The sequence below is a fragment of the Rana temporaria genome, chromosome 7 (genome assembly GCF_905171775.1).
Source record: "Rana temporaria chromosome 7, aRanTem1.1, whole genome shotgun sequence".
Classification (NCBI taxonomy): Eukaryota; Metazoa; Chordata; class Amphibia; order Anura; family Ranidae; genus Rana; species Rana temporaria.
This window is the reverse complement of record NC_053495.1, coordinates 88,692,123-88,758,891: the sequence shown is the minus strand read 5'-3', so window position 1 is coordinate 88,758,891 and position 66,769 is coordinate 88,692,123. Positions and strand designations below refer to the sequence as shown.

The window sequence follows — 66,769 nt, the reverse complement described above, 5'->3', positions numbered from 1 at the left end:
TATTTATGCGTTCAGGTGCTATGTAACCGCACACACGCAGTAAGAGCGACTGCGTTCAGGTGCTATGTAACAAAATAGTCACAGTCACACCGACTGCGTTCAGGTGTTAGTAAACTGCACACACGCAGTAAGAGCGACTGCGTTCAGGTGCTATGTAACAAAACAGGCGCAGTCACACCGACTGCGTTCAGGTGTTAGTAAACTGCACACACGCAGTAAGAGCGACTGCGTTCAGGTGCTATGTAACAAAATAGTCACAGTCACACCGACTGCGTTCAGGTGTTAGTAAACTGCACACACGCAGTAAGAGCGACTGCGTTCAGGTGCTATGTAACAAAATAGTCGCAGTCACACCGACTGCGTTCAGGTGTTAGTAAACTGCACACACGCAGTAAGAGGGACTGCGTTCAGGTGTTATGTAACAAAATAGTCGCAGTCACACCGACTGCGTTCAGGTGTTAGTAAACTGCACACACGCAGTAAGAGCGACTGCGTTCAGGTGCTATGCAACAAAATAGTCGCAGTCACACCGACTGCGTTCAGGTGTTAGTAAACTGCACACACGCAGTAAGAGTGACTGCGTTCAGGTGCTATGTAACAAAACAGGCCAGTCACACCAACTGCGTTCAGGTGTTAGTAAACTGCACACGCGCAGTAAGAGCGACTGCGTTCAGGTGCTGTGTAACAAAACAGACGCAGTCACACCAACTGCGTTCAGGTGGTATTAAACTGCACACGTGCAGTAAGAGTGACTGCGTTCAGGTGCTATGTAACAAAATAGTCGCAGTCACACCAACTGCGTTCAGGTGGTATTAAACAGCACCCGCGCAGTAAGAGCGACTGCGTTCAAGTGCTATGTAACAGCACACACGCAGTGACACCAACTGCGTTTAGTTGCTATTAAACAGCACACACGCAGCAAGAGCGACTGCGTTCAAGTGCTATGTAACAGCACACACGCAGTGACACCAACTGCGTTTAGGTGGTATTAAACAGCACCCGCGCAGTAAGAGCGACTGCGTTCAGGTGCTATGTAACAGCACACACGCAGTGACACCAACTGCGTTTAGTTGCTATTAAACAGCACACACGCAGTAAGAGTGACTGCGTTCAAGTGCTATGTAACAGCACACACGCAGTGACACCAACTGCGTTTAGGTGGTATTAAACAGCACCCGCGCAGTAAGAGTGACTGCGTTCAGGTGCTATGTAACAGCACACACGCAGTGACACCAACTGCGTTTAGTTGCTATTAAACAGCACACACGCAGTAAGAACGACTGCGTTTCTGTGCAATTCAATAGCCCCCTTGCATTAACAGCGACTGCGTTTCTGTGCAAATAAATTGCACACGTGCAGTAACAGGTAATGCGTGTATGTGCAATTAACTAGCACACGTTGAATAACACGGACTAATATTTTTAAGCTAATCCCTAATGCAGGCAATACAACACGTTAGAGCACTGCATGTAGAACAATCTCCTGGCTGACAGATACTAATAGCAGATCTAGCTGAGCTATACAGTTTATAAATATATTGACAACTCCTAGGGATGTGAATATATTCTCTACAAACTGTAGATTAAACTATACTGACTAGCCTTCCTGCTCTATCTATCTATCTATCTATCTATCTATCTATCTATCTATCTATCTATCTATCTATCTATCTATCTATCTATCTATCTATCTAGTAGAAAAGACACTGTGGCCCAGATTCAAGAAGCACTTGCGCGGGAGCAAGTGTGATTTGCGCCGCGCAAGTACTGATTTGCTCCCATGCAAATTTGCGGCTGATTCTGTAAACCAGTTAAGCCTGAAATGCGGCCATTTTCCCGCGCACGCAGCCTAGCTGTTCCAGCGCAATTTTCGCGCAATTTTGCGCGGGGTGTAAGTTGCGCCTTCATGGAATTTCCTCAGCGAATATGCAAATTAGGTACTGCCGATGATTCAGAAACATGCGCGTGTGATGCGCATCTTGCGCTGGAAGCGCGCAAGCTTTTTTCCCTGGGCAAACTTGCTCCTGCTAAAAGCAGGGGCAAGTTAGCAAAAGATGGCCAAATGTCATCTGAAGGAGCGCGCAACTTCAGCAGCACCTAGACAGACGAACTGAACAAGCAGAGCACCCACATTTTCGGGACCTCACATCTGTGCACCAACATGCCAGGGGCAGCTATGGTTCTTGATATTATATTGACTGAGCCGACTCGTAGGAGGGCACGGGAGAGGATTTACAGAGGGCGCTACAACCTTTTTCAGATGAGTGATAATGAGGTGTATCGCATGTTTCGCTTCAGCCCTGAAATCATCCTTGAGTTGGTAACAATCCTGCAGGATGACATCAGCAGCCCGACCCATCGGGGACAGGCAGTGCAGCCACTGGTGAAGGTAGTGGCAACCCTTCATTTTTTGTCAAGTGGCTCATTTCAGCGCACAGGTGGAGTGGTGGCGGGGATGTCCCAATCCAGCATGAGCAGGTGTGTGCACCAAGTGATCCCTGCAATACTCTGACGAATGGGCACACAATTTATCAAACCAACCACGTCTGACCTGCGGCAGAAGGCAATCAGTGATTTTTATGCATTAGCCAGATTTCCACGCACTGTGGGTGCAATAGATTGTACCCATGTGGCACTACGCCCCCCCCGGCTCCTCGAGCATATCTACTGCAACAGGAAACATTGGCATTCGATAAATGTGCAGATGATTGTGGATGCACATGGCCTCATATGGCATGTCCGTGCCAAACACCCAGGGTTAAGCCATGACAGTTTTATTTACTGACACAGCCCCATCCCAACCGAGTTTGACCAGAACATGTATGGAGACAGCTGGCTGATTGGTGAGTGACATGGGTGTCAGGTATGACTGCCCCCCCCCCATGATGCACACATCACAAGGGGCACATGCACGACTAACATCCTCCTGTCTTTTCCCTTCCAGGTGACTCTGCATATGCCCTGGGACCTCACATGATGACCCCATTTCGTAACCCTCAAACACCAGGAGAGGAAAGATATAACGAAGCCCATGCACGTACCCGTGCGGTGGTGGAGCGCACATTTGGCATCCTTAAATCTCGATTCAGATGTCTGGATAAATCAGGGGGGACCCTATTGTATTCACCCAACTTTGTATGCCAAATCGTAGGGGCATGTAGTATTCTCCACAATTTAGCTCAAAGAAGGGGCATGCACATTGAGCTACGCAATGACCTTACCCCCGAACCACGCAACCCCCCCCCCCAAGAAACACTACCGGATCTTCTGAGGGAAGAGCAATCCGGAATGGTCTTGTGGAACGTCTCTTTGCACATTAAACACACCCTGATCTTGTCACAAGTATAATGCATGTATGTACACCACTGTAGTCCCTAGCACACACCCGACACATGCACCCCAAATTGGATTAGACCCAACAATACCCCATGGTATTAGGGAGCAGCAACGCCGCGTCAAGGCTCCAATTATGTTGCTGTCCATTCATACACCTTTCACATGGCAGAGGGTAACACCCCTTTTCCAGCAGGAGTGCCACCCCCCCCCCCATTCACACACCAGTCACACTGTAGTATACACTCCTCACCGTGTGTAGGGACTACAAATAAATATAAAAACTCATATCCTGAGCATATAAAAGAAAAAAAATCTCATACCCTGAGCATATAGAAAAATATTAAAAAAAATCATATTGTGTTGAAAAAAAAAATGTAGACATAAAATTATTTTTTTGTTTTTTTCTTTGGGCCAAGGGTGCCCCGGCTCCGGCTCCTCAATCTCCGTGGTGCGGAGGAGGCATGGGGTGGGGATGGAGGGGGGGAGGAGCATCAACCCCTACTTCCACACTCCTTGCAGGTGGTGGCTGCATGCCCTCCATGGCGTTGGCCAGGCGGGCAAGGATGGTGTTGGTCTGGGCCAACATCCGCATTTGGCGGGTGGTGGTATCCCGCTGATGCCGGCGGGTAACTCTCGCCTCCTCCTGCACTGCAGCGGTGTTGGCCTGCACAGCAGCGGTATTGGCCTCCACCGCAGCTGTCATCCTGCTTAACAAAGCTGGTGTGGTCTCCAGAGCCACCAAGCAGGTGACTATGGCCTTAGAGTTGCCACTAATTTCCCCCAGGCTCTGTGCGACATGTTTGTCCCGGTCCTCATGCAGGGTGAGGGCATGCTGCATAGAGGTGGAGGTGGATGCCATGCTGTCCGCCAGATGACGCACCTCTCCCACCATGGCCCCTATATGGCGGGTCTGCAGGGCCTGCTCCTCCAGCAGACCGTCACGGAGGCTGGAGGGTATATGCCTCGTTTTGGACAGAGCCTTCCTGGGAGGAGAGGCTCGGCCAGGGACAGAGGGAGAAGGGGAGGGGTCCACAAGGGAGGGGCTTGCCCTGGAGGGGGATGACGTGCTGGGCGGGGGGTGGTGGGTTGCACAGGGATGGTGGTATCCTCCTGGAGGGAGCCAGAGTCCTCCTGGATGAGGAAAAAGGAATCCTCCTCCAATACCACTTGCTCCTCCATACTTGTCCCCGGTATGATCTCCTCCTGGACCAGCATAGCCAGAATGTCCATGGGGCCTGACTGGACCCCTGGCTCTGGTATGGATGGGCTGGGTCAAGCCGCAGCCGAAGACGGCCCAGCTTCTTCTTCCGCATCACCACCTGTGGATGACACCAAAACGAAATATTTTGCTGGTGCAACACACTTCTCACATGTTCACTTGTACCCCCTCCCATGATGCACAGCAGATATGAAAGAAAAATAATACTTACATCTTCACTTCTACCCACAAATATGTTCACTTGTACCCCCTCCCATGATGCACAGCAGATATGAAAGAAAAATAATACTTACATCTTCACTTCTACCCACAAATATGTTCACTTGTACCACCTCCCATGATGCACAGCAGATATGAAAGAAAAATAATACTTACATCTTCACTTCTACCCACAAATATGTTCACTTGTACCCCCTCCCATGATGCACAGCAGATATGAAAGAAAAAAAACTTACCAGTCCCCAAGTTCCCAACAGTGGAGTCGTACCCTTCAAGTCCCTCCACCTGCTCCTGCACGAACGTGCAAAAAGCTGCTCCTTCTGATTGAGCCGGATCATACATCGCGGCCCACCTCCCGTGCCACCGGTATGTTTCCTGATAAGGGCCAGTTTATCCCGGACCCTGCGCCTCATATCATTTAATTTCTTCTGGATGTCATCCCAGGTACGCACTTCATTACCCAGGGCATTGATGTCCAGGAAAATGGCTTCATATATAGCCCTCCTTTGGGCAATGGTGGTGTTTGCCCGCTGGGCACCATATAGGACTTCCTTATGCTGCTGGAGTGCAGCAATCAGGATGTCCATCTCCGCAGCCACAAAGTTTGCCTTCCTTTTTTTGGTCCCTTTGGGAGGTGCCATGTCTTGCAAATGGGCTGAATTTCCTTGCTCAGGGGGGGTAGGAAAAAGCAGGATGAAATTCAGCAAAGAACCTGCGCAAGTCTGCTCCTATTTATTTGCTCAGTGCAAGCAGCTGAGCAGGATTTGCCCTGAAATTATGCTAGGCGCAGTTTGACGCATGCGCAGACGGCAGCGCTCTAACTGCGCATGCGCGCGCCCGGCGCAAACCTCTGCTGAGCCGAAAATTCCTCATTTACATAGGGGCACACCCACTTTGACTTGCACGGCCTTGCGCCCTCAGCTTTGCCTTAAACAGGAGCAAATTAACTGAACAAACGATTCCTGAATCAGGTGGCAATTTGGCAAAATTGCTCCAGCGCAGAGAAATTCAGCTGAGCAGCTCAGGTGTAAGTAATGGGCAAATCTACCTGAATCTGGGCCTGTGTCTCTATCTCTCTCTCTAACTGTCTGACTGACTTATCTAACAAAAGCCGGAACACACTACACGAGGCCGCCGTGCAGGCTGCCTTTTATAGTGTGGGGCGGGTACTAATTCCCCTGAGCCATAATTGGCCAAAGCCACCCTGGCTTTGGCCAATTATGGCTCTTCGTTTTTTGTGCGCTGTGATTGGCCAAGCAGGCGGGACATACAGCATGCTTGGCCAATCATCAGCGCTCAACGCCGCAGTGAATTATGGGACGTTTTGCGTCACTCGAATTTGGCGCGAACGACCCGTTTTGTTCGAGTTTCGGCGAACGATCAAACGACCGATGTTCGAGTCGAACATACGTTCGTATCGAACGCGAAGCTCATCCCTAATCCTTACCAGCTTCCAGCAGAGTTACCCAGTGCACCCTGAAGGAAAAGTAATGTCCCTGCCCATGCCTGCTGGACCATGAGGCCAAAACATTGCCTTCCACATGATGGTAGTGAGCCAGAATGGCCTTATGTGAAAAGAAATGCCGTTTTGGAACCTATCACTGTGGTGCTGTACCAGCTAAAAAGGCAGCAGTTGCAGTGCTTGTAATTTGGCCAAGCTAGCATTTAGATGCTGAGCATGTGGATGGCTGAGACCGAATTTCTTTTTACGGTTCAGCAACTGGGGAATCAAAATTTGCTTGCTGAAATCAACTGGTGGTGTACTGCTAGCAGATTGGCTGTAAGTACTTGTGGCACCTATCAGTGGCGTCACTAGGGTTGGTGTCACCCGGTGCGGTAAAATATGGTGTCACCCCCCCCCCCCCCCCAATAACATTTTTAAAATATTTTTTACCCTACTGTTTGCTCTCTGTTCTCCTTTCTTCCCCTTTTCTCTCTCTCCCTATCCATCTTTCTTGTTCGTTCTATCCCTTCTTCTTTCTCTCCATTTTTCTTTGTCCCCTCCCCCACCTCTCTTTCTCCAGAACCGGAATTCACATCTCAGGAGCCTATAGGCCAGGGGCGTACCTAGAGCATTTGGCTCACGGGGCGGATCCAATATCTGGCACCCCCCCCACGTTAAAATGTAAAAACACCCCACTGTGCCCCCTGCATACCTCTGCATCCTTCAATATCTTTTTGTTACCACTGTGTACCCCCCTCCACAACTGCACCTCTGGACCACTTTACATTGCACAGCACCCTGCATCACTGGACCCCTTTACATTACACAGCCCCCTGCATCACTGGACCCCTTTACATTACACAGTCCCCTGCATCACTGGACCCCTTTACATTACACAGCCCCCTGCATCACTGGACCCCTTTACATTACACAGCCCCCTGCATCACTGGACCCCTTCACATCTCACAGCCCCCTTCACCTCTGGACCCTTTTACATTACACAGCCCCCTGCACCACTGGACCCCTTTACATCACATAGCCCCCTGCACCTCTGGACCCCTTTACATTACACAGCACCCTGCATCACTGGACCCCTTTACATTACACAGCACCCTGCATCACTGGACCCCTTTACATTACACAGCACCCTGCATCACTGGACCCCTTTACATCTCATAGCACCCTGCATCTCTGGACCATTTTACATTACACAGCACCATGCATCACTGCACCCCTTTTACATTACACAGCCACCTGCACCTCTGGACCCCTGCATGTTACACAGACCCCCTTCAGTGCAGACACCCCCTCAGTGCAGACACCCCCCCTTAGTGCAACCCCCCCCTAAGTGCAAAACCCCTCGGTGCAACCCCCCAGTGCAAACAACCCCAGTGCAAACCCCACTTAGAATAACCCCCCAGTGCAAACCCCCCTTAGTGAAAACCCCCTCAGTGCAAACACCCCCTTAGTACAACCCCCCCTCAGTGCAAACACCCCCCCTTCAGTGAAATCCCCCCCAGGTGCAAACACCCCCCCTTCCCATTCAGTACCTCAGATCATCGCAGGCAGTGCCACGGCACATGGACAGAAGGTCCCCTCGGCCCCTCCCCCTCTGTACACACAAACAGAGAGGAGGGGGCTGTGCCGACTGCCGAGCACCGCTAACAGCCTGTGGCTGTGAGAGGAGGGGATGGATGGTGCTGCGGTGTCACCCCCTCCTCTTGTATCGCGGCGCTCGGCGCTCCGATTCCGCTCCACTTTTTTTTTTTTAAATCGGGATGGTGTCACCCCTCTAGTGGGTGTCACCCGGTGCAGACCGCACCCCCCTAGCAACGCCTCTGGCACCTATTTCTATACCTTCATTCCTCTCAGTGCAGGTTTTTAGGAGGACTTGATGTATAGTAGGGTTTTAGATCCCAAATGAGGAGCAAGGAGAAGTCTGCCTTTTTTTTTTTTTTTATATCAGGAAGCCAGTCCCAACAGACCACATACAAAGTAATAAAGCATCACAATAGAATACAAGTCAAGGCACTCGTGTGAAACATACAAGGTATCTTGGACAGCATTTACATAATAGTATTTCAAGTATACATACACTTGGGTGCGTAACAGAATGACAAAGGCAATGACACGTAATGTTCCCAGCATCCGGGCCCATAAGACAATCCGGTCACACCATGCTGCCCCGTTGTTTAAGTCAGGACAGTGTGGTCCGAGGGACCCGGCACTCCGTGTTTTCCAGAGTAAATAACAGAAACAGAATGTGAAAGATAGGTAGGCGGTGGAGGGAGGGGGAGAGTTGGGGCCACAAACAGGGCCGGATTAACAATGGGGCTGATGGAGCTGCAGCTCCAGGCCCCTTTCTCAAGATAGGCCCATTTTTTTTATTTTTTTTTTAAGAATTTTTTTTTTCTAAGATCGAATTTGGGGGGTTGTAGCTCGATGACCAGAGGTCACAGAAACCCTACATTTGGGGGTAGGCATGGGAAGAGCTACCCCACAACTGGTTAAAATATGGGACGACTATCATTTATGGTTCCGGAGATACGGGCCTGCTTGCACAGCCTGTCAGAAGCTACATTCAGAGCGGCCAATATAAATACAAGCTGACACACTGCAGCAGACTGAGAGGATCACAGGGCTTATAATAATTATTTGTATATTACTCATGGTAATTAACCCCTTGCCACCCAGGCCAATTCTGACACTTCTCTACTACATGTAAAAATCATCATTTGTTTTTTGCTAGAAAATTACTCTATGGTGGTCTTTGCACTTTTTATGTTGCACGGTGTAGAGCTGCACCATTCTGGCTAAAATGAGAATTGCTATTTTTTTGCTTAGAAGATAGATGACGATTCTCTCACGATTGTTGCAGAGTAACATTATCTTTCACATAAAAAAAAAAAAAAAAAATGGGCTAACTTCACTGTTTTGTTTTTATGGTTTTTATTATTCATTGAAGTGGGAAAATGCAGTGTGACATAACCATGGCCATTGTATTCCCTAGAGTCTCTGCTAAAATATATATAATGTTTGGCAGTTCCAAGTAATTTTCTAGCAAATAATATTGCTTTCTAACTTAAGAAACAAGTGTTGGACTTTAAGTGGTTAAATTTAGTTACAATGTTAGTTAGTTACAATGTTTCATTTTGTTTACAAACTTCGCAGACTGCCCAGATTTGTTCTTTACACACAGAAGTGTATCCCTTTGATCTAAGAAGGAAGTGTCAGTTACAATGTTTCCTGTTAAAAACTTGGCAGACTGCCCAGATATTTTCTTTTGATAGCTGAAAGTCTCTCCACTTGTTATATGAAAGAATCAGTAAACTCCTCATTGAAGATCGTCAGGGGGGTTTAATCGAGATCACAATTTTTTTAACGATTAATTGTGCAGCTCTAGCACGGTATTTGCGCAGCAATTTTTCAAACATGTTTTTTTGGAAAAAAATGTTTCATTCATTAAAAAAACAGTTAGTTAGTTAAGTTAGCACAATTTTTTTTGGTATCCTAAGCGATGCTTTACATTTTTTTAGGTTACATGTTTAGAGTTACAGAGGAGGTCTAGTACTAGAATTATTGTTCTCGCTCTAACGATCGTGGCGTATGTAACCTGTGTGTATCTGGCTCTGATACTACCAGTGCCTACCCAGCCACTGACTAGTATCTCTCCCCAGCCTGTCCCCACACACCCTCTCACCTGCTGACCTGTGGATGGGGGAATCACTCCTGCAGTGTTATTGTGTTCTTCCAGTGCATACAATGATCAGTGTTGCTAACTTTAGCTGGCAGCACTGATTGTTTTAAGAAAAAAAAAACAGGCTGGTTGTACTCAAGTTGATTAATAGATTGACTTGTGTAAAACCAGCTAGCCCATACATAGATCGACTATGGCTGGTCTCTGCATAATTGGCGTAATTTCAATTCATGTATGACCCGCTTAACCACTACTCAGTCCCTAAATATCCTTCCACTCCTGTACATAGTGCTCACTGTCATACTCTCCACACTCCTCTCCTGTACATAGTGCCCACTGTCATACTCTCCACACTTCTCTCCTATACATAGTACCCACTGTCATACCCTACACACTCCTCTCCTGTACATAGTGCCCACTGTCATACCCTCCACACTCCTCTCCTATACATAGCGCCCACTGTCATACCCTTCACACTCCTCTCCTGTACATAGTGCCTGCTGTCATACACTTCTCTCCTGTACTTAGTGCCCACTGTCGCACCCTCCACACTCCTCTCCTGTACATACTGCTCACTGTCATACCCTCCACACTCCTCTCCTATACATAGTTCCCACTGTCATACCCTCCACACTCCTCTCCTATACATAGTGTTCACTGTCATACCCTCCACACTCCTCTCCTATACATAGAGCCCACTATCATACCGTCTACATTCCTCTCCTGTACATACTGCCCACTGTCATACCCTCCACACTCCTCTCCTGTACATACTGCCCCATCATACCCTCCACACTTCTCTCTGGTACGTACTACCCTCTGTCATACCCCCTCACTCTTCCTGTACATACTGCCCATTGTCATACCCTTCACACTCCTCTCCTGTACATAGTGCTTTTTTCCGTACCCTTTGTACTCCTCTCCTGTACATAGTGCCCACTGTTAGACCCTCCACATTCCTCTCCCTCACCTGCACATACTTCCCACTAATATACCGTCCATACTCCTCCCCTATGTCGCTTACCCACAAAAACAGTTCTTTAAAATTATACTGAATATCCTCAATGTTACCAGCTCTAGTATGGACACACTTTTGTTAGTTCAACTAAAGGAAATATCAGTTCTCATATTTGTTCTGCCCCATTATTAGTACTCATTTAATTTTGTGATTACTACTATGATGTATAGAGGAACATCGGGGATCTCAGCTACTCTAAATATAGCACTTATATAAAAAAGTGGCCCTGAAAATATTTTTTAAATGTTGGCAACTGTGCACTTAGGCACTGCCCAAGGGCCACCGTCCACCGGGTCAGTAGGGGGCCCCATGAGAGGCTCCTGGGATCCTGTGATAATAAAGCGGTAGTAAACTTTCCTGACATTACTACTTTTTAGAGGCCCTGGGGTAGGTTATGCCACAACGTACAAGAATGCACAGCATATTAGCACATTAGTGTACACTTAAATTTTCAGACTGAGCCCTCCAGTGCTGCGATGAATCAGGCGGGGCCTGGACACTTCCATCTTCACCCGGTCTTCCTTCTGGGTTCTGTGCCTTTGGTCACTTGCCTTGGCTGGGCTGCGTTCATGTCATTCCCACGCATTTATTTATTATTTATTACACCCCATTCACACCTCCGCGACAAAACGCCCGACGCCGGCCGCTCGTGCCGCTGGAGGGGAGAATTCCCATTGCTGTCTATGAGATGGTTCACATCTCATAGACGCCGTACACCTGCGGCATGAAAAAAAGTCCCGGACCCTTTTTTTCAGGCGGCATTGGCGTTTGGCCATACAAAGCAATAGGAAGGATTTGTAAAAAAAAGTTACACTATTCGCGGCAAAATACGCCGCGTATGCGGCGTTACTTGTCGCGGAGGTGTGAATGCAGCCTAAAAGGCCCCACCAAAATCCTCAGCACCAGGCCCATGATGTTCTTAATCTGGCCCTGGCCACAAAGAAGAGAGAGAGATGGGAGGGAGGGGGGAGGAGGAAGGGGGGGTGGAAGACTTGCGAGCACAGCTCCACATCCCCCACGTCAAGCTGTTGTTCGCCGTGTTCCCCGTGGGAGGGGGGGGGCTGTCTGTACATCCCAGTCAGCTGTTCGTCAGTTGGTTTAGTTTAGTCAACCCCTCTGAGGGCCTGTCCTTCCACTGAGTATTTAAAGAGGTTCCAAAGTTGCCACGTCTTGGAGTAGGATTCACTCCTATCTTGGCTTGTGCGGATCAGATCCTCCATCTGGCTGATCTCATCAACCTTTTTCCACTAAGCGATGGTCGGTGGGCATTGAGACTTCCACAGGAGTGGAATGCAGACCTAATTTATAATTAGGTCTCCTGTATTTTGGAGCAGTGAGGACTTGTGTGTACATTTAAGAATATGTTGTCATTTGCTGGCAGAGAGGTGGCAGTCAAGATCTCACTCCCACTTGTCGAGGCTCGGGAGTTGGAAGTCTTCCGCCGGTGTTATGAGCATATTATATGTCAACGAGAGAGCGTGCGGCAGCACCCCTGTGCCTGTGCACAGTTCCTCTAGTGGCATGATGGGGTGCGTATCCGGAGTTGGTGGTGTCAGACCTCTAAGGTAGTGACTAAGCTGTAGCGCCCTCAGAAAGTCCAGTCGGTACTGCCCGTCTGGGTCCAATAGTTCCTCAGTCATCCTCCACCTACCCCTGTGACTAAAATGAGAGGCCTGACATAGTCCCGCCCTCCGTAGATCTTGGAATTTCTTGTCATTGATGCCCGTCTCAAATTGAGGGTTCCCTAAAATGGGGCGCAGAATAGAGTGTTGAGAGAAAAGGGAAGGGTCGAACGTTAGTTGTGCGCAAATCTTGACAGTGGCACCTATCAAAGGGTGTGGATTGAGGCTAGATGGGAGATCTGTGTAACACCAAGGCGCCCCTTGGAGGTGGACTTCAGTCTGCGCCTGTTCCAACTGTGGCCATAGCTTGCCTGTTCAGATGGACAGAGTAATAGTAAGAACAAATGTCCGGCATTGCCAGGCCACCGTGTTGCTTAGGTAATGAGAGTATTTTCTTTTGTAGGCGGGGTCTTTTCCCTGCCCACTGGAACTTTATAAAGGTCGAGTGTATTTGTCTGAAGAAGTCCGCAGGTATTCGGATAGGGAGGGCTTGGAGCATGTAGAGAAATTTGGGCAGGACAGACATTTTAGGAATGTTGCAGCGGCCAAACCAAGAGTGTAGGCCGCTGCCCCACTGATCCAGAAGTTTCTGGACCGTTTTCAGGAGGGGCGGGAAGTTGAGTTGGAAGAGTTGGGTGAATTTGGGGGGGATGAGCGTACCAAGGTTTTTTTTCGGGCCGTGTCCGTCCATTTTAAGTTGAAGCTATTCCGGAGGCGAGAAATATGTGGCTGTGGAATGCCAACCCCATCGCCACCGATTTAGTAAAATTTATTCTAAGGTTAGAAAGCTTACCGTATACTTCAAATTCACGCATCAGGGTGGGGAGCGACATAGTTGGGTTGGTGAGAGAGAATAGTAGGTCATCTGCGTGCCTTTTTCTATGATGTAGTTGTTTCAGGTGCTGTTGCCAACAAACTGCATGGCAGGTCATAATATATCTGGTCAAGCTTTTGGTGCCCAAGTGGTTGCTGTTCTGGCCATGCTTGATACGCTTCAGACATAGCGCCATTGCTGTTTGCAACCTATCTGCTGCATGTGTCGAAAAAAAGCCCACACCAAGAAACTTTTGCAAGTCAGCAGGAAGTCTTGCACCTGTGGAGCTCTGTGGTGTCATGCAATAGGGTTGCTGACCTTAAGCTGCCCACTGGAGGACATCTTGCCTTGGTGGAGTTGGCAGTATGCTGCAGCTGGGGGAACACAACTGCCAGTTTCTTGTCCTTCTGTGGCACCCCCTCTCTCTAGGCTCACGTTACTCCCTTCCTCAACCTAGGAACCAACCGTGGAGCCTTGAAATTGCTGCGCATCCTCCAGTAGCATGTAACGGACATTATGGTTGAATAATTCTGGTGACTCCTCTGCGCATGATGGTTGGGCTACGGAAGGAGTAACTGTGGACAAGGAGCCAGTGGAATAGGCCGCTTTGGCAGCTGCGTTGAAAGGCAAACTAGTATGAGCCTGGGTGACAGAGGATGATGACGGCTTTGTTATATCCACTACACCAACTCTTCTGCATGTTATGGCTCAATAACACGGACAGCAGCATAACAGAAAAAAAAGAACAAGTGTGCCCCATGGCCACCTGCAGACGACCACTGTTCACTGTAAACACAGAGGCTGCTTGCCCTTTTTTATTGTCCTGTGAGCATCTGCCTTTCCTTGGTGGCCTTCCAGACAGATGGGTTTTTTTTGCTTCTTTTTTTAACACCGCACTACACTGTATTATATACTGTACACCACCTTACATAGTTACATAGTTAAAGTGGAGTTCCACCCATAAATATAACATTACATCAGTAGTTTTAAAAAAAAATCATTAGTCCTTTACGATTTTTTTTTTTTTTTTTTTAGATGCCTTCAAAGTGTTGTTGCTGGGCAGAATAGTTAATCTTCCCACTTCCTGCACCTAGGTGCTTAATGCTTCCTAACCTACACCGCACAGACTCCTGGGAATGTAGTGGGTGTAACTTTCCAGGAGTCTGTGCACTCCCCAGTCTCAAAGAATCATGTGACTTGCACAGCACAGGTGCTGAAACCTGATCTGACACTGCTTGTGCAGCACTGAGCATGTGCGAGATCTGCAAGGCTGAAATCCAGGAAGTCATACAGTCTGGCTTCATGATGCCCACACTTAAGATGGCCCCAGTCAATTTCTATTTTATAAAGTGTCTAAATGCTGTAACAACCTAACAAAACGGACCTTAGTTTACAGACTAACTTTACTAGAATACATTAAGCTTGTGTATTACAGGGGTATTTATATTTAAAAAGTGAAATTGTGGCCGGAACTCCGCTTTAACTATGTTGAAAAAAGACACAAGTCCATCAAGTTCAACCGCAAAAAAATAAACAAACAAAATAAAAAACACAGTACAATCCCATACACCCAACTCCATAACCACAGTTGATCCAGGGTAAGGCAAAAAAAAAAAACCCCAGCAGAGCATGATCCAATTTGCTACAGCAGGGGAAAAAATTCCTTCCTGATCCCCCGAGAGGCAATCGGATTTACCCTGGATCAACTTGACCTACAAATCTTAGTACTCAGTTATATTATGTACATTTAGGAAAGTATCCAGGCCTTTCTTAAAGCAATCTACTGAGCTGACCAGAACCACCTCTGGAGGGAGTCTGTTCCACATTTTCACAGCTCTTACTGTGAAAAAAACTTTCTGTATTTGGAGATGAAATCTCTTTTCCTCTACATGTAAATAGTGTCCCCTTGTCTTCAGTGTTGACCGTAAAGTGAATAACTCAACACCAAGTTCACCATATGGACCCATTATATATTTATACTCTTCTCAAGAGTGAATACATTTTTTTTTTTTTAACAACAAGGTTGGTCTTTATTGGAAAAAACATGAGAATGGTACATGACAAATCATTCTGGGTAAGAGCAGAACAATACATACAGTAAAAAAAGAAGAGGAAAAAAGTAAAAAACAAGGGTTAAAAAGACAAAATACAGCTTAAAAAATTATAAGGCACACCTTTAAGAGAAGGAGGTTATACGAAGCAAGTAAAACAGCAGGCAACATTTCAATAAACAACACCACAGGCACAAGAACGGACGCCTTGAGAATAGGGGGGGCCCGCCTAGTGTGCCAAGGGGATAGCAACATATGTGGGATCCGTCCAGGGCCGTCAAACCCTCTCGTACTTCAGAGGACAACCTCTACTTATGTAAGACAACTTGTACAATGGAAGCACTGCGTTAACCACACTTTCCCAGGAGCCTACAGTGGGGGGGGGGGGCCCATTTCAGCAGGATCTCCTTTTTGGCATAGAAGAACAACAAGGAGGAGATCAGCGTCTTGGTATATCTAGGCCTCAGCTCGTCATCCTGTACACCCAACAGGGCCAATTCCGCCGGCAAGGGCAAATCCAGTTGAAGACGGAAATTGATAGTCTCACCCACCAGGTTGAGGCAGGTCCAGAACATGTGTAAGAATGTGCTATCGGGAGAGTGACAACGGGGGCAATTCGGTGAATTTAGCGGATATATTCTGTGCAGCCTCTGAGGCGTAAAATACACCCTGTGCAGAAATTTTGTTTGGATCAACTTGTCCCTAGAGGAAATAACTATTTTAGAACTGGCCTCAAAACACTCTTCCCAGGTTTCCCTGTCCAAATCGGGCAAATCCTCCCTCCATTTATCCCACAGGGCCTCCATCTTTGGCGAGTCCCTCCGTTGGAGAGCAAAATACAGCTCAGACAAAGGCTTAGCAAGAGACTCCTGTGCTAACAGGTCCTTTATGGGATCCGCTTTTAGGGTAGGGGGGACAGGAACTGAGCCCTGGCCGTGTGACGCAACTGCTGATACCTAAACACCATCCATGAAGGAAGGCCAAACGTGTCCGCCAGAGCTCGGAATGAGAGAAGAGACCCGCCATGATAGACATTGAGTAGCAACTTAATGCCGAAACAGGCCCAGATCTGCGGGTCCGGTATGGTTCTGAAATGAGGGAGGGATGGGTTGCCCCACAGAGGGGTAAAAGGGGACCGCCGGTCGGGACTCAGGAACCGTCTCCTAGCCACCCCCCCAGACCCGAAGGGTCGCTACAGTCGAAGTCGGCAACAAAGGGGACGCCGAGGGACCCCGGTACGCAAGGTTACTAAGCTCCGTGAGGGAGCCCACTAAGGTCGCCTCCAAACAGACAGCCGCATTGGCCCTGGACTGCTGAAACCACCACCGCACCGTGACCAACATAGCTGCCCAACAGTAGGTCAACAGATCAGGGAGGGCAAGACCCCCACAACTCACTGGGAGCCAATCAGGGGGGAAGAACCCCGCCACAAGAAGGAGCCAATGCAGCTGTCAACCTCCCTAAAAAAGGATGCGGGTATCCACACCGGGCAATTCCTAAAAATATATGTCAATTTGGGGAGGTAGATCATTTTCAGAATATTGATACGCCCTAGGAGAATAAGAGGAAGGTCAGCCCAATTGGAGCAGTGGTCTTTAAGGCGCTGGATCACAGGTAGAAGGTTGAGGCGCTGGAATGACCGCAGGTCCCTCGCCACCCGGACCCCCAGGTAGACAAACTCGTCCACCCATCGTAGAGGAGTCTGTGTCCCCGACGTTCTGGCCTGTGCATCCAAAGGAAAAAGAACGCATTTGGCCCAATTAATACGAATCCCCGAAAACCTCCCAGATACGTCAAAGATCTCCAGGGCAGCAGTTAGCGAAGAATCCGTGTCGAAGAGTGAATACATTTAGTTATTCTAATCTTTTCTCATAGCTGAGCTCCTCCATGCCTCTTATCAGTTTGGTTGCCCTTCTCTGCACTTTCTCCAGTTCCCCGATATCCTTTTTGAGAACTGGTGCCCAAAACTGGACTGCATATTCCAGATGAGGTCTTACTAATGATTTGTACAGGGGCAAAATTATATCTTTCTCTCTGGAGTCCATACCTCTCTTAATAGAAGAAAGGACTTTGCTCGCTTTGGAAAACGCAGCATGGCATTGCATGCCATTATTGACCTTATGATCAACTAAAACCCCCAGATCCTTCTCCACTACGGATCCCCCCAGTTGTACTCCTCCTAGTATGTAAGATTCATGCATATTCTTAGCGCCCAAGTGCATAACTTTACATTTATCAACATTAAACCTCATCTGCCACTTAGTCGCCCAATTAGACAGAGCATTGAGGTGGGCTTGTAAATTGGCGACATCCTGTAAGGACGTTATTCCACTGCATAGCCTAGTGTCATCTGCAAAGACAGAAATTTTACTTTTGATCGCAGACCCAATATCATTTATAAAGATATTAAAAAGTAAGGGTCCCAGCACTGAACTGAGGGTACACCACTGATAACCTTCGACCATTCAGAGTAAGAATTATTAACCACTTCTCTCTGAATTCTGTCTTTCAGCCAGTTTTCTATCCATTTACAAACTGATATATCCAATCCTGTAGACTTTACCTTACACATGAGCCGTGTGTGCGGAACTGTATCATACGCTTTTGCAAAATCCAAGTATACCATGTCCACAGCCATGCCTCTGTTCAAGGTTTTAAAAAGAAATCAGGTTTGTCTGACAACTTCTGACTTTCATGAATCCATGCTGTCTGTTGCTTAAATAGTTTTTTTCCAGCAAGAATTCATCTATGTGGTCATCTACTGGTTCCGGTATCTTCCCAACTATAGAAGTTAAACTAACAGGTCTATAGTTACTTGGTAAAGACTTTGTTCCCTTTTTTAATATAGGCACCACATTGGCTCTACGCCAATCCAGTGGTACTATTCCTGTCATTAATGAGTCCCTAAAAACTAAATACAATGGCTTTGAAATTACAGAGCTCAATTCTTTTAGGATCCGTGGGTGGATGCCATTTGGTCCAGGTGCTTTATCCACCTTTATTCTGTCTAAATATTTCTGGACCATATCACTTTTGAGCCACTGTGGATTTGGGGCTGTGTCACTACCACCCCCATCTTTTGATGGTATTTGATTGCCTCTGCGATTTTTAATGTTTGCGATATAAACGGAAAAAGAGCGAAAATTTTGAGAAAAAATTATATTTTCTAATTTTTGTTATAAGAAAAATCGAACAAACTCAATTTTAGTCATACATTTTGGCCAAAATGTATTCAGCCACATGTCTTTAGTAAAAAAAATGCCAATAAGCGTATATTTATTGGTTTGCGCAAAAGTTATAGCGTCTACAAACTAGGGTACATTTTCTGGAATTTACACAGCTTTTATTTTATGACTGCCTATCTCAATTCTTGAGGTGCTAAAATGGCAGGGCAGTACAAACCCCCCCCAAATGACCCCATTTTGGAAAGTAGACACCCCAAGGAAACTGCTGAAAGGCATGTTGAGTCCATTGAATATTTTTTTTTTTGTACCAAGTGATTGAATAATGACAAAAAAAAAAAAAAAAGAAATTACAAAAAGTTGTCACTAAATGATATATTGCTCACACATGCCATAGTTATATGTGGAATTGCACCCCAAAATACATTCTGCTGCTTCTCCTGAGTACGGGGATACCACATGTGTGAGACTTTTTGGGAGCCCAACCACGTACGGGGCCCCGAAAACCAAGCACCGCCTTCAGGATTTCTAAGGGCGCAAATTTTTGATTTCACTTCTCACTACCTAAGACAGTTTTGAAGGCCATAAAATGCCCAAATAGCACAAGATCCCCCCAAATGACCCCATTTTGGAAAGTAGACACCCCAAGGAATCTGCTGAGGGGCATATTGAGCCCACTGAATATTTAATTTTTTTGTACCAAGTGATTGAATAATGACAAAAAAAAAAAAAAAAGAAATTACAAAAAGTTGTCACTAAATTATATATTGCTCACACATGCCATGGTTATATGTGGAATTGCACCCCAAAATACATTCTGCTGCTTCTCCTGAGTACGGGGATACCACATGTGTGGGACTTTTTGGGAGTCTAGCCGTGTACGGGGCCCCGAAAACCAAGCATCGCCTTCAGGATTTCTAAGGGCGCACATTTTTTATTTCACTCCTCACTACCTTTCACAGTTTTAAAGGCCATAAAATGCCCAAATAGCACACACCCCCCCCCCAAATGACCCAATTTTGGAAAGTAGACACCCCAGGCTATTTGCTGAGAGGCATGTTGAGTCCATGGAATATTTAATATTTTGCCACAAGTTGCGGGAATATGACAATTTTTTATTTTTTTTGCACAAAGTTGTCACTAAATGATATATTGCTCACACATGCCATGGGCATATGTGGATTTACCCCCCAAAATACATTCTGCAGCTTCTCCTGAGTACGGGGATACCACATGTGTGGGACTTTTTGGGAGCCTAGCCGCGTACGGGACCCCAAAACCAAGCACGGCCTTCAGGATTTCTAAGGGCATACATTTTTGATTTCACTCCTCACTACCCATCACAGTATTGAAGGCCATAAAATGCCATGATGGCACACAACTCCCCCAAATGACCCCATTTTGGAAAGTAGACACCCCAAGCTATTTTCTGAGAGGCATGTTGAGTTCATGGAATATTTTATATCTTGCCACCAGTTGCTGGAATATGACAAACTTTTTTTTTTTTTTTTTTGCACAAAGTTGTTACTAAATGATATATTGCTCACACATGCCATGGTTATATGTGGAATTGCACCCCAAAATACATTCTGCTGCTTCTCCTGAGTACGGGGATACCACATGTGTGGGACTTTTCAGGAGCCTAGCCGCGTACGGGGCCCCGAAAACCAAGCACCGCCTTCAGGATTTCTAAGGGCTCAAATTTTTGATTTCACTCCTCGCTGCCTATCACAGTTTCGGAGGCCATGGAATTCCCACATGGCACTAAACCCCCCCAAATGACCCCATTTTGGAAAGTAGACACCCCAAGCTATTTGCTGAGAGGCATGGTGAGTATTTTACAGCGCTCATTTATTTTGGAAAATGAAGAAAGATATATATATATATATATATATATATTTTTTTTTTTCTTTTTTCAAATCTTTGTGACAAAAAGCAAGATCTGCAAAATACTCAACATAACTCTCAGCAAATAGCTTGGGGTGTCTACTTTCCAAAATGGGGTCATTTGGGGGGGTTTGTGCCATCTGGGCATTCCATGGCCTCCGAAACTGTGATTGGCAGTGAGGAGTGAAATCAAAAATGTATGCCCTTAGAAAGCCTGAAGGCAGTGCTTGGTTTTTGAGGTCCCGTACGCGGCTAGGCTCCCAAAAAGTCTCACACATGTGGTATCCCCGTACTCAGGAGAAGAATGTATTTTGGGGTGTAATTCCATATATGCCCATGGCATGTTTGAGCAATATATCATTTAGTGACAACTTTGTGCAAAAAAAATAAAATTAAATAATAATAATTCTCTTTCCTACAACTTGTGTCAAAATATAAAATATTCCATGGACTCGAGATTCCTCTCAGCAAATAGCTTGGGGTGTCTACTTTCCCAAATGGGGTCATTTGGGGGGGGTTTGAACTGTCCTGGCATTTTATGAACAACATTTAGAAGCTTATGTCACACATCACCCACTCTTCTAACCACTTGAAGACAAAGCCCTTAGTGAGACTTTTTGTTTACATGAAGACATATTTTTTTTTTGCAAGAATATTGCGTTGAACCCCCAAACATTATATATTATTTTAAAGCAAAGGCCCTACAGATTAAAATGGTGGATGTTGCATTTTTGTTTACCACACAGTATTTGCGCAGCGATTTTTCAAATGCATTTTTTGGGCAAAAATACATATTTTTTTATTTCAATGCACTAAAACACACTATATTGCCCAAATTTTTGATGAAATAAAAAAGATGATCTTAGGCCGAGTACATAGATACCAAACACGACATGCTTTAAAATTGCGCACAAATGCGCAGTGGCGACAAACTACATACATTTTTAAAAGCCTTTAAAAGCCTCTACAGGTTACCACATTAGATTTACAGAGGAGGTCTACTGCTAAAATTACTGCCCTCGATCTGACGTTCGCGGTGATACCTCACATGCATGGTACAATTGCTGTTTACATATGACGCCAGACTGACACTTACGTTTGCCTTTGTGCGAGAGCAGGGGGGGACAGGGGTGCTTTTTTTTTTTTTATTATTATTATTATTATTTAATTTGCTTTTTTAATTTTATTTTAAACTGTTTTTTACTTTTTTTTATTATTTTTATAATTGTTATTGTTATCTTAGGGCATGTAAATAGCCCCTATGATAGCAATAGTTAGTGACAGGTACTCTTTTTTGAAAAAATTGGGGTCTATTAGACCCTAGATCTCTCCTCTGCCCTTAAAGCATCTGACCACACCAAGATCGGTGTGATAAAATGTTTTTCCACTTTCCCAATGGCGCGGTTTATATCCGGGGAGGGGACATTCCCTCCCACTGCTTGTAAAAGCAGTTTAGAGGCTAATTAGCCACTAGGATTGCTTTTACATGAAAGCCAACCGCTGGCTGAAAAGAATGATACAAAGATGATACCTAAACCCGCAGGCATCATTCTGGTATAACCATTCAAAGTCCAGCAACATACCATACATTGATGGTTCTTGTTGGACATGTATTGCAATCTTCTTTTTTTTTTCATGCAGCCTGTTGGCTGAACAAAAAAAAAGAGATTGATCGGTGGGTATGCCCACCATTAGAATACCTCCCTTCATCCACCCACTTCTAATTATGGGCATACATGCACCATTTATATATGCCGAAGCATGGGGGCATCCTCCCACAAAAAAGTTGTGGGGTCAGAATCGGGGCGAGCACCTTGGTGAAAACCCGCGGTGCTGAGGCCAGGCTGAACGGGAGGGCCACAAATTGAAAGTGGTCCTCCCCGACCGCAAATCGCAGAAACCTCTGGTGTTTTGCGCATATTGGGATATGCAGGTACGCGTCCTTGATATCCAAGGATGCTAGGAAATCCCCCTGATGGAGCGCTGCTATTACTGAGCGAATCGACTCCATCCTGAATTTTTGCACTTTGACAAAGCAATTGAGGGCCTTGAGGTCCAGGATTGGACGGACCCCAGTTCTTGGGGACTACAAACAGATTGGAGTAAAACCCTTGAAACCGTTCCATCGAGGGAACCGGCACAATCACTCCCCTGACCAGCAGATCCTGGACAGCCCCTGACAGATCCTTCAGGCGATCCGGAGGAAGCCAAAGGTTGGAGGGAAAAAAAAATCTGTTTGGTGGACAAGAGAGATCCATCTTGTACCCCAAGGAAACTACTTCGCAAACCCAACGGTCGGAAAGAAGAGACCTCCACCGAGCCGCGAATTTGGCCCCCCACCCGAGATATTGGCGGGGGCAGACCTTCATGCGGAGGCAGGCTTATCCGCAGGCTTGTTGGGCTTGCGGAACCAGGGGCGCTTTTTCCCTTCAGTGGACGCCTTAGCTCCCTGGAAACGTTTTCCTGCCGCACTTGGCGGGTGAAAAAAAAGCTTGGGGGTAGTAAATGAGGGCCCTTGCTTACGGCGAGGCTCCTTACCCTTGCCAGATTGCGGTAGCAGAGTGCTCTGACCGCCTGTGGCATCCTTTATGATGTCATCTAGGGACGCCCCAAAAAGCCGTTCACCGTTAAAGGGTAAGTCCACCAGGGCCTTCTTAGAGGACTGGTCCGCAGACCAAACACTTTAGCCACACAAGGCGGTGTAGTACCACCGCGTAGGCGGAGGCCCTGGAGAGCAAGGGGAGCGTATCCAGGGCCGACTCACAGACAAATTTTAGGCCTTGCACCAACTGGTCGGCCAGGTCTACACAGAGCTCAGAAGCATTCTGCGCCTCCAGCTCCTGCACCAGGGACTTAGCCCGTTCGGTAAGTGTCTACGACACCAGAGCCCCGGCCAAAACCAGTCTCACCGCCGACCCCACCACTGTGAATATGGAGCGGGCCACAGCCTCAGCTCTACTATCTGCAGGGTCCTTAAATGCGGGACCCCCTTCCACAGGTAACGTGGTAGTCTTGTTCAGCCTGGACACCGGAGGGTCCACTGACAGAGGAGATACCCTTTTGAGGAGGATTTCCTAAAAAAGTGGGTAACGGACGGCAAAGTATTTTGGTATTGCAAAAACTTTCTGCGGCCGTTCCCATTCCTTGTATAACAGTTTGTCCAGATATGGAACACAAGGAAACACTTTCGCGGTGCGGGTGGCTTGCGGAACCCAAAAGGAACCGGCATGTCTGATGCCTCCGCCAAATCCTCAAGTTTTTGAGTGTCCCGCACTGAGCTCCAACAAATTCCTTATCATGCTTTGACCCTGAAGCAGAGTCATCCTCACTGTCCGTGTGGGCTAAGTCTGCATTATCCGACACAACGGAACCAGAGCCAGATGCAATAGCAGGGCCTGATTCCATGTCAGAGACATCCCCAGAAGCAGGTGCAGGGATAGGGCGCTTTTTACCCCCCTTCTGGCCACTTGCTGCTTCAATCCTGGCAACAAACGCCTCAAGGACTGCTGCCATAGCATCCACCGAGGTCGCAGGAACAGGGGCACTAAGGGTTAACTCTGGCATGGTTGGGGTAGAAGCCTCTGGTTCAGACTCCATGCTGACCTATATATGCCGCCTTAGTACTGCAGTAAAACAGGACCCACAGGCCACTCTCCCGGCTGTTACAGAGAGCAGGGGACCCCCCAGGCGACTCACCACCCAGAAAAACAGGCTGTACTACTGTGCAGAGCTGAGAGCGCTGTCTGTGCTGTGCCATCCCTCAGGAAGAATGCTGCGGCTTCGCTCCGTTATTCCAGACACTAGAGGCCAAGACTTTTCCAAGATGGCCGTCGTCATGCAGAAAAAACAGCATGTGGGCTACAAGAAAATGGCCGCTGACATATAGAACCGGGTCACCGGTAAAATGGCGGGTGTACACGTGTTTAAATCACTCAGTAACTTACAGCAAATACTGTCCAGCACACAAGCACAATAAAAAAACAACAGCACCCCACAGCAGCACAGCCCCCCAGCAGTAACAGAGCCCCCCCCCCACCTCACAGCGGCCACCCAAAACGGGGAAGGAGGGAGAGGAAGGGTGAGAGGAAAGCAGGGCGGACCCTCAGTCGACCTCCCCAGGAATAAAAAGCCGAACCACCCTGCCGAGGCAAGGGGATACTACTTACCCATCCTGCGACCACCGGCTGGAGGCATTCCAGACAGACCCAATGTCCGCAGGTAGATACGGCATGGCTGTCAGCCCGGCACACTGTGACACGGCCAGAGACGGTCATATGTGTGCCCTGTAGCATGTAGCTCACCGGCCGCCCCTGGAGCAACGGGGCATGTCGTAGACGGCCTAGCTAAAGGCCGGCACACGCTCGATGGCCGAACATGGGGGGACTACAAGGATCAAGATCCAGCCTGTCACCCAGTCGGCAGTTGATAGTAGATCCCAGGATCCAAAAAATGCAGGAAAAAAAATCAAATAAAGGCGAAAAATCGCAAAAAATCTCCAGAGCACATGGGCTCCAGAAGGGCCATGTGTTCTCCTATCGCTAGGCAGAAAAAAACTGAGGCTGGATGTTCCAGAGAGTGGGATGTACCCGGGGGACACGCCCCCTGAGAGGGGCTGTACCGAGAGAAGTGTTTTTAACACTTAAAGTGCTGTTTTTTCTGCCTCTCCTGAAAGGAAGGTATATAACCCTAAGGTCAATGCTGCTGTGTCCGTCCATGAACGGAAGAGAAATTTCATTTAAAATTGCTTGTGGCTGTAATGTATTGCCAGATCCCGGCAACAGACATAAACAAAAACAATTTAAAAAAAAAAAAAAAAAAAAAAAAACAGCGTGGGTCCTCCATTTGGGTCTGGTATGGATATTAAGGGGAACTCCATGCCAAAATAAAAAAAAGTAAAAGAAATGGTGTGGGGTTCCCCCCTCAAAATCTATACCAGACCCAAAGGGCCTGGTATGGACGGGGGAACCCATGAAGTTTTTTTCTTAATTTTATCATAGAGCTCTCCTTAACCACTTCAATACACCATGTTATATATTGTACACTGCAATATATACTACACTGACTGCACTATATACTCTGCTTAATAATTGGGCAGACCAATTTAATGCAGTGTGCGGCGTATGGTCTGAGCACTGACAGGCTGAGTGGAACCTGTCTTGTTAAACCGCTGAATAATCTTGGCCACTGTGCTGCAGCCTGGTTTCAGGGTCTTGACAATCTTATTATAGCCTAGGTGCCATGTTGAACTTCCAGTGACCAGTATGAGAGAGAATGATAACACCAAATTTAACACACCTGCTCCCCATTCACGGGCGTAAAATGAAGGATGGATGGCCGCACTCCAAACCAAACAGGTTGTCTTTATTTAAACGAACAGCAAAACATACCAGATCACAGCAACAGAAACAGGAGGATAACCGACGTTTCGCACTGACTTAGTGCTTATTCATTTACACCTAAGACCTTGTAACACTAAATGAGTCGCATGACAACGGGGAGAGAAAATGGCTAAATTGGGCCCAATTTGGACAGTTTCACTTAGGGGTGTACTCACTTTTGTTTTCAGCTGTTTATATATTAAATGGCTGTGTGTTGTTATTTTGAGGGGACAGCAAATGTACACTGTTATACCAGCTGTAAACTCACGTATTTACATTGTAGCAAAGTGTCATTTCTTCAGTGTTGTCACATGAAAAGATATAATAAACTATTTTCAAAAACGTAAAGGGTGTACTGTACTCTCTCTCTTTCTCTATATATATATATATATATATATATATATATATATATATATATACACACACACACACACACACACACACACACAGGGCTCAAAATTTCAAGTCTTGAGCCACTAGCCAGGCCTCAAGGTTTACTCGCCACCAGTTTCCCCGCCCAACCCCTATCATGCCCCGTCCCTAATTCTGCCGCTAATTACGCCCTCATAAATTATCTCCTGAAATTACACTTAAATGTTTTATGCAGAATTAAGTTACAAAAATAAATATTAACAGCTTTATCAGTTCCCCTCAGTACAGCCTCACCTGTGCCCATCATTGCAGCCTCACCTGTGCCCACCATTGCAGCCTCACCTGTGCCCACCATTGCAGCCTCACCTGTGCCCCACATTGCAGCCTCACCGTGCCCCACATTGCAGCCTCACCGTGCCCCACATTGCAGCCGCACCGTGCCCCACATTGCAGCCTCACCGTGCCCCACATTGCAGCCTCACCGTGCCCCACATTGCAGCCTCATTGTGCCCTCACTGCGGACTCACTGTCCCCCATTGGTGGCCAGATCATGACAGGAGAAAGAGGAGAGCTGTGGGATCACTGAGCGGTATAACCCACTGTCAATTAACACCTACACATTTCCCTTTAAATGGAAGAGCAGGTAATTAGCCACCCTTTACCTGACAATCTTAAATATTAAATGTGCCTCACCGCTTCATTGCATGATTGTTGTCAAAAAGTCTGATCGTGTGTATGGGCAAGCTGCTTGCTGTGGGGGCACTCGGCAGGAGGGATGGGCCAGCAAAGGAACCCAAGAAGAGAGGGATTTGAGCTGCACTGTGCAAAACCCCTGCACTGAGCAGGTAAGTATAATAATATGTTTTTTATTTTTAAGTGAAAAAAACTTAAACTGAAAAAAAAACCAGTAGAACACTCACGTTGGTCATAGGGAAGATGTCACAGCAGCTGGCATTGCTGAGCCCCGGACGGAGAGTGGGTGGAGACAAGTGGTCAGTGAGAGGCCTCGGGTCATACTCTCTGCTCACCTTTAAAAGGAATAGTATTGCCACTTGGAACACCGTTTAGGCACTTACAGCTTGGTTTGTGGGAAAGGGTATGACAGAACGCATCCCAGCATTGGACTCGCATTCTGTCTATTACAGGCGCGGGGTTAGGAGGAGGCGGGGCTGTGTGAGAGAACGAGGAAAGCAGAGAAAAGATAAATGTTATGCTATTACAGCGGGCAATACTGCTCGGCGATACCGAGGTCCTCCTTTACCCCAATGCTCTCTGCCATAGACGATCGCTGGGAGAACAGCTCCCGATTAACAACGGCCGCCAGCAGTGCGCGCCCCCCCCCCCCCTTTCCCAGGCTGCCCAGCTCTTTGCCAGACCTAAATTTTCTGGAAATTTTGGGGAAAATTTGAGGTCTGTATGCAATATATATATATATATATATATATATATATATATATATATATATATATATATATATATATATATATATACACACACACACACACACACACACACACACATACATACATACATACACACATACATATACACATACATATATATATACACACACACCGTATTTAATCGGCATATAACCCGCACAGGCGTATAACACGCACCCTAACTTTAAGAGGGAAGTTTCAGGAAAAAAAACTTTCCACAGCCCCCTGCGTATAACACGCAGGCACAGTTTACCCTCTATTTTCAGGGTAAAAAAGTGAGTTGTTATACACCAATAAATACAGTATATATATATATATATATATATATATATATATATATATATATATATATATATATATATGTGAATAACTCAACACCAAGTTCACTATATGGAAGCTTTATTTTACAGATTAAAACGGGTACAAAACTTTTTCAATTCACCCCATTGGTTATGTGAAAAAACACTTTCCTTCTATTCTGTGTTGCTGTGCTATGACTAAACAAAATGAAATTTTCCGAAACAACGCAACCTGTAATTTACAGTCTTATTTAAAATACTAATATTACGCTTCTTACAAAATACTTGGATTGAATAGGTAAACACAAAAATAAGTGTATATACACATTTGTTTTATATAGAATATATTTATATATGTATACAGTGTAGTGGTTCAGATTTAGCCCTTGAAAAAAAAATCCAATTTCGCTGCAAATAGATGTAGCTAAAGGTAGTTACTCACTAGTCAATACAAGTGGTGTTTGCCACAGGAAATCCAGCAACAGGTAACAAATGTGCAATGTAGACAACCACAAAAAGAAAAGTTATGTCAATAACATTTCCATCCAATCCAACTTTTATTAAAAAGGTAATAAAGAGGTTGTAGAGTAGTAGATTTGGAACCAACGTAACTATAGTAGCTATGTACAAACACACACACACACACACACACACACACACACACACACACACCTGGGTTAGAAGAAAGCTATAATACTTTCTAAAACTTAAAGTCTGTGCATATAGATCTTTTTTGCTGACATAAACCAGCAGGACAAGTCCATAGCACACACTGCTCTCTCATATTACATCTTTCCTTCCATTCTCTCTGATGGAGAATATTTTTACACCTTTCTCAAAAGTAGGCTGACATGCTATATACACTTTAGAATGAAATCACTCGACACATTATATCCTGGGCAAAGAAAAAAATAAAAAATAAAACAACACATTTTCTCTGACATCTTCTTGTCTTATAAAAACACTGGAGGCAGGTAGAGTTTTTAAGGTTTCAAATCACAATATGGTATATATGACTAGCCTCTCTGCAAATAACTTTGATTTCTACCAGTTAGTAATGTCCTAGGAATGCCAACAGCGTGACCGCTGTTATAAAGAGCTGAAAACAGAGATATCTAAATAAAGAAGAGTCCACATGTCATCAGGCTCAGGACTATGTCCCACTAGTTTGTCTTCTTGTCATCTGTAGGTGCATATGGAGGGGGTCGTTCCTAAAGGAAAAAATATAAAATAAAACATTATTGACAAGTTTGAGGCACTCTGTAGGTGTAGTTTCCATCAGACAGCTGGAACAACTAAACCGCTTTCTAAATATAAAAACTAACAATTGTGTAGCAGTTTGCTGAGCCAAAAGGTAAAAAAATGGTACATTTGTATTTCAAAATGGGCATGGGTGTTAAAAGAAGGCATGTGGTGTAAAAATCACAAAATATTAAGTGAAGCAGATCTATGCAAAAACATTCTCACATAGAATTGCTTGTTAGAACTTATAATTTCCTTGAGCCCTGGTTCACACTGGTGCAATTTGACATGTCCTAATTCAGCTGAACTCGCACGGCTTCATTCCCACAGCCCAGTGTGAACCTGGGCTGAACGGACAACAAACATAAAACAAATGGTAAAAAAAAAAAAAAAAAAGCTGTATATTGGAGTCAACAGTTGGGTAACATATGGAGATTTCAAAAAGGTGCCAAACATTTACCATTACAGTCAATAAGTAACCTAAAAAAATGTATTTATTAATGTTACATAACAAAAGTATTACCACCTAAAAAAGGGATAAAAACATACTTTCAGTATTTGAAACATACAACTTCCCCATATTATCCTGTTAGCTATATTAACACCAATTACATGTCTTGTTACAGAGTCCATCAATAAATGTACCATTATTAAATCACACGTTTTGCAGAACAGATCCACTTCATCACAAGAGAGAGGTTGCAAGTTTGTTATATTTACCTATATCCCACATTACAAAACCAATCTGCTCTTGGGATAGGGGTCTCTGCAGAGAGCATCAATGATGGGACTAGATGGGACCAACTTGGAATACTAGCCCGCTCTTAAAACTATAGCAATCCTGGCAATATTGCGGGAATCCATGTGAATCCTGCGATGTGGCAGATCATTCGAAGAACCGTCTCTTACATAAGAGGGCTCTCTTACGAGCCTTTGTTTGTACGTAAAGCCCCATACACACCATCAGATTTTCTGCAGATTTTTGTCTTTAGATTTACCAAAACCATGTAGTGGCCTTCCCGATTGCATACAAATTGAAACTCTTAAGGTTTGACCTCATATTATATGGTTTTGGTAAATCTGAAGACAAAAATCTGCTGAAAATCTGATGGTGTGTATGGGGCTTAAGAGATGGTTCTTCGTTAAGAAAAGTGAAGCCAGTCTTTGAAATACTGTACTCCTCATGCAATCCCTTCATAGCCACCTACTACAGAAACCATTATATTTGAAAAGCAGACAAGGCATTCATAAAAAGTTTAGTTATTGGAAAAGTGCTCATTTGTTGAGTGTACTTCTTGCTTACCATAGGCATGTAGACATCATGAGGATTTGCTGGGTTGTAATAGGCGCTGGAAGCAGCTTCTGCTGCCTTGCCATTTCCTTGGGGAAAAGAAAAGCAATAATATAGGTTCTAGTGGTTTTAATTTTTGCAATCTACAAATTCAATCAATTCTTATTATTTAGCATTTACAATGTCACAATACTTTTCATGGGGTTAGACAATTTCAACTTTTACAAACATCACAGGAAAATTCAGGATAACCATTACCAATAATTAAGTTTCCAAGACTCCGGTTAAATCACTAAAAAATTCTGCATATGGAAGCTATACCAAAAAAATGCATACGAAGGCTATGCCTTAGGGGCATTTCTTTGGTATAGCCTTCATATGCAGCATTTTAAGTGTGTATTTTTTCAGTTTTAGACGACATGTACATATATATATATATATATATATATATATTATAAAAAATATATATATATATTATTGCTGTTAAAACTATGGCGCGTACACACGATCATTTTTCGGGTTGTAAAAAGCGACGTTTTTCAGGCTCTAGAAAAAACAACGTTTTTTTCAACTTCATCATTAAAACGGCCTTGCCTACACACGATCGTGAAAAAAAAATGCTCTAGCAAAGCGCGGTGACGTACAACACGTACGACAGCACTATAAAGGGGAAGTTCCATTCGGATGGCGCCACCCTTTGGGCTGCTTTTGCTGATTTTTTGTTAGTAAAAGACGATTTTCGCTTTTCTGTCTGTTACAGCGTGATGAATGTGCTTACTCCATTACGAACGGTAGTTTTACCAGAACGAGCGCTCCCATCTCATAACTTGCTTCTAAACATGTGCGGGTTGTTCACGTCGTTAAAGACCACACACTACCATTTTATACAACACGAAAAACGACATTGTTTAAAACGTCGTTAAAAAATAGAGCATGTTAGAAATTTTTTTTTGTTGTTTTTCACAACCCGAAAAATGCTCTGAAGCCCACACACGATCATTTTAAATGACATTTTTTAAAAACTTCGTTTTTTTACAACCCGAAAAATGATCGTGTGTACGCGGCATTAGGGTTTTGTTGTTTTTTAAATTTGTTTTTAACCTGCGAGTTTATTTAAAAAAAAAATTATTTTAGATATCAGCGCATTTAGTTTTATATTGTTTTCATGTGCATTATTTCAGGTATAATGGGCATCTACTAGTCTACAAGTGGAAGTTCCATTTTTCGGTGGAATTCCCTCCCCGCCCCCCCTCCGGTGTCACATTTGGCATATTTCAGGGGGGAGGAGATACCTGTCTAATACAGATATTTTGCTCCCACTTCCGGGCATAGATAGCCGAGCCACCCGCGGCTATCTTCGCCATCTCTGGCACCTCCTCCGTCCTCCCTGCTGTCTTCTGGGGGACACACAGGTCCCAGAAGACAGCAGGGACCAGTGGGGTTGCGTATGCGCAGTAGGGAACCAGGCTGTGAAGTCGCAAGGTTTCACTTCCTGATTTCCTTACCGAAGATGGCGGCGCTTCCACCTGAGACCCGAGGGACAGATCGGCTTCAGGTGCCGACATCGTGGGCGCCCTGGACAGGCAAATATCCTTATTTTAAAAGTCAGAAGCTGCAGCATTTGGAGCTGACGACTTTAAAAAAATAAAATAAATAATAATAATAATAATAATAATAATAATAATAATAATTAGGTGGAACTCCGCTTTAGTCCCCTTTCACACTGGGGCAGGAGGCGCGGTGGCGGTATAGTGCCGCTAAAAATAGCGGCGCTATACCGTCGGGTTTGCCGCTAGCGGTGTGGTATTAACCCCTGCTAGCGGGTGATAAAGGGTTAATACCACGGTGCGGTATTAACCCCCGCTAGTGGCCGATAAAGGGTTAATACTGGGGTTTCCCATTGTTTTAAATATGAAGGAGCGGTATACATACTGCTCCTCTCACCGCTCCAAAGATGCTGCTTGCAGGAGATTTTTTTCTCTCTTGCCACAGCGCATCGCCTCGGGCTTTCACATTGAGAAGGCTGGGCAGGAGTTTTTCAGGCGGTATAGCAGCGCTATTTTTAGCGATGTACCGCCTGAAAAACTCCTCAGTGTGAAAGGGGCCTTAATGTCTGAGATTTCGGATGTTTTCAGGAGCCTCCGATGGGTAATACTTGACACCCCCCCCCTTTTTTTCCCCCCTTACTTCTTTGCTTCTGCTCACCTTCTTGTTCCCAATACCCTTTCCTATTTGTTTTCTGTGTTGGTTACATTTCCTACCTAGTACAATGATACTGAAAAAACACTTCCTGAAATGCCTTAGCAGGTATTTACCGAGTCCTCTGTATACTATGTACACGGTTTTTGAATGGTTAGTTTCCTGTACTCGACTGGTATTACATATTTTACTGGATTTTAATGATAGTCTTTCATTTAGGTGAAGGTTATATCTCTACCTATGGTTACATTTATACTCTGAATGTTGTGCCTATGTGCCCAATTTGATTTGATATATTATCAGAACTAGAGACATTTATGTTTTTATTTTTTGTTGTAGCCCTGATTAAGAGGGAGTTAGTTTGACCCCCCCCCCCCCCCCAAAAACACTTTGGCTGTCTTTTAGCACAATATTAATACATACATTTGGACTTTTATATTTTGGTCCGGCGCTCCTTCCATATATGCACATCTTTTTTTTTTTTAAAACGCACCTTTTAGAAGAAAGAAGTCTGAGAAAAGAATAGTACTCTGTCTTCCTAAGCAGACATACAGTATATGGGGGTCGAATAAAGAAGCCTCAAGGCTCTCCTATTCTACCAGTTGCCTAAAATCTTTAAGAAAAAACATTTATTGTTAAGTGATGTTTCTGGTAAAGACTTAAATGGAGCTTTAGTTAAGGAGGAGCTCCACCCAAAAGGGGAGGCTCTGCTTGTTGGCCCCTCCCCCACCACATTTGGCACTTTTTGTCCTTTAAGGCCTCTATGTCCCAGGGTGGAAATGGGATTGTAGATTATAAGCGCACAGCTCTAACCAACTTTTTGGATTTAAAGATCTGAAGTTCTGCTTTTCCTAACATTTTTGTAGTTAGTCTGTAGTAGTAGATGATAATGGGGTTCTTCCTCTCCATTTCAAGATCTCCCACATTAAGGCCAGTGAACAGTATGAGTACCAGAGGCATTGGGAACGGCACTGTTAAACTGGGACCTAAGTAGGGAGTCTACTTTCCAATCAGTAAATTCTCTAAAGCAGGGGTCTTCAAATTTTTTTTAAACAAAGGGCCAGCTTATGGTCCTTCATAATTTAGGGGGGCTGGACTATGGCCAGTGTGAGTAGAAAATGTTGCAGCATCAGTAAGAGAATACACTGCCCCATCATTGATTTTACCAGGAGGAATAGTGCCCCATTGTTGGTTTTTGCCCAGAAAAGGAGGCTCATCATCCAACTGCAGGATAGGATGCACTGCATTAATCAGATGATGGAATTTGCTAAATTACAGGCTCTTCAGGAATAGACGGTGGCTGGTCACAGTAGGTGGACAGTGTGAAGCGACTGAAAATGGAACGATCCACAAAGCATTTCAGAAGCAAGTGCAGCAGCGGGAAGGTATTTCCTCTAGACTGAATGGTGGGAGAAAGATGGCAGAACGCACCTGTGCAACACTCAAGTGGAAAGTGGAAGGTCTGCTTTAAGAACAGTAAAGGACTCCAAAAGCTCTTCTGTAGGTGTACCTCCTTTGATATGATCATCTAGATGCCCAAGCCATATAACTAAACATCTTGTAACTCATGGCCCCAAGATGTGGTAAAACAAAGCTGCTGATGCATCCCAGTTAAGTTTTATGAAGATTCAATCTTTTTATATTCCGATTATCTGTTTAATCAAAAGGGAGAGATGATCTCCCTGTCAGTTTCAGTATAGCCTCATCTACCCTAGGCTATTTAATGAATATACCAAAATCTTTATCATAAAACAGGTGTCTATGTTTATTTCATCTAAGAATGAATAGTTTCTGATGTGCATCTGACTACTGTGATTCAATAAGATCTTGTATGACAAAATGTACTGGAGTAGCATGTAAAAGTTCAGGTTGCAGTTCAGAGTACATTTCATCTTAAATAGTTTTAGGCAGTCTAATGGTGGATAGAATTAAAGTACCTCCGATGACTTTAATAGGGTACCAGGCCATATTGGGTCAATGATGTCAACAGCATCCTCGCTGTCATGTGTACATGTAGCTTCCCAAGCTTATTCCTAATGCACATTATTTCAGGTAGCACCCACATTTCTATCATGACAGCTTCTTTAAAGTGGTTGTGAACCCTTTAAAGACACTTTTTACTACAGCCTATAATAAGGCTTACCTGTTGCCACCCTGGATATCTCCTAAACCTGTACGGTTTAGGAGATATCCCCTGTATCAGCATTTGCCTACATCATCGGCACATGAGCACTGAAGCAATGGCAGGTACGTGCCATTGCTTCAGTTAGTGTGCCATTACCGGGGGCTTTCGTGTGCATGCGTGGGAGTGACACCATCGCGGCTCCGGCCAATCACAGCCCCGGAGCCCGCGAAGTAACTCCGGAAGCGATGTCGCCAGCCGGAGCGGTGTACGAGGACCGCTGCGGGGACTTCGATCTAAGGTAGGTAATTTATAATGTGCGAGTAGTGGGTTTACAATCACTTTACAGCCCAAGTATAGTTAAATAGAAAAAAGAATCAGACAAAACAAAGTGAGTGAGACGTGAACCTTGTTCCTGGCGATTGGTCTTTTAGGTAAAATACTTCATCCTCTGCCCACTACCCCCATAACCCCACAGCAGTAATCCTCTATGGCTGAAGGGATAGTACGAGCTGCTTGAGCCGTGTTAGGCACTGGTCACACTATGCCCGCCCTTTCGACCCCTCCTCCATACATAGAAGTTGCACTATAGAATCAAACAAAAAAAGGAGCTCTATGATGAATTAAGGGTCCACTTTTCAATGCTGGAACTAACAGTACAGTTTCATTGATTGGCAGAGGGAGCATTGCTCGTACTCTTGACATATACCCATGACCGGTCCAGAGGCTCTAATTTATCCCCCTCTTTCTTCCCTCGCAGCACCGGAAGTTTATCACTATGGGGGCAGCAGGGTGGATGAGAAGACAAGGACGGAAGATTAAGCTGGCCATAGATGGATTGAAATTCAGCCAGTTCAGCAGGAAATTTCAATCCATGTGTGGCCGTGCCTGTTTGACAAAAGTTGAGCTTGTTGAAAAAAATAGGATTTTTTGTACTCACCGTATAAAACTTTTCTCTGACGTCCATGGACGGACACAGCTCCTTAAATCTTGACAAGTGGGTTTACGCTCCCTGTTTACAGGAGAGGACTGGGCAGAAACATGGTAGATTAAATACATGTTACATTAACAGAGTTGAACAGCCCCGCCCAGGGGGCGGTCCCTCCAGACATAACCCTCCTCACTGCAGCCTGCAGCCTCAGTTCGTAACAAGCAGTACAAACCTAAAAAGGAGGGGTGGGTGCTGTGTCCGTCCATGGACGTCAGAGAAAAGGATTTTACGGTGAGTACAAAAAATCCTATTTTCTCTAATCGTCCATGGACGGACACAGATCCTTAAATCTTGACAAGTGGGACGTCCCCAAGCAGTGTCAAAAAACGAGGGGTGGGAAATATATCAGTAAAACCAATTTTAACTTCACCCCAAAACAAGCAGAGCTCCTTAACGGAGGAGGCGCAACTTTAAAGAGCCGCCGGCAAAATTAGTGGCCGAAAAAAACATCATAAGATGCACTCAAAGCAACCATGTAAATTCTGGATAAAGCGTGAACGGACGAGCAAGTCGCCGCCTCGCACGCCTGCGAGACCGACGCACGATATCGGAAAAAAAACCCAGGAAGCACCAATTGCCCTGGTCGAAAGTGCCGTGACCTGAAAGGGGGGCCTGCCCCTTAAGAGCATAGGCCTGTATGACGGCCTGCCTGATCCACCGAGAAATGGTGGTCGACGAGACCGCCAGGCCCTTTTGTGGACCAGACACCGACACAAAAGAGAGTCAGAACTTCGAAACTGAGCCGCAGTAGGCTGGTATACCCGCAAAGCGTGTACCACGCCTTAAGTATGAAAGGCCGAAACCTCCTTCGGAAGAAGGGAAGGTCGCAGGCGCACTATCACCTAATCCTTATGGAGGATCAAGCATGGCGGCTTGCAAGACAAGACCGCCAACTCAGAAACCCCTCTAACAGAGGTAAAGGCCACTAAAGGGGCCACCTTCTCAGATAGTGTCAAGAGAAAATCTCTGATGTTTCCAAAAGGAATGTTCCTGAAGAACCGAGAGCACCAGAGTCAAAACTCATGGGGAAAGAGATGGGCCAAGAGGGGAAAGTATATGACAAACCCCCTGCACAAAAAAGGGGCCCACCAGGGAACGGGCCGCAAAAAGGCCACTAAAATAACACAGCCAAGGCTGAAATCTGCCCCCAAACGGTGCTTTAAGCAATTTTTAGATCAACTCCAAGCTTTAAAAAACAGCAGGACCCTGGACACCGAGTACGTCCGTGGACGTCACTCCATCCCTTCGCACCAAGAGATGTAGGCCTGCCAGGTGTGACGGTAGATCCTCCGGAACACTACGGTGCCCTCAGCATTGTTGAGATGACTGAGTCAGACAGACAGACTGAGCAAGTCAGTTACTGTACAACAGGAGGAAGTATGGGACCTCGAGACAGAGGGACCTCCTACCCTGGCAACCGCCAGGGTACCTCCGCTACCTGGCGCCCGATATCGGCGTACCAAGGACGCCGAGGTCAATCTGGAGCGATTAGAATCACCAGGATCTCCTCAGCCTCCACTCTGTGGAGCAGCCGAGGAAGCAACTACCATGGAGGAATGTCAAAAAGTCGCCGATACAGACCCCACATGGCCACTAGCGCGTCTGACACATCTGTACCAGATCACTAGACTTGGCCACTAACTTCGACACCCTTGCGACGGAGACGAGCGGCCAGGAGATCCATGCCCTGTGAGGCTTACCTCCTGCAAGGGAGCCGAAACACCCCAAGCACAAAGACCAGTCGCCCTGGTCCAGCATCTGGCGACTCCAGTAGTCCGCCTGCCGGTATACCTGATGGTAGACCGAAGCTACGGCCGTGGCGTTGTCCGGCTGAAACCAGATCGATCGACCACGAGGAGAAGCATAGCCTGATCGCCTAAAATATGAACAGTAGACAGCACCTGGTATTCCCAGGCGGTCTCCCACCCAGGCACTAGACCCTGGGTAGCTACTGAGACCAGACACACTCAGGGAGGTGTGGCCGTAGGTCCACGGAAGTCCAGCGACTCAGGGCCGACTGGACCCCCCAGGTTTGTGAACCTGTGAGCTGGCATCCATCACAAACACCGACCACTGGAAGGAAGAAACAACTTCCCGGACCGGGAAGAGTCGGGGATCTCTGTCACCAACTGAGAGAGACTGACTAGGTGGCGCACCGGAATCTGATGATTTCAGAGACAAGAGATTTTTACCACCTGGACAGTATTTCCCCTGGAAAACCAGAGTGTGGAACTGGGCATACAGCCTTGAAGGAGGCTACCCACAGGCCCCGAACCAGCAGGCGCCTGGAGAGAAGACTGATTGCGTGATGCCAATACCTTCACCGCAGACAGAAGAGTCTGCAATTTCTCCAGGGGAAGAAGGACCTTCGCCACCGAGGAGTCTGGATCAACACTAGATACTCCAAAGCCGAGTCGGAACCTAGCATGCCGAGGATTTGAACCCTGGGTCGCACAAATGGAGGGCAGGCTTGCTGCCACTGAGCTACACCTTCTGGCCTAAACGTTTAACACCCACCCGAATCTTCGGAGGGTCTGAATGGGAATAACTCATCCACTAGGTCGGAGACAGAAGCTGCTCTCAGAAGAAAGTCGTCCAAGTAGCCAATGAGGCAAAGCCTCGCTGTCCCAACAAAGTTAGGATAAGTGCGAGCTCCTAGCTGAAAACCCATGGTGCTAACGCCAGATCAAAAGGGAGGGCCACAGTTTGACAGATACCCTCTCTCATCACGAAGCACAGAAAAAAAAACACTGACATGCGCAAAACGGGACATGCATGTATGCGTCCCTAATGTCCGAGGACGCCAGGACGTCCCCCGGATAGAGCGCAGCTACCACTGAACAAATGGATTCCATGCAGAACTACCCAACTTTCACAAAGGTATTTAGGGCCTGAGGCCCATAGAAAACCCCAAACCTCTCGTCCTGCAGGAAAGATAAAATTACCCTGCAGCTTAGCAAATCCCACACTGCCCAAGGCAGACCGATGGGCCGGGAGAGGAAGACATGAGGAAAGAACTTTGTTCTGTGGATAGGAGGAAACCCTATTTAGTACTCCGAAGAGAACACCTCGCAGACCCACTGGTCGGAGAGCAGGGAGGTTTCATCGAACTGTGAACCTGCAAGCCGCCCCTCCCACCTAGAGACAGGGAGGGAAGGCTACATACATTGGCAAGATTTGGGTGCCGGCGTGATCGGCTTACGCACCCAGGGACGGATTAGTCCCCCAGCTGGGCCTTTGACGGCCTGGGAGGGTTGCCCCTAAATAATACACACACATAGTGAATATGTACAGTGCCTTGCGAAAGTACTCGGCCCCCTTGAACTTTGCGACCTTTTGCCACATTTCAGGCTTCAAACACAGATATAAAACTGTAATATTTTTTGAAGAATCAACAAGTGGGACACATTCATGAAGTGGAACGAAATTTATTGGATATTTCAAACTTTTTAAAAAAAATAAAAAAAAATGAAAATTGGCAGACAAAATTATTCAGCCCCTTTACTTTCAGTGCAGCAAACTCTCTCCAGAAGTTCAGTGAGGATCTCTGAATGATCCAATGTTGACCTAAATGACTAATGTAATCAAGTCTCCGTATAAATGCACCTGCACTGTGATAGTCTCAGAGGTCCGTTTAAAGCGCAGAGAGCATCATGAAGAACAAGGAACACACCAGGCAGGTCCGAGAAACGGTTGTGGAGATGTTTAAAGCCGGATTTGGATACAAAAAGATTTCCCAAGCTTTAAACATCCCAAGGAGCAGTATGCAAGCGATAATATTGAAATGGGAGTATCAGACCACTGCAAATCTACAAAGACCTGGCCGTCCCTCTAAACTTTCAGCTCATACAAAAAGAAGATTGATCAGAGATGCAGCCAAGAGGCCCATGATCACTCTGGATGAACTGCAGAGATCTACAGCTGAGGTGGGAGACTCTGTCCATAGGACAACAATCAGTCGTATACTGCACAAATCTGGCCTTTATGGAAGAGTGGCAATAAGAAAGCCATTTCTTAAAGATATCCATAAAAAGTGTTGTTTAAAGTTTGCCACAAGCCACCTGGGAGACACACCAAACATGTGAAAGAAGGTGCTCTGGTCAGATGAAACCAAAATCAAACTTTTTGGCAACAATGCAAAACGTTATGTTTGGCGTAAAAGCAACACAGCTCATCACCCTGAACAAACCATCCCCACTGTCAAACATGGTGGTGGCAGCATCATGGTTTGGACCTGCTTTTCTTCAGCAGGGACAGGGAAGATGGTTAAAATTGATGGGAAGATGAATGGAGCCAAATACAGGACCATTCTGGAAGAAAACCTGATGGAGTCTGCAAAAGACCTGGGACGGAGATTTGTCTTCCAACAAGACAATAATCCAAAACATAAAGCAAAATCTACAATAGAATGGTTCACAAATAAACATATCCAGGTGTTAGAATGGCCAAGTTCAGACCTGAATCCAATCGAGAATCTGTGGAAAGAACTGAAAACTGCTGTTCACAAACGCTCTCCATCCAACCTCACTGAGCTCGAGCGGTTTTGCAAGGAGGAATGGGCAAAAATGTCAGTCTCTCGATGTGCAAAACTGATAAGAGACATACCCCAAGCGACTTACAGCTGTAATCACAGCAAAAGGTGGCGCTACAAAGTATTAACTTAAGGGGGCTGAATAACTTTGCACGCCCAATTTTTCAGTTTTTTAAAAAGTTTGAAATATTCAATACATTTCGTTCCACTTCATGATTGTGTCCCACTTGTTGTTGATTCTTCAAAAAAAAAAAAAAAAAATATTACAGTTTTATATCTTTATGTTTGAAGCCTGAATTGTGGCAAAAGGTCGCAAAGTTCAAGGGGGCCGAATACTTTCGCAAGGCACTGTATGTTATGTAGGTGAATGCACACATGCCTTTGGAGGAAACCGGAGTACCCGGAGGAAACCCACGCAGACACAGGGAGCGACAATGCAAGCTCCAGGCAGATTGGCGTCAGTGTCCGGATTCGAACCAATGACTCTCTTGCTGCCAAGTAATGGAGTTAACCACTACACCACTGTGTGCATAAAACCATTCTGAAACAGAAGCCCTGGATAACAAGGGCGCAGTATTCAATTAAGCATCACAGACCTATATGAGGCCCTGGACCAGCTGGTACGCTAGCCTAATAACTTCAGGAGAGAGTCGGTGCTCCTCCACTGTCTGGTGAAAAATGCTCACTCCGTGAGTTGTATACAGCACTAGGGGTCAGGACTACTCCAAGATGGCCGCCGAGCGTTCAGAACGCGGTCACAGGAAAATGGCCGACCGCAATGTAAGCTGCGCCATAGCGCAGATACGACAAAATTGCCACCAATGGGAGTTTTTAATGCAATTGAAAAACCTCCCCAAAAATGGCGCCAGCGCCGACTGAGACCCCAGAGTAGTGGCCACAATAGGCCGCAAGTCAGACCCCAGCATGGTAAACCTGGAACAGGTCAGTACTTCGGATCTTCTATCAGTCAGATCCATACAAGCGGGGGTTCCCGCCCGGCGGTGAGGGACTACAAAAGCCCTCAGCGGCTTTTCTCATTCCGCATCTCAGAAATTATCAAAGAAGGGCACAGAAGGAAAAGAACCTACACAGAGCGGTCCGATTTGTGTGATCCAAAAAAGACCGAGCCCTCGGCGGAAACCCAGCTGCACTATCCAGCTTAAGAGAGTCCCTTGCAGCAGTAAAAAGCGCACAAATAAATGCCTTAGCCTGCTTTTTTTTTTTTTTGAATACCCAGGTACCTGGTCCATGGCTCCATAACAGAGCATTCCCCAGGGCATAACGGGGGAAGGGGGCACTCTTTTACCGCCCGTCCACAGTCCATCCCTACCCTGGCACAAACGTGTCCAGAACTAACAATAAAACCTCTGTGGGAATCCCAGGTGCTAACACCTGCTGCCACCACCAGCATGTGGGGAAGGACCCAGATACTGACTCCAGATATTAATAATATTTACATAGTGTGTATTATAATATGCACACCTGTCCTTACAAATAAACAAAAGCTCCTAGAGCCCTATTCAGGGCCTCTCACCCACTTGCTGTGCTGACCAGGGGTAACCAGGGGACTCACCTCAGGAGGAGACTGCCCAGCGCTGCCGTCCGCTCTCAGCACACAGCGTGTGAGAGGAAAAAAACATGAGGTAACTGTGCGGCATCTGCAGGGACCTGTGTGCCAAATAGCGGCAAAATGCCGCGTTTAAACAGGAAAAGCCTACTAGTGCTTTTTTTTTTTTTAAGGATAAGACACAGATACATTGCAATGAGCATATGAGATATAATGACTATACAAAACCGTTACAGGTGGGTAAGGATCACCAAATCAGTCAGCGTCTAACTACACGCTGAAGTATAATACAGGGTAATCATAAACATCTGTGCTCATCACAGGGCTTTTTAACAGTGAAAAAACACAGGCCAGATAACACAGTCCCCCCAGGAAGGCCCCCTCCCCTCTGACAGCAGCAATGTTAGCAATGCAGCAAGGGAAAAGGAGCAGAGAAGGGAGGAGAAGAGGACCCCTGAACCCCAGGAATGCCCAGCCGTACCAACCCACCGAAGCAGGAGGGACTGTACTTACCCGTCCGAGCGAGGACTCGCTAAAGCATTCCTGACAGAACTACAACCGCAATGGAGGTAGCCGTCGGCCCGGTCCACTGTGAGTGAGACAACACCACAGTCCAGTCATATGTGGACCTCGGAGCAAAGCTCACCGCCAACCCCAGGAGTCATGGGGTATGGCGTGGCAGAACCAGCCTCTTTGCAAATGTGTGCCCACGCTTGCTGGTCGGACTGAGTAGACTATAAGGATCTATATTATCCAGCCTGTCTCTCAGCCGACAGTTGAAAGAAGATTCTTCAAGGAAAAGTAAAATTAAATTAAATTTCTCCTCAGGGCGCTGGGCCCAAAAGGGAGCCATACGTCCTCCTTTGCTAGGCAGAACGAAACTGAGGCTGCAGTGAGGAGGGTTATGTCTGGAGGGACCACCCCCTAGGCGGGGCTATTCAACTCTGTTAATGTAACATGTATTTAATTATCCAACATGTTTCTGCCTAGTCCTCTCCTGTAAACAGGGAACATAACCCACTTGTCAAGATTTAAGGAGTTGTGGCCGTCCATGGATGATAAGAGAAAAAACATCTACATCAGTTGGCTGCAACCACTGGTCAGTGTAATCTGACAACAGAGTCCCCCTACTGTCAGAATACAGTGTTCCAGTGGTGAGGATACCTCTATTCAGCTTGCTTGTGTAGAAGGAGGAATCCACTTTCAGGAAAAATACATTTTTATATATACTTCACATAGGTATATAAGAATGTGACTATGTTTCTGTGTGCTGTAAAGTTTTATTTTTTACCAGTAAGAAGAGAGAAAGCAACTACCCGCCCGTCATTCTATTAGTATATCTAGCATCAGATTCTTACCTAGCATACCAGGTTCTGACCAAACAGTAGGGCCAGGAGGCGCTTGGGCTGCGTTGTATGGAGGTCCTGGGTAAGGAGGTGGCGGTGCCATGTACATTGGGTTCAACTCAGGTGGATACATGCCAGGACCTGAGCGAGAGGTAAAAATGCACATATAAACAAACATAAAGACACACAGAGATATACATCATACAGGTCTAGACAAATCATTGTAGAATACAGATGCCACTCTCCAATTTAATAGCCAGCAGGCAGTTTTAAGTACACAGGAGAATGTCTACTTCCACAGACAACAGTAGGAAAAGACTGGAAAAAGTTAGGTTCCAGCTGTAGGTTTAGATGTGTTGGGTAACAGGTTTCAGTCATTTGTTCTGCTCTCCATAGGATATCATGTACCAGAACAGTATTAGGGTCCCTGCACACAGTACTTATATATGAGAACTGGATCTTCCAGGCAAAAAGTCACTGTATGGCAAGGCTGTGGAACAAAGCTGCCAGCAAGTCTATCACACAGGCCTGCAGCGTTGACTAATCTTTTTCTATTATCAATAATAGAAGCCAGCATTGTCAGTGCTGCGTGATAGATCTGTGGGTGCCATAAATATTTACTGTGATCCAGCAGCTCTATAACACAGCTCCGCAGCCCTAAGGCCCTTTTCACACGGTCGGGCTGTTCAGGTCCGCCTGTCAGTTTTGTCGGCAGACCTGAACGGCTGCTCCATACATTCTTATGGAGCGTCAGATGTCAGCGGAGACATGTCCACTGACATCCGACCCCATCCGATCCGCCAAAATCAGACTGATGGCAATACGTCCCTATCCGTCCATGGCGGATCAAATTGGGTAAGATCTAATGAAAACAGACATGCTGTCCGTATAATGTGAAAGATGATGTTACGCCGAGTAAATAGATACCTAACATGTCACACTTTAAAATTGCGCACACTCATGGAATGGCGCCAAACTTTGGTACTTAAAAATCTCTATAGGTGACGCTTTAACATTTTTTACAGGTTACTATTTTCGAGTTACAGAGGAGGTCTAGTGCTAGAATTGTTGCACACGCTCTAACGCACGCAAAGATTTTATTTTTATTTTACTTAAAAAAAAATGATTTTTACACTTTTATTTTACATTTTTTTTTTTGATCACTTTTATTCCTATTACAAGGAATGTAAACATCCCTTGTAATAGGAATCAGTGTGACAGGTCCTCTTTATGGAGAGATGTGGGGTCAATAAGACCCCACATCTCTCCCCCAGGCTTACAAGCCGGAAATCGGTGAAAAAAAAAAAAAATCACCGATCACAGCCGCGATTACTTCCGGGTACCGGGCGTGACGTCATCTCTATGCTTTCCAGGCAGCACCGACCGATTCGCTCTCTGGGCCCCTGATGGCACGGGAGAGCCCGGAGAAGCACCGGATGGCGGCGGGAGGGGGGGGATGTCCCCCCTCGCTGCCTATAAGAACGATCAAGCGGCGCCGCTTTGATTGTTCTTATCGTGCACAGAATCGGCGGCTGAAGACGGCGATATCTGAATGATGCCTGTAGTTGCAGGCATCATTCAGATATTACCGCACAAAGTCGAGGACGTCATATGACGTCCTCTGGTGGACAAGTGGTTAATGAAGATATAGTGGCAACACTATAAAGTGAGAAGTCCCTTCACACAGTACTTTAAAAAAAATTGGGAAGTGAAATTTAAGTGTGGGAGAACAAAAGGTTGAAGATGATCCTCAGTTAGGTTGAAGAAAATATAGAAATAGTAACAGGATCAACCATTAATAGCCAGGCAGATGTCAGATATGTAACAAATCTAAAGCAGCTGATCCTATTAAAAAAAAAAAAAAACACACCATCTGACAAAGACAGAGATCACTGCCTATTAAATCAAAACATCCTTGATACTTGAGCAGAAGTTAATCAGCCTAAACATTTCAGGGAACAATCCTATACTCTTTTAAAGCGGATGTGCCATGGGAACAAAATATTAAAAGTCAGCAGCTACAAATACTGCAGCTGCTGACTTTTAATATTAGGACACTTACCTGTCCTGGAGTCCAGCGCCGATCGCAGCAGAGCACGAGCGATCGCTCGTCACTCTGCTGCTCCCCCGCCATCCACGCTGAGGGAACCAGGAAGTGAAGCGCTGCGGCTTCACTGCCCGGTTCCCTACGGCGCATGCGCGAGTCGCGCTGCGCCCGCCGATTGGCTCACACGCTGTGTGCTGGGAGCCGAGTGTTCCCAGCACACAACGGGCGACAGACGGGATGTGACGGAATGCCCGTCTTTCGCCCGTATCGTGTGGCCGGAAGTGGGTGCAAATACCTGTCTTTAGACAGGTGTCTGCACCCCCCTCCCCCCTGAAAGGTGTCAAAAGTGACACCGGAGGGGGGGAGGGTTCCGATCAGCGGGACTCCACTTTAGGGTGGAGGACCGCTTTAAGCAAACACAGTTGATGAAGCATGGGTCCACCATATCCCAGAGTCAAAACAATTGAAGCATGCTGGCACTCCAAAGAAGGCTAAATCTGTCACTTTTGATGGAAATGGGACAGCAACATAATTTAGAAAGCAGAAAGAATTGTAATTGTGGATCACTGGAGCATACTATGGTAGCCTGAAGAATAAACGTCAAGAAACTTTGTCCAACATACTGCTCCAAGACACGCATCAGCAGTTGCTATGACTGCCATGCTTGCGGGTTTGAATAGCTTTAACACTTTCCCTACAAACCAGATATTGCTACCCTAGGTACTCGAAGAGTAATTTAATTCATAAATTAAAGAAAGCACATGGACCTAGCACAATTAGACCTTTTATTAATCACAATAAACCAACTTGACATGCACTCACATTTGAATGGAGATAAAAATCGCATGCAGTAGTAAAATCACAGCCTGCGACAGACCATGGGGCCAGCAGTAATGTGAACTTAAAGAAACAGTGATATCAACCAAGTATGAAGAAAGAGCACTGCCACGCCTGTCAGATCTTCCCCTCGAGCTGGTAATCACGGAGGGAGAATGCTGGGATCCCGTGCCTGTAAGTTTCTACACAGGAATCTTGTGCATTGGGGCTGAATTTCAGCTGTGATTGGCCCACCCGATTCCATGCGATGTTCACACGTCACACATTGGGTTAGGACGGCCTATTTAAACGGCGCCTTGCTGTACAAACGTGTGCAGGGCGCCGTTGGGTTACATGCCAAGTGAGTACTCGCATCATATGTGCTTTGTAGGTAAGACAAACTTATTCCTGTGCCATTTCTACAATCGCTCTCTTTGATCCTACTTTATCTAATTGCACTCTTCCTTGTTGTGCATTTTCTTTAGTTCCTTTCCGGACTAAGCAGCTGATTTCCTTCTGGCTTTATATACACTAACCATACTGTGATATATGACTTTGCCACACTGCCTCTGATCTTTATACAGATCTTATGCAGGTATGTGAATCTCTCTGTAGCAATTCTTTTTCAATGAACCATGTGTCTGCTCTGATACATTGTATTCAATTTGTTTACTATTTTATGTTTCTCTTTATGGTTGTCCCTTTCGGAGGCTGGGACACCTTTATAATTGTAGCCAATTGTTGTTATTTTTTTAACAGCTATTCTGTGAAATCCACATGGTTCTTCTATTGACCTAGCACTGCAGCCTAAATTACTCACCGATGTTCCTGGTTATTTAACTCTTCAAATCGCTATTTATGTGAGTAACATATGTCTTATTGTCTTAGAGCAACTATTGCCAATGGCCATTTATGTGTTAATTAACACTATGGCCACTATTTTTCAATAATTACTATAACGTTTAGCAATCCCTTTGGATCGGCTATTTTTGCTCTTTCTTTTTATCTCTATTTAATTTCTTTTGTCTCAAGCACATATTAACCCTTTTTTGACTGTCCTTTTGTGGCTAATGTAAAAAACTTTTCCTGCTAATCTGCAGGAATACGCACATGACCAGTTCAATCTCGGCGGGACTCTGTGTCTGTCACCAACTGTGGGCAACTCGTGGGTAAGAATTTGTTGTCTTTTAAGATTTGGAACCATTTTATGAGTATATGCCATCCCAGATTTATGCTACCCAATATTTTTGATTGTGTATAATATCTCACTGGTTAATTTTTTTGTATATACCTTTTCAGTTGTTTATTCTGACTGGATATCGCTCCCTCCCCTGAAGAAGCGGAAGTCCGCGAAACATGTAGGGTCCATGCGATTTCCTTTTCCAGTTGCATCTGTATTCCAACTGACTGATGCTCTCTGTTATGCACTGAATTAAATCAACAACTGGTTGTCCACTTCTTTTTAAACGAATTAATTGTATATTTTGTATTTCTATATATAAATAAATATTTTTTGTAATTTTGTAACAAAGAATTTGTGCTTTCTCATCACTATCATTTTGCAAAAACACGCACCGCAAATTATGCCTTTTTCTTTCTTTTTTGAAAAAACTTTATCTACCTATTTGGGATTAGGTGCCTTTTTCTTGGGTGAATCTATACATTTTGGACCATATCTATATAACAGGAATCTTGTGTCAATCCTTGTAGGTTGAAGAGCTGCAGTAGCTAAAGGCTAAAGCCTGGTACAGACTAGTACTACACAATTCTGGCAAAAATGAGAATCACAATTTTTTTGCTTAGAATAAAGATCACGATTCTCACAGTGCAACATCATCTTTCACATTATACAAAAAAAAGTTTTTCTTTAATTCAAGTGTATTTTTCCCCCAAAAAAATTGCGTTTGAAAGACTGCTGCGCAAATACAGTGTGACATAAAATATTTCAACAGCCGCCATTTTATTCTCTAGGGTCTCTGCTAATATATATATATATATATATATATATATATATATATATATATATATATATAAATAAATGTTTGGGGGTTCTAAGTAATTTTCTAGCAAACAATACAGATTTTTAATTTGTAAGCAACAAGTGTCAGAAAAAGGTTTAGTCTTTAAGTAGTTAAACTGGCTTCATGCTCTTCTGGGAAGCGAGGCAACACATGATCAATATCCTCCCAAATGCCTCAGCCATCCAGAGCCAACAATACTTAGTCCCTGCCCTCTGCACACACCCCCCCCCCCCCCCCATTTACCTCCCCTTTACCCTCTCCCCCCTTTCTATTTTGTTTGTTATCTTTCCTACTCTTGGTAATCTCTGTTTAGTTCTGTATTTCTTAACTGCTTGAATATAGGAAAATGGCCACGGGGTGGCAGCAGGTCCTACATCTAGGCTCATTGCTGGTTTCCCCTAGGTGGGCAGCAAGTTGTCACATCTGCTTGACTCTCGTTATATGTTTCCTCTGTTACTTCCTACATATGTATGTATGAATATTGATGAAACCTCTACACTGCTGTATGATATATTTATTGGATGCATTGGCCTGCTTTTGCCTGTTGTGGGTTTTAATAAATGTTATATTTGAAAAAAAAAACAACTGGCTTCATTTACAGACCGAAGTTCATTCCTTTCATCTAAATTGTTACAATTCTCTTTTTCTCCACATAAGCTGAAACTTGGCAGGCTGCCTGTTTTTTTTTTTTTTTTGACAACTGTCAGCAGTGAGCAGAGAAAACTCTGCACTGAATCTGGAAAGTGCTGTGTTAAGATCGCGAGCGGGGTAGAATCGCAATCTCGATTCTTTAACGATTTATCGTGCAGCTCTAGAACACGCTATTCAGGTTTTTTTCCGACAGCTCTGTCCGGCTGCAGTACACACAATGCCGCCAGACATTTAACCTGTGTGTACTAGGCTTAATGGGTAGTGTTAAGCTGGCCATCAATGGATCGAAATATGGCTGGTTCAGCAGGAACCAGTCTAAATGTATCCATGTGTGGCCACTGCGGTTGAACCTCGTACTCGTGAAAATGCTCCGGTTACCCAAAACTGATACTTTGCGGTGCAATTTGCATCCATATAAAATGAGTGTGCGAAAATCGCACTGCAAAGAATCGCATGCAATTTGAACATAAATGTCTGAATAGCATGCAGTTTCCTACACTACTCCTGTATGAACCCTGTCTGAAATCACGATGACAAGCCTGGGGAGTGGTGGGGAAACCAAATTTCATGCAATTCTTTACAGTGTGATTTGAACCCATTCATTTTGCATGAAATCACACCGCAAAGTATTGCTACTGGTGAGTACTTCAAACACATCAGTACTCGTACTCACCGATAAGAAAACGGCATTGTGCATCATATATATATATATATATATATATCTGTGTGTGTGTGTGTGTGTGTGTGTGTGTGTGTGTGTGTGTGTGTGTGTGTGTGTGTGTGTGTATATAAATAATCATTTTGGTAAAGAACGCATACTTTGTCTCTCTGATCTGAATAATTGGAGCACAAGTCATGACTTTAGTCACTGCCTATGTAATTTCTTTCAGCTCAAGTGATGTTTTGTTTCATTACCTGGAGGTGGAGCATATGGATATCCCATAGGCTGAGGTGCTGGAGCATATCCATTCATGGTAGGGGGTACATATGGGTAAGGTCCAGCTGGAGGTGCAGGTGCATATCCTCCTGGGGCAGGGGGATATCCACCAGGTCCATAAGCACCTGGAACAGCAGTAGGGGTGTATCCGTATCCAACATTAGGTGGTTGGGGTGCTCTGGAAGCTGGAATAAAATAAAAAGATAGTTAAGACAGAAAATTGAGCTTAAAGGGGTTGTAAAGGTAAAAAAAATTCCCCCAAATAGCTTCCTTTACCTTAGTGCAGTCCTCCTTCACTTGCCTCATCCTTCGATTTTGCTTTTAAATGTCCTTATTTCTTCTGAGAAATCCTCACACTCCTGCTCGCCCCCTCCCCCCTCAAGAGGCTTTCTCCACACCAGGGAGAAAGCCTTGCATTACTGTGTGTAGTTACAGACAGAAGAACAGGAGGTGAGCATTTCTCAGAAGAAATAAGGACATTTAAAAGCAAAAATCGAAGGATGAGGTAAGTGAAGAAGGACTGCACTAAGGTAAAGGAAGCTATTTAGGGATTTATTTTTTTACCTTTACAACCCCTTTAACAATCAATAACAACCAACCAGATTGTTGTTTTTTTTACTTAGAATAGTAAACACAATGAAAACCAGATCAACATGATATGGAATACATATTACACATTGCAATAAGAACATAATAAAACATACCATTGGTTGCAAATTTAAACATTTGCTGCCCAAACTCAATTGCGCCTCCACTGTTAAAGGTAAGTTTAAAGGATGCCTGTGCTTCCCATCCACCTGTAATGATAGCATAAAGTTGGCATGAATAATGGAACTTCGTTGGATGTCCATAGACAAAAATCATCAAAAACACAATACAACCCGATCCCACTGCTGAAGCTGGTTGGAAGGAAAGGTAGAGATTTGGGCCCAGATTCTCAAAGGGCTAACAACGGCGCAACGCCATTTGCGCCGTCGTAAGTCCTAATCTGGGCCATCGTATCTATGTGACTGATTCTTAGAATCAGTTACGCATAGATATCCCTTAGATCTGACAGGCGTAAGGCTCTTACGCTGTCAGATCTTAAATGCAGTTTTTTTTCCCGCCGCTAGGTGTCGCCTCGTCGTTTTCCCAGTCGTCTATGCAAATTAGCCATTTACGCGAACGACGCAGTGAATTTACGACGTTTCCGTAAGTGTAAACTTGCCCCTGCTATATGAGGGGCAAGTTTACGAAGGTCCGTCGTATGCCATGTTAAGTATGGCGTCGGGTCAGCGTCGCCCTTTTTCCGTCGTTTACGTTGTTTTCCTAAGTCGTCCGCGAATACGACTTTACGTCAATGAAGCTCACGTCGGCGTCATTGACGTTTTCCGTCGTGAGCTGGAGCATGCGCACTGGGCTATTTTTCCGCCCGGCACATGCGCAGTTCGATCGGCGCGGGGGCGCGCTTAATTTAAATACAAGCCGCCCCCTTTGAATTACGCCGGGCCATTTACACTACGCCGTCGCAAATTACGGAGCAAGTGCTTGGAGAATACGGCACTTGCTCCAGTAATTTGCTTTGAGTTGGATCTCAGTGTTTCAAAATTGACTTTTAATATTTCTGCTCGTCTTGATGAAAATGTCTAAAACCTGGGACGTTTTATTGCATTTCACGAGTCATAGTTCCCAGAGTGGGGTGCCAAGTGTTAAAATGTGTGCTGGAACCCAGCACCCAGTACTGCCTCCTGTTGGGTGGAGTGATCTCTTGCCTGACAGGGATAATATAGTTCTGGTGAAGAAGTAAAGAGGAAACACCACTAACCCCTATTCGGGTAAGTAATCACTGAACATCAATGCTGTGAGTTATTATTGTACCACCGACCCTAAAGAATGGGGGTGCTATGAGCTGAATGCCACTTTCCAAAACCCTTGCATGGTCAAATCTAGGACAGTGTTTTGTTTCTATACAGGCTGGTGTGAGAGGGAGGGAGACACAGTGAAAGTCAACAGGCCAGCAGAGTGGCCCAGAGGGTGGAGAATCCGGATTTTATCTGAACTGGCGATTTTTTTATTTTTTTAAACAAACAAAGGCCCAGATTCAGTAAGCAATTGCGCCTGCGTAACCATAGTTACGCAGCGCAATTGCTGACTTGCGCCGGCGTAACGAGTTCTCCTGATTCAGAGAACTCGTTACGCCGACTGCAGCCTAAAATCTGCGTGGAATAAGGCTCTTATGCCACGCAGATTTTAGGCTGCATTCTTGCGTTGACCGCTAGGGGGCGCTCCCATTGTGGTCAGCGTATAGTATGCAAATTGCATATTTACGCCGATTCACAATGTTGCGCGGGCCCTGCGTACGCAAGTTACGGAGTTTCCATTCGGCGTCTTTAGCGTAAGGCTGCCCCTTCTAATAGTAGGGGCAGCCAATGCTAAAGTATACCCTCCGTTCCCGCGTCCTGAAATTAGAATTTCACGCCGTTTGCGTAAGTGATACGTGAATGGCGCTGGACGCCATTCACGTTCACTTTGAAGCAAATAACGTCCTTGCGACATCATTTGCCGCAATGCACGTCGGGAAAGTTTCCCGACGGCGCATGCGCTTTACGATCGGCGCGGGAACGCGCCTAATTCAAATGATTACCGCCCCGGCGGGATCATTTACATTGCGCGCGCTTACGCCGGGCAATTTTGCTGGCGCGCCCTCGCAATTTACGGAGCTACTGCTCCGTGAATCGAGGGCAGCGCAAAATATTTGCAGGGGCGCAGGGCAAAATCGTTGCCCTGCGCCTCCGCAAATAGAGCGCAGATCTCTTTGAATCCGGGCCAAAGTGATCAAGATGCAGCCCTCAACTCAAATAAGGTTTAGGTAGTTTGAAGGCTTATTAAAAGGATAAGTGACCCGAGACAGCCACTCCCACCCCCTTCAGTAAGTGCGGGGGGCAGAGCAGAGAGCTGGTGACTGAGTCACCAGCTCTCTGCTCACAGAGCTCTGAGAATCGAGTGATCAGCGGTTTTTGATCGCTCGGTTCCCAGTCTTACAGCCTGGAGACCAATGCTGCATCCACCTAGGTAAGCATGACATCTGTGTTTGTTAAAATGAAAACAAACATTAATACTTTATAGTTAGATTATACATTATTTGCCGAAACCTGAAAAGATCTTTAAGCGAAACTTCACTCTTTCAATTTACATGGCTTTTTTTTAATTTTGTATTCTGCTACCATTAGTAAAATAGATAAGTAAACTTTTTTTTACATTTCTTTAGTTACTTCCTGACCTAGGCAAATCATGCCATTCATCCCAGACAACAGCCTCCTGTCTGCATGCCTGAGCTGGGGCAGATGGATTCCAGGAAGTAAATGCTACGAAAAAAAGGAAAAAAGAACCAACTCACATATGATAGCATGTAGTTGCCATCATCCCATAGTACTACAAATATATCGAAAATACCTCATGAAGTGGGATTGTATAGGCAACGAATAAAATTTTCAAAAATATATATGAAAAAATAACAATTTATTACAAAAATAGTTACATGACGTAAATGCTACATGACACATCTGTCCTTATTCAAGATGACCACGGCCAGAAATGCTGGGGGGGTTCAAAGTGATTTCTCAACAAGATAAAGCATGGAGACATAGATGGATGGGGGAGTTTGCTTTGAATATCAAAAACGAATTAAAATAGCATTTTTGGTTTATGGTGCTCAGATGCAGTGTAGTTCCACTTTAAAGTGGAAATCCAGGCTAGACCTAACCTAGCTTAAAACTGCTTCCACTCCCCTTCTAACACATAGGCTTACCTATTCTCAGAGCGCTCCAAGCCAGTCATGTGATCTCCCCAGAGGTCAGCTTTAGCAGGGGTCGTCAACCCCTGGTCCACGGCCCACTACCGGGCCGTGGCACTTCTGCAGCCGGGCCGCGGGCGGCCGGCAAGAGAGATGCTGGGCTGCCGGTGTCCTGCCGAGAATTTTCCCCCGGCGCATACTGCCTGCAGAACACCAGCATGAGAGCGATGTGTGGATGGAAAAAGCGAGCGGGCAAGCAGAGATGATATCTCTATCCGCCCCCCCGCATCACCGATCTTCCGCCCTCAAATCCAGTGCTCTGTCTGTGTTGGAGATGCGGCGGGGAGCAGAGAGATTACATCATCTCATACTGCCCGCATCACCTCTCTCCTGCAGCTCCTCGCTGTGTGAAACTTAGATTCCTTGTTCAGCCAGGGAGCAGATTGCCCCTGAACATGGGAGGGGAGACACACCTATGCTATGCTTTATTGATCTGGTGACAGGCAACGTGGCTAGTGGCAATCCACATCTGGTGACAGGCAACGTGGCAGGTGGCAATCCACATCTGGTGACAGGCAACGTGGCAGGTGGCAATCCACATCTGGTGACAGGCAACGTGGCAGGTGGCAATCCACATCTGGTGACAGGCAACGTGGCAGGTGGCAATCCACATCTGGTGACAGGCAACGTGGCAGGTGGCAATCCACATCTCGTGACAGGTGATGTGGCAAGTGACAATCCCCATCTGGTGACAGGCAACGTGGCAGGTGACAATCCACATCTTGTGGCATGGCAAGTGGCATTCCACATCTGGTGACAGGCAACGTGGCAAGTGGCATTCCACATCTGGTAACAGGCAAGTGGCATTCCACATCTGGTGACAGGCAACATGGCAAGTGACAATCCACATCTTGTGGCAGTAAGCGTAGCAGGTCATGTGGCAAGTGACATTCCGCATCTGGTGACAGGCAACATGGCAAGTGACAATCCACATCTTGTGGCAGTAAACGTAGCAGGTCATGTGGCAAGTGACATTCCGCATCTGGTGACAGGCAGCGTGGCAAGTGACTATCCACATCTGGTGAGTTGAACTATTTAATTTATTACTGTAATGTAATAATAGAAAAAATTTGCTTCAATCACCCTGACACCATAACAAGCATGGTGCCGGGATGATTGAAGCGCCAACACCAGCCATTGCCCTGGAAAAATCGTGACCCCCCCCTGGCACAATTTTCTTCCACGCAGCCTGTCCCCAGTGCCAAAAAGGTTGGGGACCACTGAGCTTCAGGGAAGAAGAGAGAATGCCGACAACAGACGGAATGCCTGGGTGGTGATGTCACCCATAGGCTTACTATGGGACATCTTTCATCAGCTGTCCTTTCCCTTGAAGCTGGTGACCATACCAGAAACACCCTGAAAATAGGCAAGTATATGCATTTTCCTCTTATAGGGTAGTTAGTGGGGGTGTTAGAAGGAGTGTGGGGGGGAGGGCAGTGTTAAAGCTTGGTTAATTCTAGCCTGGAATTCCAGTTTAAATATCTTTTATATATAGTCTTTCCAGTGTACCCCCTTAACAATGTCCTAACTATCCCCAATTAAACTTACTGTCCCAGCTATTTTTCTTCTTTCATTTTTAAAACCTTGTTTACATGGGCTTAGAGTAGCACGAAGGGGTGCGTTTTGCTTGCACATCCTTGTGCAGACAGTCCCATTCACGTCAATTGGAATGCAGCGACTGCACAGACACATCCGTCTCTCTCAATTTGCCATCTGTGTGGGTGTGTTTCCTAAACTCACACTGTCAGGTTCAGGAAACCGCACTGATGTCAAATGTGGAGCAGCGACTGTGTCTGTGCAGCCACTGTGCCCCAATTGACATGAATAGGACTGCCTGCATGAACATCCATAGAACACCTGTGCATCCCATGTAGGTACAACACTAATGCCGCGTACACACGACCATTTTTAATGTCCTAGAAAAAAAGTTTTTTTTCAACGCTATTCTTGTCAAGCCTGCCTTGCCTACACACGATCGTGAAAAAAAAATGCTCGAGCAAAGCGCGGTGACGTACAACGGCACAATAAAGGGGAAGTTCCATGCAGATGGCGCCACCCTTGGGGCGGCTTTTGCGGATTTCGTGTTAGTAAAAGTTTGGTGAGAGACGATTCGCGCTGTTCAGTCTGTTACAGCGTGACGAATGTGCTATCTTCAATACGAACGCTAGTTTTACCAGAACGAGCGTTCCTGTGTCATAACTTGCTTCTGAGCATGCACGTTTTTTTCATGTCGTTAAAGCCTACACACGACCGTTTTTCACGTCATGAAAAATGCTCTGGAGCCCACACGCGATCGTTTTTAACGACAAATAAAAGAAATGTAATTTTTCACGTCATGAAAAACGGTCGTGTGTACGCGGCATAACTCTAATGCCCCGTACACACCATCACTTTATGTGATGAAAAAAAACGACGTTTTTAAAAACATCACTTTAATTGACCGTGTGTGGGGGAAAACGTTGTTTTATGTCTTGTAAAAAACGACCAAAAAAAATTGAAGCATGCTTCAATTTTATGTGTCGTTTTTCAAAACGTCATTTTTTACTTCACAGAAATTGACCGTGTGTAGCAAAAAACGTCGTTTTAAAAGACGTTTTTACACCCGCGCATGCCCAGAAGCGAGCTTCAATGGAAAAAGTGGTGAGAACGTAACCTCGCTTTGCTAGAACATTGTGAGAAAAACGATGGTGTGTAGGCAACTTCGTCTTTGAAAATTGAAGTTTCAAAAACGTCGTTTTTTACTTCACAGAAAATGTCGTTTTTTTTCATCACATAAAGTGATGGTGTGTACGGGGCATAACCCTCAGGCATAACACTTTCCTTTGCACAAGTAAACCTGTGTAAACAAAGCCTTAAAATATATTTTCATCTTACTTGAATACATTTTTTTAGTGTACATGTATTTGATTTGCTTGTATTTTTGTAGTGTAAGCTTTAAAAAAAACACATTTACAAATTTTAAAAAAAATCCTACTTTTTTTTTTTTTTATGCGAGAAACTTTTCTACACTTTTTACTAGAAAGAAAGTCTTGCTTTAGTATCATGAGTAAAAGCTGAAACATGAAAAAAGCTTTGCAGCTTAGCTAGATGATGACAGCAGATATCTTCTAGTACACTACAAGATTTGTCAGCTTATGCCACTTACGTACCAGCGGGTTCTGCACTTATTGTTCCTTTGATGTAGTTTGCAGAGAAAACAGGCTGTTCAATGGAGCATCCCTTCACCAAGTAGAAAGGCATCATAAATGACATCATTGGATCCTTTCCTTTGCTCACAAAGATTACCTGAAAAAGGGTTAGAAAGGGTTATAAAGTGTGGAAGATACATTCCAGTAAGACCCCTTTCACGCTGGAGCGGTTTGCAGGCGCTCTTGCGCTAAAAATAGCGCCTGCAAACCGACCCTAAACAGCCGCTGCTGTGTCTCCAGTGTTACAGCCCAAGGGCTTTTACACTGGAGCGGTGCGCTAGCAGGACGGTAAGAAATGTCCTGCTAACCGCATCTTTGGAGCAGTGTGTATACCGCTCCAGCCCATTGAAATCAATGGGACACCATGGCTATACCGCCGGCAATGTGCCTGCAGAGGCGCTTTGCAGCAGTTTTTAACCCTTTCTCGGCCGCTAGCAGGTGGTAAAAACCCCTCCTGCTAGCAGCCGAATAGCACCGCAAAATTGGGGGTAAAGCGCCTCTAAAAATAGTATCACTTTACCGCCGACACTCCCACGTGAAAGAGGCCTTACTAAAAATAATACATAATAATGGATGAGAAAAATAAGGCCTGGTTCACACATGCGTGTCCCAGAATGTGCAAAACAAAAAAAGCATGTCGAGCTTGCGGTGCAATTAATGGCACACCAAACAAGGAAACAAGAACTTTGTGTCACACGGCAAAACTCACAATAAAAAAAAATCGCTCCATGAGCTACTTTGCCTCATTTGTCGGGTGTAGGATAGCCCATTCAAATGAACTGGCTGAACCATGTTGTTGTGCGAAAAAGCATCCGTTCGAGCAACGTGTAAGATATGAATGGAGCCAAATAGGGGAAGAGCACTTTCTTATGCCTCTAAGGCCCCATACTCACGATCAAACATGTCTGCTGAAACTGATCCGCGGACCATTTTCAGCAGACATGTTTGGCCGTGTGTAGGCCCGAGCGGACCATTTTGGGACGGATCGGACAGGTTTCCAGCGGTTCGACGCATGCGTGGAAGCATTTTAAAGGCAGGCCGCCCACGTCGCCGCGTCATTGTCGCGGCGACACCGCGGACACGCCCCGCGTATTGTTTACGCGCGGACCTCTGTTTGATGATGTGTACAGCCATCGAACAGAAGTCCCCGGGCAGACATGTCCGATGAAAACGGTCCGCGGACCGGTTTCATCGGACATGTCTGCTCGTGAGTACTCGGCCTCATAATTAAAGTGGTTGTAACATGCATATCCCTCCATAGTGTGTACTTGTCCAAACCCAGTGTTCGGGTAACCAATCACACAGTGTTCTTTCTATCTGTTGCTTTATTCCTCCGCTTTCTGAAATGACTCACTTTACACAAGTGCTGTCTGAAGGGGGGGAGGGGGTGCCGCCCATTCCCTCCTGGATGAGTCATTGTTGTGCTCTGAGTAAGTTTGGTAGGCCGGCCACTCCTGGGAAGGTCCACCACTGTTCCAAGTTTTCTCCATTTATGGATAATGCCTCTCACCGTGGTTCACTGGAGTCCCAAAGCCTTAGAAATGGCTTTGTAACCCTTTCCAGACTGATACATGTCAATCATCTGTTTTTGAATGCATTTAGACCGCGGCATGATGTGCTGCTTTTTTTTTAGATCTTTTAGCCTTGTTTCACACTGACAGCGGAATTAGGGTTGCCACCCCATCCCTTTAAACCCGAACACATATGAATTACACAGGTTCTGAGGCTAATTTAATGCAGATAAGGCCCCAAGTGAGTTTAATTACCACCTTAACCACTTGAGACCCGCGCTATTGACAAAAGACGTCAACAGCGCGGCTCTCAGGTGCCAAGTGGACGTCTTTGGACGTCTTTTAAAGTGCATTACCCGCGCGCGCCTCTGTGGGGCGCGCAGCGGGTAAACATTGTCCCGGCGCATCGCTGGGAAGCCGATGCGTGTACCTGGCGGCCGCGATGTCCGCCGGGTACACGCGATGTAAACACAGAGCTCCATGTGCTGTCAGAGGAGAGGAGACCGATCTGTGTCCCTTGTACATAGGGACACAGCATCGGTCACCTCCCCCAGTCAGTCCCCCTCCACACACAGTTAGAACACACCCAGGATACACATTTAACCCCTTCCTCACCCCCTAGTGTTAACCCCTTCCCTGCCAGTCACATTTATACAGTAATTAGTGCATTTTTATAGCACTGATCGCTGTATAAATGTGAATGGTCCCAAATTTGTGTCAAAAGTGTCCGATACGTCCGTCGCAATATCGCAGTCCCAGAAAAAAAAAAAAAAATCGCAGATCGCCGCCATTACTAGTAAAAAAAAAAATAATAAAAAAAAAAATCATAATTCTGTCCCCTATTTTGTAGGCGCTATAACTTTTGCGCAAACCAGTCGCTTATTGCGATTTTTTTTTTTTTACAAAAATACGTTGAAAAATACTGGGGCGTTTTTCATGCAGTACAGCGCTAAAAATAGCGCTGCTATACCGCATGAAAAATCATGCCCTGCAGTGTTCAATGTGAAAGCCTGAAGACTTTCACATTGAAGCGGTGCGCTAGCAGGAGCGCACCAAAACTCCTGCTAGCCGCATCTTTACCGTGGTATAGGAGCGGTGTGTTCACCGCTCCTATACCGCGCCTTCCCATTGAAATCAATGGGAAAGCGCGGTAATACCGCGGTATTAACCCTTTTTCGGCCGCTAGCGGGGGTTAAAACCTCACCGCTAGCGCCCGAATAACGCGGTAAATACGAAGGTATAGCCGCGCTACAAATAGCGCGGCTATACCGTCACCGCGGCTCCACGCTGCAATGTGAAAGCAGCCTAATTGAGAATTTTTTTTTTTTTTTTAAATTGGGATATTTATTATAGCAACAAGTAAAAAAAAAATATATTTTTTTTTTAAATTGTCGCTTTTTTTGTTTATAGCGCAAAAAATAAAAACCGCAGAGGTGATCAAATACCACCAAAATAAAGCTCTATTTGTGGGGAAAAATGGACGTCAATTTTGTTTGGAAGCCACATCGCACGACCGCGCAATTGTCAGTTAAAGCGACGCAGTGCCGGAAGCTGAAATTTCGCCTGGGCACGAAGGGGGTTTATGTGCCCAGAGGGCAAGTGGTTAATCAGCCACAGAACCTGTGTAATTCATATGTGTTTGGGTTTAAAGGGATGAGGTGGTAACTCTAAGCGGAATTGAAATCATGGGGCGTTCAGCTGAACTCGCACGATTTCATACCCGAACGTCAGTCTGACTTCGGGGTGCGACCTCAGAGACATCTGTGTGGGTTCCTGCACAGATGTCTATTGAAATAACACGAAGTCGCCAAAAGTAGCACAGAAACTACATTTGGGAATCGGTGCACCGTACACACGATCAAATTTTCCACAGACAAAGCGTCTGACTTTTGTCCGAAGGGGTTGTGCTTGAATACAAAACGGGCCATAATTGTCCGCCAACAAACATGAACGTAGTGACGTACTTCATGTTTTTTCATCTCTTTAGCGCCACCCTTTGGGCACCTTCTGCTAATGTTGTGTTTGGTGAGCATTGCTTCCAAGCATGTGTGTTTGTACTTTGGACTTTTGTCTGACGGACTTGTGTACACACGATCGGAAAATCCGACAACAGCTCGATGTTCGCGGAAAACTTTAAAGCCCGTCATCCAACATTTGTTCGCAGAAAATCCAACAATTGTCCGACGGAGCGTACAAATGGTTGGATTTTCTGCCAACTGGCTGCCAACACACAATTCCCGTCGGAAAATCTGATGGTGTGTACGAGGCTTTAATCAACAATTACAGTACTTTTGTAGCCTGGGACAAGTAAGGTGAGTATTCTGATGAATATATGACACTGACTGAGTTTTACTTTTTTTAGGACTTACCCTAAATGGGGTGAGATACAGTAACCCCTTTTTTGTGCCTTTAAATGCGTCCATCTTGTAAGCCATGTCACTGAATGTGAGTTCCACATCTTTGCACATTTTAAGAATACTAAGGGAGAAAAAATAAATGTAATTAGCAGGTCTGTCAAGACAAAAAACAAGTTATCTTGTATCAAATCTGTACCAAGAGAAACACTGTGGATGCAATTGCTGAAAATGCTATCTGTGTGGCTGCCATGGAATAACCACACAGATCACAAATGTAAGAACTTCTGATCTTAAAATTTCCTGCAGTTCACCGGCATTACTGATTCACACGGCAGCCAGGTAACTAGCATTTTCAGGATAAGCAATGACAGCCTCTATACTTCCTCAGTGCACGTTTCATCTAAAAGAGATCTGTGCTGAGAAAAATACTGAGGCTGCCCTTGCTGACGTCACACTGAAATGTCCTGCTTATAAGAGAGGTGTGGAAGAACATTTTTTGGGGCATACTCTATTGCGTCACAAGGGTGCACTTACTGTGGTCTCCTGCGATCCGGATTCAGCTAATAGCTGTGTTATTACCTACGATCAGCAGACACAGCAGAGCTGTGCCAAGTTTGTGAAGGACCCTGACAACATTGTCAGGATCCACCCATTTGTTTGATTGACAGCTAGGTCCACCTTTCAGAGCACTGCTGAGATCCAGAGTCAGCCACACCTATGCTTGCCCCAGCCTGTGCTCTGCAGAGACAGAATGGGGTGCAATGACAGATGGTCTATTCTCTGCTGTGAGCTGAGCAATCATGTGATCTGTCAGTTCTCAGTCTCAGAGCTGACATGGCATATGTTTGTTGTTTTATACCAACCTCTCTCTATATTCTCTTTTACTCCATCATATCATGTTCAGTGACAATGACATGCAACACAGGAAGCCCGATCAGCTGCTTTCTCATGTGATGACAGGTCATGTGACATGCACAGGACTTCTACCAATTGGGAATGTGGGACAGCAATGCAGACCAGTTATGATGGCAGACACTGTACAATTACAGGCTGATTCCCTTTATAAAGACTGGGGGACCCCAGGACAGTACAGCCTGGGTGGGACTTGTAGTTCCCCAAGAGCTAATAGTCCACGTCTTATCAAAGATCATCTCTACTCATCATCCACCCAATGACAGGAGTTCCTGTACAAGGCTGCTCAGAGGGTGGGGGGACATCATTCCGGGGAGGGGGTTTATAGTCCTAGAACAGCTGTCATAGACATACATGATTTTCCCACATCCCAGCCCCAGCACTGACCTCTCTCCATTGTTAACAATGACTCCCCCATTCTGAGAGTGGTTCTTGTTTAGAGCCATGTCGTATTTGGCCCGTCAGTCGTGGAACACAAAACCAGGAAGTTATGCAGACCGATGACCCGACATTACTGACGTCACCTCCTTGTGTAACCGATGAGTCAGCTGACCGGGATTAATGAACTCTATAGGCGTGCATTCTCCGTAACGACCACTAGATGGCGACATTGTATGGGGAATCTTCTAGCGACAGCTACCTGTCTACAAGTGATATCCTAATGTAAGGTTCTCTCACGTCGTCATAGGCGTGCGCAGCCTATTGCATTAGGGTGTGCACCCAAAAGCTCAAGCACACATATGTGTATGTGTGTATACATATATATATATATAGTCAAAAGTATCGGGACACCTGCCTTTACACACACACACACATGACCTTTAACCACTTAAGCCCCGGACCAAAATGCAGCTAAAGGCCCAGGCCAGGTTTTGCGATTCGGCACTGCGACGCTTTAACAGACAATTGCGCGGTCGTGCGACGTGGCTCCCAAACAAAATTGGCGTCCTTTTTTTCCCACAAATAGAGCTTTCTTTTGGTGGTATTTGATCACCTCTGCGGTTTTTATTTTTTGCGATATAAACAAAAATAGAGCGACAGTTTTGAAAAAAATGCAATATTTTTTACTTTTTTGCTATAATAAATATCCCCCAAAAATATATAAAAAAAACTTTTTTTTCCTCAGTTTAGGCCAATACGTATTCTTCTACATATTTTTGGTAACAAAAATCACAATAAGCATTTATCGGTTGGTTAGTTTTATTGCATTTTTATTAATTTTTTTTTTTTTACTACTAATGGCGGCGATCAGCGATTTTTTTCGTGACTGCGACATTATTGCGTACTCTTCGGACAATTTTGACACATTTTTGGGACCAGCAAAAAATGCATTTAAATTGCATTGTTTATTGTGAAAATGACAATTGCAGTTTGGGAGTTAACCACAGGGGGCGCTGAAGGAGTTATGTTTCACCTAGTGTGTGTTTACAACTGTAGGGGGGTGTGGCTGTAGGTCTGACGTCATCGATTGTGTCTCCCTATAAAAGGGATGACACGATCGATGCAGCCGCCACAGTGAAGCACGGGGAAGCCTTGTTTACATACGGCTCTCCCCGTTCTTCAGCTCCGGGGAGCGATCGCGAGGGGGTGGCTAGAAACGAATAGCCGCCCCCTCATCCCGGATCGCTGCCAGACGATTTCCGACCGCCGCATGTACCGGGGGGGGGGGACCCCCAACCCGCGGAAAGGCAGGAATGTACATGTACGCCCATCTGCCTGTACGTGCCATTCTGTGGACGTATATGTACATGCGGCGGTCGTTAAGTGGTTAATGGCACCCCAGTCTTAGTCCGGAGGGTTGAATATTGAGTTGGCCCACCCTTTGCAGCTATAACAGCTTTAACTCTTCTGGGAAGGCTGTCCACAAGGTTTAGGAGTGTCTATGGGAATGTTTGACCATTCTTCCAGAAGCGCATTTGTGATGTCAGGCACTGATGTTGGACGAGAAGACCTGGCTCACAGTCTCCGCTCTAATTCATCCCAAAGGTGTTCTATCAGGTTGAGGTCAGGACTCTGTGCAGGTCAGTCAAGTTCCTTCACCCCAAACTCACTCATCCATGTCTTTATGGACCTTGCTTTGTGCACTGGTTCAAATATTGTGGTGTGTAGTTGTTTTCCAGGGGTTGGCCCCTTAGTTCCAGTGAAGGGAACTCTTAAGGTGTCAGCATATCAAGACATTTTGGACAATTTTATGCACCTTACTTTGTGGGAACAGTTTGGGGGACGGCACCTTCCTGTTTCAACATGACTGCTCACCAGCAGGGCTGGACTGGGACAAAAATTTGGCCCTGGACTTCATCCAGACCGGCCCACTTTAATTCAATAAAATGCTGCCCCCCCCACCCCCGAAAAATCACGCCCACCAAAAGGCCCCTACATCCTTTATTGTATATCATGAGAGGGTGAGAGCGAGGGGAATGAGAGAGAGAGGGAGGGTTGAGAGAAAGGGGGTGAGAGGGGGTGGGTGAGAGAGGGGGGTGAGTGTAAGAAAAAGAGAGTGAGTGTAAAAGAGAGGGGGTGAGTGTAGGACCCCTTTTTACACTGAGGCGTTTTTTAGGCACTTTTGGGCTAAAAATAGCGCCTGTAAAGCGACTGAAAAACGCTTCCGCTGCAGTCCCAATGTGAAAGCCTGCGTGCTTTCACACTGGGGTGCTGCCAGGGCGTTAGAAAAAGTCCTCCAAGCAGCAGCTCTGTTTTATAAAAAAGGCCCACTGAGCCATCGGTCCACCGGGAAACTCCCTGTAGTCCCTATGGCCAGTCCATCCCTGCTCACCTGTGCACAAAGCAAGGCCCATAAAGACATGGACTTAGCAGGGGTGGTAGAAAATGAACTTCAAGTGCAATAATTCACATTATAACCGCGACTAAAACATATACAATTAAGTGTAACAATCTAAAAAAAATTAATTCCAAAGTGATAGAATGATGTGAATCTCCCAACTAAAGTTGTTGCACTTGAAGGTAATTTGTAATGCAATTATCTGTAGAGGGGTTTCCACCATCCCTGCTAAGGCAGCACTGGTGGGCACTGATAGGCAGCACTGATGGGCACTTATAGGCTGCATTGATTGGCAGCACTGATTGGCAGCGTTGATGGACACTAATTGGTAGCACTGATGTGCACTGATAGGTGGCACTGACGGGCACTGATATGCATCACTGATGGGCTCTGATTTGTTGCACTGATAGGCTCTGATTTGCAGCACTGATGGGCACTGATAGGCAGCACTGATGGGCACTGACTGGCAGCACTGATAGGCAGCACTGATGGGCTCTCATGTGCAGCACTGATGGGCTCTGATGGGCTATGATATGCAGCACTGATGGGCACTGATTGGCAGCACTGATGGGCAGAACTTATGGGCACTGATATGCAGCACTGATAGGCAGCATTGGTTTGCACTGACAACATTGGTTGGCACTGATTTACAGCATTGGTTGGCACTGATACTCAGCATTGATTGGCACTGATAGGCAGCACTGACTGGCACTGGTTGGCACTGATAGGCAGCACTGGTTGGTACTGATAAGCAGCACTGGCAGTGATAGGCTGCATTGGTTGGCACTGAAAAGCAGCACTGGCACTGATAGGCAGCATTGGTTGGTACTGATAGGCAGCACTGGTTGGCACTGATAGGCAGCACTGGTTGACACTGATAGGCAGAACTGGTTGGAATTGATAAGCAGCACTGGCACAGATAGGCAGCATTGGTTGGCATGGATAGGCAGCATTGGTTGGCATGGATAGACAGCATTGGTTGGCACGGATAGGCAGCATTGGTTGGCAGTGCACTGATTGGCAGCATGTTGGCACTGGTTGGCACTGATAGGCAGAATTGGTTGGCACTGATAAGCAACACTGGCACGGATAGGCAGTACTGGTTGGCACTGATTGGCAGCATTGGTTGGCACTGATAGGCAGCACTGGTTGGCACTGATAAGCAGCACTGGCATGGATAGGCAGCATTGGTTGGTACGGATAGGCAGCATTGGTTGGCATGGATAGGCAGCATTGGTTGGCACTAGTTGGCACTGATAAGCAACACTGGCACTGATTGGCAGCATTGATTGGCACTGATAGGCAGCATTGGTTGGCACTGATTGGCAGCATTGGTTGGCACTGATAGGGGAGAGGGGGAGTTTCACAGGCAGCAGATCGTGAGAATTACCAGAGCTGTCAGATAATGACACTACATGCAGGGAGAGAGACCAGCTGTTAAAAGTCAATGGTGATTTCGGGGGTGGGCGGGACTGAACAGTTATTAAACACCAGCCAATGGGATGGGTCTGGGTCTTGGTCCCGCCCACCCCCGACATCGCGGCTGAGTTGTGATGACTTACAACTCAGCCGCGATGTCGGGGGTGGGCGCCATCAACACCAGCCAATGATTGAGCGGGCTTCATAGAGCGGGCGGAGCCACGTAAATGTAGCGGCCCGCCCAAACCCATCCCATTGGCTGGTGTTTGATGGCCGTTCAGTCCCGCCCACCCCCGAAATCACCATTGACTTTTGACAGCTGGTGTCTCTCCCTGCATGTAGTGTCATTATCTGACAGCTTCATACACTGAACAGCTCTGGTAATCTCACGATCTGCTGCCTGTGAAACTCCCCCTCTCCCCTATCAGTGCCAACCAATGCTGCCAATCAGTGCCAACCTTACCCCCTTTATAACCATTGCATTTCTGTGCTACTTTAATTCGCATTCGAAACAATCAAGAGATGGTGTTGCGCTCCAATAGCATAGAATGGTGTAAGTGGTAAAATGTGTAAATAATCAAAATAAAATAATTGATAAATGAATGTGCAAATATGCAAATAGACTGACTGCAGTGGTGTACTAAGTGGGGGGTGGGGGCCGCCCCGGGTGCCACACACTGGGGGGTGTCAGCCCCCCCCCGCGACTGAAGCAGCGGGCGGGCTTAAGCAGTGGGGCATTTTAGCAATGCATGTAGCGGCTCAGGCTGGAGGATCCACAGCGCATGATGTGGCGTACTAAGTGTGGCCGGCGCTCCCCCCCCACTGAAGCAGAGACAGCGGGCGCCGGGCGGGCTTAAGCGGTGCCAACAGAACACATGCGGCGATGGAGAGAACAGCCTGTAGTGGCTTTGCAAGGAGGGGGGGGGGTGGGGGGGTCGTTCGAGGCACCCGAGTGACAAAAGCTGTGGGGTCCAGAGGTGCAGGGTGCTGTGTAATGTAAAGGGGTCCAGAAGTGTAGGCTTCTGTGTAAT

The 66,769-nt window shown here is 45.8% G+C and overlaps 1 protein-coding gene and 1 long non-coding RNA gene across 3 annotated transcripts; one reads left to right on the top strand and one right to left on the bottom strand.

The window, feature by feature from the left end:
- Positions 1-28,062: 28,062 nt before the first annotated feature.
- On the bottom strand, positions 28,063-62,078 carry WBP2NL (WBP2 N-terminal like). Of its 2 annotated transcripts, none has more exons than XM_040359624.1 (8): positions 61,928-62,078; positions 60,641-60,749; positions 56,722-56,857; positions 50,445-50,537; positions 49,719-49,925; positions 43,281-43,409; positions 30,525-30,601; positions 28,063-29,190 (listed from the first exon to the last, which is right to left on the bottom strand). In XM_040359624.1, exons 1-8 carry the CDS (start codon positions 61,984-61,986, stop codon positions 29,143-29,145), a joined length of 858 nt encoding a protein of 285 aa, XP_040215558.1. In that variant the 5' UTR covers positions 61,987-62,078; the 3' UTR covers positions 28,063-29,142. The 2 variants fall into 2 exon arrangements, with proteins under 2 accessions (XP_040215558.1, XP_040215559.1); XM_040359625.1 differs by lacking the exon at positions 61,928-62,078 and adding an exon at positions 61,163-61,258.
- On the top strand, positions 46,447-47,969 carry LOC120945467. Its single transcript, XR_005750588.1, has 5 exons — positions 46,447-46,522; positions 46,617-46,726; positions 46,891-46,991; positions 47,232-47,300; positions 47,431-47,969. It is a non-coding gene; the product is annotated as an uncharacterized LOC120945467 (long non-coding RNA).
- Positions 62,079-66,769: the final 4,691 nt, after the last annotated feature.

What these genes read in the sequence shown, in the direction of transcription:
- WBP2NL (XM_040359624.1), bottom strand. Translation starts at nt 61,986, where the DNA reads ATGGCTCTAAACAAGAACCACTCTCAGAATGGGGGAGTCATTGTTAAC. An exon ending in TGTATCTCACCCCATTTAGG is followed by an intron (nt 56,858 to 60,640) that starts GTAAGTCCTAAA and finishes ACCCTTTTTCAG; the next exon opens with GTAATCTTTGTGAGCAAAGG. An exon ending in AATAAGTGCAGAACCCGCTG is followed by an intron (nt 50,538 to 56,721) that starts GTACGTAAGTGG and finishes CTATCATTACAG; the next exon opens with GTGGATGGGAAGCACAGGCA.